The 72,089-nt window shown below is 42.3% G+C and overlaps 1 protein-coding gene and 1 pseudogene across 1 annotated transcript; both read left to right on the top strand.

Annotated features, from left to right (window-relative positions):
* The first annotated feature begins 17,104 nt into the window (after window positions 1-17,104).
* Window positions 17,105-52,600, top strand: Naip6 (NLR family, apoptosis inhibitory protein 6). Its single transcript, NM_010871.2, has 14 exons — window positions 17,105-17,737; window positions 18,187-18,286; window positions 25,441-25,522; window positions 26,643-26,694; window positions 29,253-29,372; window positions 30,386-30,485; window positions 31,456-31,537; window positions 32,329-32,386; window positions 32,870-34,981; window positions 36,668-36,835; window positions 38,836-38,988; window positions 45,534-45,620; window positions 47,880-48,044; window positions 49,808-52,600. The coding sequence occupies exons 1-14, from the start codon at window positions 17,170-17,172 to the stop codon at window positions 50,170-50,172; spliced, it is 4,212 nt and encodes a 1,403-aa protein (NP_035001.2). The 5' UTR covers window positions 17,105-17,169; the 3' UTR covers window positions 50,173-52,600.
* On the top strand, window positions 50,630-69,112 carry Naip3-ps1 (NLR family, apoptosis inhibitory protein 3, pseudogene 1; annotated as a pseudogene).

Raw genomic sequence — 72,089 nt, 5'->3', positions numbered from 1 at the left:
GCATGAAACTGAAGAAGAACTAAGACCAAAGTGTGGACACTGCCCCTTCTTAGAAATGGAAACAAAACACCCATGGAAGGAGTTACAGAGACAAATTTGGAGCTGTGACGAAAGGATGGACCATCTAGTGATTGCCATATCCAGGGATCCATCCCATAATCAGCTTCCAAATGCTGACACCATTGCATACACAAGCAAGATTTTGCTGAAAGGACACAGATCTAGCTGTCTCTTGTGAGACTATGCCGGGGCCTAGCAAACACAGAAGTGGATGCTCACAGTCAGCTATTGGATGGGTCACACGGCCCCCAATGGAGGAGCTAGAGAAAGTACCCAAAGAGCTAATGGGAACTGCAACCCTATAGGTGGAACAACAATATGAACTAACCAGTACCACGGAGCTCTTGTCTCTAGCTGCATATGTATCATAAGATGGCCTAGTCAGCCATCACTGGAAAGAGAGGCCCTTTGGATTTGCAAACTTTATATGCCCCAGTACAGATGAACACCAGGGCCAAAAAGGGGGAGTGGGTGGGTAGGGGATTTGGGGGTGGGTGGGTATGGGGGACTTTTGGTATTGCATTGGAAATGTACATGAGGAAAATACCTAATAAAAAAAAGAGAAAAAAAATGCTGCTGGAGTAGATCAATGGTTCAATCACCACCCTTAGAAATGACTTAAAATTGTACATTTTTAGAAATGGCCACCAATCTTAGGAAGAATTTGGAGAAATAGATTGTCAGTAAAGTTAGGTTAAGATGTTTTTGCTAATGGCTCTGATGTTGAAAATCTTAGAAATGAAACTGAAGTCCAGAAAAGCCCACTTTTGATTATTGATCAAGGGATGTTTTCAAGACTAGGAACAAGAACAATGGCAGCTCAGCTAGCATTGGCTGATGTGACTCTGTTGATGAAGCTGGGCTGATGATCAAGGTGATAATTAATGTCTTTTACCCATTTTTGCCCTCATCTTCCTGATAAGATTCAATAAAAAATTGTTTGTGAGTAGATGCAGTCTTGAGAATTCAAAGTAGAAATGTCTGATTGTCTTTCATAAAAGTTTAGATTTATGATTCTCTTAAGATTTTATGAGAATACTTTTTAAGATAAATACAAAAATAATCTATTTTCTGTATGTAACCACAAATTGTAGTCTGCTAGTAAGAGAAACTGGCTGAGAATATTACCCTGCTTGTTTATGTTTTGTTAATCTATTACAACTTGCTTAGTTGGGAATGCACGTGGGGTCTTGGGAATAATTGTTCTTTCACTTGAAATATGTAAAATGTTTCTTCATGAGATGGTATTGGGCAACATGTATTTTCTTACATACACTCTCTGTATTCATTTACTAGAAGAAAAATAGTATATAGTCACATTGTAATTTCGATATTGCTTGAAAGATGTTTCTGGGATATATAAGCTGTGGGAGAAAAAATAAAGTTGTTTCTTGCTCATGAGAGACCAGATCTTCTGGGTTCAGAGTCCATCATAGAGAACCCGACCTAAGGTTAAACTCAAGTTAGCTAATAAGCTGGTACTTAGCACCAGTTTCCAGGCAACCCCCCAACAAGACCTATGTCTAGCACTAGTTTCCAGGTTATCCCCCAACACACCCTGAGTCTAGAACCAGTTTCCAGTTTATTCCCTAACAAATCTGCACCTCCAGGTTATCAGCCTGCCGCTGACACTTCATTTCCTAACAATCACCAATCAGGAAGAAAGCAGAAGTTAAGTGTAACCTCCTTCAGCCTAGGCAGGCTGGTTCAGACTGTATGCCACTGAGGCAGGTCCACCTGCCTTGCTGCTTCTCCACTCAACTAGTTTCCTTTGATGTTACACTGCGGGCCACCTGCAGTCAGGCCGAACTGGTTCTCCAAGATTTTCCGGAGTTAACTGAAAACTGTGAATTTGGCGACTTTCTGCTAAAAGGCTGTGCTGACAACTTCACATCTCTACATCAAGAAACTTGGCATAACTGGGGATAGGTTTCCCTCTTTATAAGCGCAGACTTTTTATTAAACATTTGAACCTTGATCAGACTAGCATGTCTTGGTTCCATTATTTCTCGACCCGCCTAGGTTCCCTCTTCTCTTTCAGCTCCAGGCTGCCTCCCAGGCTCGAACCTGCACATGACAGCCGCAGGCCAGCCCCAACAATTTGGCATACTTATGCGGGACCTGGGAATGGCAGAAGACGCTGGAAGAAACACTGCTGGTATGGAGCTCCACAGATAGGAAAGAATTAGAAAATTCGTACCGGGACACGGAGAAGCCACGGGCAAAAGGTTGCTAAGGTGTGGTAAGGTCTGAGCTGAAACAGCACTGACCGGCGCTGGATCCACCCGAGTGGATATCAGGATCTAGGAAGTAACAGGCAGTTGGCCGCAGCTTCCAAAAGCTGCTTTTTAGGCGAGGGAAATAAAAGGGTGTGGATTAAGTAATCAGGCAGATTGGCTGCAGTCAGAAACTGCATTAGGCAGGAGGAAATTGGATTTTGAGACTCTCCCAGAGGCAGAGAGAATTGTTAGGGGACACCCTGCCTTTTTCTCTCTAGCCCTTACAGCAGAAGTTCTCTGCTCCCTTTGTGATGTCTAACATCTAATGTCTGGTGCACCAGTCTGTTCACGTGTTCAATTCATATGTGGTCGTGTCTAGCCGTCTGAATGACTGTTCTGTGTTTCATGTTGGAAAATAAAGATGGCTAAAACTTTATCTGGCGGTTTAGCAAGAGAGTGGCCACATGCTTTAGCCAGGATCAGGCACAGCAGGAGGGCCCCTGCTGGAAAAACTGTTTTTTAAGAAAGGGAGTCTGCAGCTTCATGGTTTGGGGTGAAGAAGCTGATAGATGTTTTTTTCCTAAGAAAATTCTCTGCATTCGTGATGATTGCATTTAGCTAATGACAAAGTGCTTTTTATTTTGTAGTTATAGCTAGAAAAATTAAAATTCTCTGATTGGTCTAAGTGTAGCTACTTCATTTGTTTTTTTACTGGTAATGTGCTCTGTGTGTCTTCACAAGAGTATCAGCTCATAAGTTACTGGTTAGGATTAAAAAATTGTAAAATTGGTAACAGAAGGCTAGCCTTAAATTGGCAATTCAGGAGTCTTTTCAAACACATGGCTTAAGCAGGCCAAAAAACCTGGGCCTCCTAAAATACTTCTAGCTGAGATAATATTTAATGTGATTCTTATCCTAGAAAGTAGAACTAAGATAAGATATAAAGTAATGTCTCTTTAATGAAGCATTAAAGCTTGCACTATCATGCATTCATAGGTATAAATTAGCAGCCAAACCTCGTAACATGAAAGTAATGCCTGTAACATTTATTCTAAAGTGATATATTGCTTTGAAATTGGGTATTGCTTTCCCAAGACTGTAGAATTTATCAGGACATTGCAATTTGACTTGTCTATTTTATATAAAGTTAAGCTTTATATAAAGTTATATAAGCTGAGTAGTACTCCATTGTGTAGATGTACCACATTTTCTGTATCCATTCCTCTGTTGAGGGGCATCTGGGTTCTTTCCAGCTTCTGGCTATTATAAATAAGGCTGCTATGAACACAGTGGAGCATGTGTCCTTCTTACTGGTTGGGACATATTCTGGATATATGCCCAGGAGAGGTATTGTGGGATCCTCTGGTATTACTATGTCCAATTTTCTGAGGAACTGCCAGACTGATTTCCAGAGTGGTTGTACAAGCTTGCACTCCCACCAACAATGGAGGAGTGTTCCTCTTTCTCTACAACCTCACCAGATTCTGCTGTCACCTAAAATTTTGATCTTAGCCATTCTGACTGGTGTGAGGTGGAATCTTAGGGTTGTTTTGATTTGGATTTTCCTGATGATTAAGGATGCTGAACAGTTTTTCAGGTGCTTCTCTGCCATTCGGTATTCCTCAGGTGAGAATTCTTTGTTCAGCTCTGAGCCCCATTTTTTAATGGGGTTATTTGATTTTCTGGAGCCCACCTTCTTGAGTTCTTTATATATATTGGATATTAGTCCCCTATCTGATTTAGGATAGGTAAAGATCCTTTCCCAATCTATTGGTGGTCTTTTTGTCTTGTTGACTGTGTCTTTTTGTCCCTGCAGTTCTCTTAGACAGGAATAATTCTGGGTCAGAAATTTTGACTGAAGGTTGGTAATCCCATCCCTCCACTTGAGGCCCTCTGTATTTACTGGAGGTGGACTCTGAGTTTTCTCTCCCCATTGTTGAGCATTTTGGCAAAGGTCACTCCCATTGAGTCCTGAGAGTCTCTCTCCTCCAGGTCTCTGGTAGTTTCTAGAGAGTCTCCCCACCCCACCAACAGAAGCTGCATATTTCCATTTCTTCTCTGTGCCTACTTTGTTTCTTTCCTGTGCTCTCTCCAATACCTGATCCTGTTCCCCTTTGCCCTTTCACCCCCCTCCCCCACTTAATCCTTCTATTCTACTCCCTGCTTTAACTCTTTGTCACACTATATTCTATTTTTCCTTCCTTGGAAGATCCTCTTCTTGCCCTGGTCACTTCCTAGCTACCTAACTTTTATGCTTATTTAGATTGAAGCTCAGATATCTACAGCTTAAACGTTAACACCCACATGTACAATAAAACATGCTAAATTTGCCCTTTGGAGTCTGGTTTTATCTCACTCAGGACAATTGTTTGTAGTGCCATCCTGCCAGGGGCCATCCCCAGCTGTTCTTTCTTGGTTCTCTCTTGAAGGTAAGGTGGCAGGGGAGAGCATCAGTGGAGGTGAGATATTTAGAGTTGCTATTTAATAACAAAACATTTACCTGTCTTAAATTGGAAGTCACTTTCCTGCCAGTCTGAGTTCCTCTGAGGCCAGAAACCAAAGCCTCTGGCATTAGCACCTCCTCTTAAAACAAGGGATTAAGGAAAGTTGCCTTTGTTCTGTCTCTAGGAACTGAGCAGCTCTAACTTCCAGCCTGTTAGTTGAAGTCTCAGGAAGAAAACGGTACACTTTAAGAACTGGTTTTAACCTATATTTCTAAGTTCTCACTATAAAGTCTCCTATGAAAGTTCTCTAATAGGGAAAAATAGCTTGTAAGAAAAAGAGGATAAGGGATTCTAAGATGAGGGAGATAAGGAGTGTTCTTCTTCTCTGTGTCCTCAGCACTTATACATCTTTCAGAATACGTGATCACATGGTAAATAGTTCACCACAAGCTTACACATAAATTCAAATCATAAATTGAATAAGAAGTTTACAACAGAGAAGGTTTATGTTTATATCCATTAGGAGTAATTATGTGACAAAATATTTATCACCTGCCACAGCTCTACAGGTTCATGAAGAGTTAAAAACTAAAACTCTTCGGACTAAGTAATTAGTGAAGTTTTGTATAGATAAGCACAGTCAATATTTTATCTTCTGTCTTCATATCTATAGTAAATTGTTAGTCCCTCTTTTACGACCTTTGGCTAAGTTTTATAACCTCTGGAATGTAGTTTTATAACCTAAGTTTTATAACCTTTGAGTAGGACATGCTTGCTTGCTATCTTAAAAGCAATTGACTCATGATATTAAAGACTGGCAAAGCTGTCATTGCAGGTTTCATTATCAGGAAGGATTTAATAGCAGTGTATTATAGAAGAGCTTAATAACTATGACAATTTAAGAAATTCTTATAGAATCATCATTAAGGATTAAATAATCATCTATTTATACAGCATCAAGACAGTACATCTTCGTTATTCTGCAAAGATCTGATCAAAAGTGTAGGTTAATAGCTAGTGATGGTTATATATATTTAATAATAAGAGGAAAGGCATATTAATAGCAGGAATCTTTCCTAAAATGGATTTCTCTTGGGTCTTGTCTACTGGAGCATGTCCATCATAGATTTTAATTATGGGTGGACTCATCTCAGGAAGATCACCTGCTGGTTTTTGGCTTCTCCTTGTCGGCTCCTGACACCATCCATTTGCCTGAAATTTTCATACATATATATATAGTCTCATGTTGCCTCTGTTGTCCTCAAGCCCACTGTATTAGGAAAAAATAACCTTGAAAATTTTGATCCTCTGGCCTCTGCCCCCTGAGTCCTGGGATTGCAGGTGTATGCTTTCTCAGGGGGTTTTTGGCAATGAGATTGAACTCAGATGTTTGTTCATGCTAATCAGTCAGTCTAACAACTGACTCCTAATTTGACCGCTCACCCTGGTACAGGGGAATGAACATGGAGCTTCCACATGGTAGACAACTATTTGACCACTACATCTACAGGCCCAATTTTATCCAATCTTCTTTGAAATTGGCCAGTTGTTACATATGGAAGGAGAGCAAATAATCTGAGAAATAAACTCTGAGGTAAATGACAACAATCTTGGAAGAAATAGACAATTCAGGAAACGTGAACATAAACAGGATTAGAGGAGAGATGGTATCAGCTAGAAACAGTTAAATAATGGATTGAGGACATGCCTTGTTCTTCAAAGTGCTTGCTCCACAAGCATGAGGCCCCGAGTTTGGATCCCAGAACCCACGAAGGAGACAGGGCAGAGTATTATGACAGTGTTGTAACACTGGGGAGGTAAAGACAGGCTGACACATTGAGCACATGGTCAGTTGGTTTAGCTGAGATGGTGACCTCCAGCTTCAGTGAGATAGTCACGGGACTCCGGTGGAGTCAGCTTGTCAGATGAAAGTCTGAAAGCTTTCTCATGAGGAAAGAGTTTCAAGGAAACTTACTCCCGGATCTTTGGCTATTCCCTAACCCATAAAATTAATTTTCCAAATCCACATTAGTCTAGTGTATGGATCCACGTGCACTCTATATAGTATTACCTTATAGTAAATGCCTTTTAAGATTGTATTCTAACATAGCTAAAGCCTTTTTCCAGTGTTCTTAGATTCCAGATAGCAGCAAGGAGCTTAACCTATTCAGTAACTAATTAAGCTTTACCATAAAACAATACAGCACCTGCTATTTACTCAGCTGTCTGTAGATAGAGACTAAAAGTCTCACTGAGATAGAAATCTTTTACTACAGGCTACATTCTATGTCAAGTATAAGTTGATATACTACCCTGATAAGGGGGAACTCTCCAGACAGGATAAGTTTTACTAGACCTAAGAATTTAGAGCTCCTGATAACACACTACTCTTAAGGCCTATCAAGAGTTAACAACCCCCTGATGCTTTTAGGCTGATCCTAGGCAGGGCTTGTTATCCCTAATGTAAACATTTAATTAGTCCCTGCAAATTCCTTTCTGCTGTAACTGGTGAATTTCAGTGTATCTTGTCTTTTTGTGATTTGTATCCTCTGATAATTCGTTGTAATATAAGTCTGAAGCTCAACCAGAACATTACATTCAGAGCCAACACCACTCTCGTGTGTCTGACTGTCACTACATCCTAATCTCTGCCCATCTACTCTAGAGACTCATTCCTATGCAGGCACAGGGGATCATAGGGTCTGCGGCATGAGATACCTTGTCTCACAGAATGGATGGAAAGTGGTCAAGAAAGGCTCTCTTTAACCCCTTGCCTCTACATGCATGTGTGAACATATGTGCACAAACAGATTATATGTTATATAACTAAGGAATGGTCAGGGAAACAAGAAAGAACTGTGGGAAATTAACTTAGCAAAATCTAAAGATATTATTAGAAGGCAGGCATGGTGCATGCCTGGGAGTGGGCAATCCCAGGGATGCAGAAAGATTAGGAATTCAAGAAAAACCTGAGATCCATATCAAGTTCAAGTCCTCTGGTGTCAAATTTTGGTTATCAAAGTGAGCACATTTCAATTAAACCAACCCCCAAGCGGCTGGTCAGAGGAAGATTTTCTTCATTGATTTCTTTGAAGCAGGAAGACTCACCCTGAATCCAGATAATTTGAGGTCAGAAGACTCACTGTAAATCTGGAAACTTCTGGTGGCAGCCCACATAAAAGAACATGGAAGAAGGACTCCTTTGTCATTTGGCTGCTTGCCCTCACTCTCATTGGCGAGTGTGTATGTCCTGTTGCTGAGGCATGCCTCAGCATGGTATTAGAACCTACTTCTCCATGAATTGATTCAGACTGAAGAGTAGCAGATAGATCTGTAGGAATTCCCTGTAACTTTAGCACAAGAGTGAATGTACTGAGAAATCTAGTCTTGTGAACTGAACAAGTAGCAGATTTTCTGCATTTCCATTGGAAGGTAGCCATTTTTTTTTGTAGCATTTTTTTTTTTTTGGTTTTCTTTTCTTTTTTTTTTTTAATTAGGTATTTTCCTCATTTACATTTTCAATGCTATCCCAAAGGTCCCCCATACCCACCCCCCCAATCCCCTACCCACCCACTCCCCCTTTTTGGCCCTGGCGTTCCCCTGTACTGGGGCATATAAAGTTTGCAACTCCAAAGGGCCTCTCTTTCCAGTGATGGCCGACTAGGCCATCTTTTGATACATATGCAGCTAAAGACAAGAGCTCCCGGGTAGCCATTTTAAAGCCACACAGACCACTGTGGGGCTGTGAAAGGCAGCCTGTTTTGGTTGAATGGGGCTTGTTCCAGTGACCCAGTCGAAAACTCTACAAGGGACAGAACAGTGAGCCATGTTCCCAGAGACAAGTGCCTGACACCACAGAGCCCCCATCTCCATAATTCTGTGACTATAAGTCATGCAGACAATGTCCCAAGCTTCTGGCACTCTGGCTAGACTCTACTCTCACAGTTACCTAACTATAGCCAGGTATGCTCCTCCCCAGAGTTACCTGACAACAGCAAGATAGCCCAGCCCCAGTATAAAAGGAGCTGCTCAGCCCTTCCTCACTCTCTTTAAGCTCTCACCTTTCTTACTCTTCTTCTAGCTCTCCTTCTCTCTATCCCTTCACCATTCTCTCCATGTGGCCTTGGCCAGCATCTCTCTCTCTCCTTCTATTTTTTCTCCGACTCCCTGCCTTTCTACAATAAAGCTCTAAAAACATAGACTGTCTGCTCATCAAGGCCCACAGTGCTTGAATGATGGAATAGGCTTTCCCCTAAAGAGCCACGTCTAACCTCCAACTGGAAGGCCTTCCTGTGCTCCAGCCATGGACCAGACCAAGGACTCTCGCCCGTGTGGGAACCACCCTGCGCCCCCTCCCTCCCTGCCCTCTCCTCCCTTAGGCTCCGGGGCTGACTGAGCCACCCCTGAGGCCCCCATTTTGTTCTCAGGTCTTCTGTGGTGTCCAGCAGTGTCTGGGATGCCTGAGACTGAGAACCTGGTACCGAAGAGTGCCCCTTGTACACCCCCTGGAGAGCTGGGGTTCCGTGGCTTCACACAGACAGACATACATCCGTGGCCCTCATGGAAAGCATGCAGCAGTCTTCTGTGTCTACCTGCTCAGAGCACTGGAACTCTGGCGGGACACAGGTTTTCTCCCATTCCCTTTGTTCCCCCATGCCCACTTCTCAGCAGACCACAACCTATAAGTTACTTTAATAAATTTCTGTGTGGTTGTGTGTGTGTGTGTGAGTGTGTGTGTGTGTGTGTGTGTGTGTGTGTGTGATTACTGTTGGGGTCTGGAATTACTGCACAAACAACTCAGACACTGATCTCAGGCAACTAGGGATGGTTTATTGAGTGCAACACCCTAAGATCAGGGACATGATTCAGGCCCAGGAGTAACCCTATGTTAAGGTACTACAGGGCTTTTTTTTTTTTTCTTTTTTTTTTTTCCATTTTTTATTAGGTATTTAGCTCATTTACATTTCCCATGCTATACCAAAAGTCCCCCATACTCACCCACCCCCACTCCCCTACCCACCCACTTCCCCTTTTTGGCCCTGGCGTTCCCCTGTACTGGGGCATATAAAGTTTGCGTGTCCAATGGGCCTCTCTTTTCAGTGATGGCCGACTAGGCCATCTTTTGATACATATGCAGCTAGAGTCAAGAGCTCCGGGGTACTGGTTAGTTCATAATGTTGTTCCACCTATAGGGTTGCAGATCCCTTTAGCTCCTTGGGTACTTTCTCTAGCTCCCCCACTGGGAGCCCTGTGATCCATCCATTAGCTGACTCTGAGCATCCACTTCTGTGTTTGCTAGGCCCCGGCATAGTCTCACAAGAGACAGCTACATCTGGGTCCTTTCGATAAAATCTTGCTAGTATATGCAATGGTGTCAGCGTTTGGATGCTGATTATGGGGTGGATCCCTTGATATGGCAGTCTCTACATGGTCCATCCTTTCATCTCAGCTCCAAACTTTGTCTTTGTAACTCCTTCCATGGGTGTTTTGTTCCCAATTTTAAGGAGGGGCATAGTGTCCACACTTCAGTCTTCATTCTTCTTGAGTTTCATGTGTTTAGCAAATACTACAGGGCTTTTTAAGGCTGTGATTTACAAACATCTGTTTGTGCCAAATTACTCCACCGGTCAGGATTTAGGGATAAGGGAATCTCCTTAGGAACATGTCTTTGTTGTACACTTAATTCTGCTCCCTTTGGTTGGGGTATGCAACTGTGGCAGGGCACTTGCCTTGCCTAACATTCATGTCTTAGTTTGCCAGCCGGGATGTCAGTTGCCCACATGCCTGTTTCTTTCTGCCAAGTAGGATGTCAGATTCCAAGGAGGTCTTGGGAACTTAAACTTTACTCAACCACTGCTCTAAATGGAAGTCTTATTCCAAACAGTTTTTTATATTGATGCAGGTGTCTCTCTTTTTGTTGGGGTCCATCCCAGGAGCAGCTTATACCATAAAAGCTTATACATAAGTGCAGGAAGTGCTGCTGGGTGGTTGGTTTGGGTCCAAGCTTATTGTGGGTAACTATAAAAATCAGTTCTCATGACTTCTATCATGATTAATTTCCAAGGGCACAAAACACAACAGAATATGTAAACCACTTGGGCATAAGAAAGTTTCCTAGTAACAGCAGATACAACATATATCAAAGTTTCCTTATAATATTAGTAAAAGCACAAAATGACAGGCTAGCCAGGCAACAGTTACCTAGGCCTTACCTTTTTACCTAGGCCATAAATTCTCCCTAGGCCTTAATATTTTACCTAGGCCTTAACAATTGTGTGTGCGTGCGTGTGTGTGTTGGGAGTGACCTTGCTTAAACAATAACTTCCTTGTCAGCCATACATGCTTACTGGCACAAAGTCTTGGCCTCTGTGTGAAAGTACCAGTCCAGCTGAGTACAGATAGATATAGATCTTGAAGCCAGCTGAGAACAAATATCTATAAGTCTTGTGGACAGGTGCCTAGTAACCCATTCTATTCTGTTCTTTCAGCTGAATATTTTACCCAGCCAACATCCTGTTCTTGAGAACAGACACTTTCCCCAGATACAAGGCAACCCTCCATACCCCCTCCCCCCACATCCTGCTTCTACCAGTATATAACCTGTGTGGGAAAAATAAAAATTTGTCAGCTTGATCAGACCTCCTGACTTGCTGTCCATTCTTCACCATCTCTTGTCCCCCATTCTCTCCACAGGTGATTTCCCCATCCCTGTCAACTGTCCCACAGGTCGGGACATGTGTGTGTGTGTGTGTGTGTGTGTGTGTGCATGAGAGAGAGAGAGAGATCAGATTATATACATATATGTTTATATGTTTAATCAGATTTTATCCATATTATCAGAAGCCAAGTGTGGTGACACATACTATAATGTCAGCTATTTCAAGGTCTTCTTGGGGTGCATAGCAAGTTCAAAGCCAGCCTCAGCAACTATGTAGAAATAAAGAGCAACGCTAGATGATTCTCAGTGGAGGAATACTTGTCTAGCATATCAAGATTAGCAAAACATTAAAAATATGTGAGAAACAGATGAGATGATAACTGATCAACTACATTCTCGTATAGAAGATGTAAATACCAGAAAGAAATCAGGAGAACTATTAAATAAATAATAGATAAGAGACTCAAGTGTATGAATGAAAAGGCTACTAAGTATCGCATACAATGGCAAAGGAAACACCTGAATAAGGACCATTTGGGGAATTTGTATTTCTTTCTCTTTTGTTGGGGTGGGGGTATTTATATTGCTAAAGATGAGAGAAGGATCTCAAAAGACATTCAGAAGCTCCACACGTGCTAGCTAGTGCTGTAATTCCTGCACTCAGGAGGCTGAGACCAGAAGGAACCTGTGAGCTTGAAACTGGCCTGACATCCTGTTTCAGAAGAAAAAGTACCAAAATGAAACCCACTCTCAGCACTAAAGAAAAGTCTTCCTGGATCACACAGCGTTAGCCATATTCCAAACTACTCAAAAATGAAATACTCATGAGGTTTCGTTACTCCTCTGAGGTCCTTGACAAATCCCGCAGATACTCTAACCTCCAGCACTAACTGCTGGCTCCCCTGCTTCTGCAGTTTGACTTTTAGTTGTTCACATATCTTCTTCCTGTCTCCACTAAAGGTCTACCATGAGATCCTGTGTCAGACAACAAAACGACACGCAAGCAAACAAACAACAAAGAACAGGCTGGACCAGGAAGATGTCTCTGTGCATCAAGGTACCTGTCACCAACATAGTGCCCTGAGTTTGATACCTGGAACCCAGAGGATGGATAGAAAAAACCAACTCCCACAAACTATCCTTTAGTCTCTCTCTATGACCTGGCATATGTGCTGGCTAATTTCATGTTAACTTGACACAAGCTAGAATCATCAGAGAGGAGGGGGCCTTAGTGAGAAACTACTACCTTAAAATTCTTTTGTAATGCATTTTTCTTAATTAGTTATGAATGGGAGAGAACCCAGCCTACTGAGGGTGGTGCTACCCATGGGCTTGTCATCCTGAGTTCAATAAGACAGCAGGTTGAGCTACCTTGAGGTAGCAGACGAGTATCACCCCTCCACGACCTCTACATCAGCTTCTTTCTCCAAGTTCCTGCCCTGTGTGAGTTGCTGCCCTCATTGCTTTTGATGAATAACTGTTAAATGAAACTGTGAGCAAAATAAACCCTCTCCTCCCCAAGTTGCTTTGGTCATAGTGTTTCATCATAGTAGAGAAACTTTAATTAAGATACATGTGCGCGCGTGAGCAAAACACAAACACACACAAACATGCACAGTAAAAATAAGATTTATAAATATTTTTCAGGAAAGAAAGGAAAGGTTGGGAGGCAGATAGTCAGATACAGATGTTAGTGGAGAACTCTGTGTCTTGGCTCATGCTGTGGTCTGAATGTGAAATGCCCACATAGGCAGTTCATGGATTGAGAATTTGGTTTCCAGCTGGTGGCACTACTGGGTAAGAGTTTGGATCCTATGTAATTCACTTTATAAACAAATTCAAAGACAAAAAGCACATGATCATTTCACCAGATGCCGAGAAAGCATTTGACAAAATCCAACATCCATTCATGATAAAAGTTTTGGAAAGATCAGGAATTCAAGGCCCATACCTAAACATAATAAAAGCAATCTACAGCAAACCAATAGCCAACATCAAAGTAAATGGTGAGAAACTAGAAGCAATCCCTCTAAAATCAGGGACTAGACAAGGCTGCCCACTTTCTCCCTACCTATTCAGCATTGTCTTGAATTCCTAGCCAGAGCAATTCCACAACAAAAGGAGATCAAGGGGATACAAATTGGAAAGGAAGAAGTCAAAATATCACTATTTGCAGATGATATAATAGTATATATAAGTGACCCTAAAAATTTCACCAGAGAATTCCTAAACCTGATAAACAGCTTCAGTGAAGGAGCTGGATATAAAATTAACTCAAACAAATCAGTGGCCTTTCTCTACACAAAGGATAAACAGGCTGAGAAAGAAATTAGGGAAACAACACCCTTCTCAACAGTCACAAATAATATAAAGTACCTTGGTGTGACTCTAACTAAGGAAGTGAAAGTTCTGTATGACAAAACTTCATGTCTCTGAAGAAAGAAATTAAAGAAGATATCAGAAGATGGAAAGAACTCCCATGCTCATGAATTGGCAGGATTAATATAGTCAAAATGACTATCCTGCTGAAAGCAATCTACAGATTCAATGCAATCCCCATCAAAATCTAACTCAATTCTTCACTGAGTTAGAAAGGGCAATTTTCAAATTCATCTGGAATGATAAAAAGCCTAGGATGGCAAAAACTATTCTCAACAATAAAAGAACCTCTGGTGGAATCACCATCCCTGACCAGAGCAATTGTGATAAAAAATGCATGGTACTGGTACAGCAACAGATAGGTAGACCAATGGAACAGAACTGAAGACCCAGAGATGAACCCACACACCTATGATCACTTGATCTTTGACAAGGGAGCTAAAACCATCCAGTGGGAAAAGACAGCATTTTCAACAAATGGTGCTGGCACAACTGATGGTTATCATGTAGAAGAATGCGATTTTTCCATTCTTATCTCCTTGTACAAAGCTAAAGTCTAAGTGGATCAAAGACCTCCACATAAAACCAGAGAGACTGAAATTTATAGAGGAGAAAGTGGGGGAATGCCTCAAAAATATGGGCACCGGGGGAAAATTCTTAAACAGAACAGCAATGGCTTTTGCTGTAAGATCAAGAATTGACAAATGGGACCTCATGAAATTGCAAATCTGTAAGGCAAAAGACACTGTCAATAAGACAAAAAGGCCACAAACAGATTGGGAAAGGATTTTTACCAATCATAAATCGGATAGGGGACTAATATCCAATATATACAAAGAGCTCAAGAAGCTGGACTCCAGAAATTCAAATAACCCCATTAAAAATGGGGTACAGAGCTAAACAATGAATTCTCAAGTGAGGAATACCGAAGGCCTGAGAAGCACCTGAAAAAATGTTCAACATCTTTAATCATCAGGGAAATGCAAATGAAAACAACCTTGAGATTACAACTCACTCCAGTCAGAATGGCTAAGATCAAAAATTCATGTGACAACAGATGCTGGCAAGGATGTGGAGAAAGAGGAACACTCCTCCACTGCTGGTGGGATTGCAAACTTGTTCAACCACTCTGGAAATCAGTCTAGCGGTTCCTCAGAAAATTGGACATAGTAATACCAGAAGATCCAGCAATACCTCTCCTGGGCATAGACCCAGAAGATGTTCCAACTGGTAATAAGGACACATGCTCCACTATGTTCATAGCAGTCTTATTTATAATAGCCAGAAGCTGGAAAGAACCCAGCTGTCCCTCAACAGAGGAATGGATACAAAAAAAATGTGGTACATTTACACAACGGAGTGCTACTCAGCTATTAAAAACAACGAATTTATGAAATTCTTGGGCAAATGGATGTATCTGGAGGATATCCTCCTTAGTGAGGTAACGCAATCACAAAAGAAGTCACTTGATATGCACTCACTGTTAAGTGGATATTAGCCCAGAAACTTCGAAAACTGAAGATACAATTTGCAAAACACAAGAAAATCAAGAAGAACGAAGACCAAAGTGTGGATACTTCATTCCTCCTAATAATAGGGAACAAAACACCCAGGGAAGGAGTTACAGAGACAAAGTTTGGAGCTAGGACAAAAGGATGGACCATCCAGAGACTACTCCACCAGGGGATCCATCCCATAATCAGCCTCCAAACCCAGACAGTCATATGCCAGGAAGATTTTGCTGAAAGGACCCTGTAATAGCTATCTCCAGTGAGGCTATGCCAGTGTCTGGCAAATACAGAAGTGGATGCTCACAGTCATCTATAGAATGGAACACAGGGTCCCCAAAGGAGGAGCTAGAGAAATTACCCAACGAGCTGAAGGAGTCTGCAACCCTAGAGGTGGAACAACAATATGAACTAACCAGTACCCCCAGAGCTTGTGTCTCTAGCTGCATATGTAACAGAAGATGGCCTAGTCAGCCATCATTGGGAAGAGAGGCCCCTAGGTCTTGCAAACTTTATATGCCCCAGTACAGGGGAACGCCAGGGCCAAGAGGTGGGAGTGGGTGGGTAGGGGAGCAGGGCAGAGGGGGGGGGGAGGGTATAGGGAACTTTCAGGATAGCATTTGAAATGTAAATAAGGAAAATATCTAATAATAATAAAAAAAGCGTTTGGATCCTTTAAGAGGCGGGGCATGGTGAAGGGTGTGGGCCACTGGAGACTCTATAGCCTGGTGCCACTTCCTATTCGCTTTCACTGCCCCCTTGCTGCTGATGCTCTGTGACCAGCTGGCTTCCTGCTCCTGCCAAGCCTTCCATGCCACCTTGAGATACAGATCTTCATACTGTAAGCCAGAATAAGCCTTCTTTTCTGTGAACTGCTTTTGTCAGGGTTATTTTATCCCAGCAACAGAAAAGGTAACTCCAGGCTGTGCGAGGGGAAATGAAAGTAACTAAGCCTAGCCTTAGTCTGTCAAGGCAGGGCCAGCTCCTTCTCTACAGGGAAGGAGCAGGAAGCTAGCGTTGGGTAACTGTGTCTATAGATAAGAACATGACCTTTGTCTCACAATTACAAAGGAGACTGTAAGTGTGTATGTCAGGGACTGCAGGGATGCATCAGGACACAAGGGTAGAAATAACTAGTCAAAGCGCTGAGGAGCCTGGGGGTTGACAGAACTCCAGGCAACCATTGCTGGGAGGGGTTGTACAGTCATGAGAACTCTTTACTGTGCATTGGTGGCATCAAATGTGTCAGCACTGCAAGATGGAACCCTCCTCTAGGTGTTATATGAAAGAGTATGCTTTGTTTGAAAGTCTCATTTTAGTTAGGTATGGCACATACCTGCTAATCCCAGAACCTGGAGGGCAGAAACAGGAATTGTTTCCATCAGATTGATTGGGTGTATGCAATAGCAGGGGTGGTGGTGGGGGTGGCGGTGGGGGTGCGGTGATATTTTTCTTGGTTGGAAATTGATGCGAGAGGGCAGTGGTGCCACCCCTGGGCTAAGTGTGGCATCCTGGCACAAACCTTTAATCCCAGCATTCCCGAGGTAGAGGCAGGAAAATCTCTGACTTTGATGCCTCCCTGATCTACAGAATGAGTTCCAGGACAGCCAGGGCCACACAGAGAAAGCTTGCCTTGAAAACCAAAATAAATAGATAATTAAAAACAGAAAGAAAGCAAGGTAAGAAACCACAGAGAGTAAGCCTGTGAGCAGCATCCTTCCACAATCTCTGCACTAGCTCTTGCCTCCAGTTCTTCCAGCCTTGACTTCCCTTGCAGATGAACCATGCTTGGGAGGAGAAATAAACCCCACCCCCTGTGAAGCTTTGGTCATTGTGCTCATCATAAGAACTTGAGAGCTGCCTCGAACACCCAAGAACTGCTCACCTTTCCCCTTTAGAAAATGGCTGAGCATGGGGAGTCCTCCGAGGATCGGATTTCTGAGATTGATTATGAATTTCTCGCTGAGCTCTCTGCTCGTTTCGGGATGAATCTAGTTCAGCTGGCAAAGAGCCAAGAAGAAGAAGACCATAAAGAACGGATGAAAATGAAGAAAGGTTTTAACTCACAGATGCGCAGTGAAGCCAAACGACTAAAGACCTTTGAGTCCTATGACACGTTCAGATCATGGACGCCACAGGAGATGGCAGCTGCTGGGTTTTACCACACAGGGGTGAAACTTGGGGTTCAGTGCTTTTGCTGTAGCTTGATCCTCTTTGGTAACAGCCTCAGGAAGCTTCCCATAGAGAGACACAAGAAATTACGACCAGAATGTGAGTTCCTTCAGGGAAAAGATGTTGGTAACATTGGCAAGTATGACATCCGGGTGAAGAGTCCAGAGAAGATGCTGAGAGGTGGCAAAGCAAGGTACCATGAAGAGGAGGCCAGACTGGAGTCCTTTGAGGACTGGCCATTTTATGCCCATGGGACATCACCACGTGCACTGTCAGCAGCTGGCTTTGTCTTTACAGGTAATTGGATTCCATTTTGTGAGGCATTTCTGAGGTATTGAAAGTTTAGGTTCCATTTTGTGAGCAATATTTTGTAAGTGAGCATTCACTGATGAAGCGTGTTATATTAGACATAAGATGTAGTTCATTAAATTTTAAGTAACAAATTTCCTTCTGCTTTAATATATATTTAGTGTAGCATTATTGGTTTGCTATATATCTATACATATACATACACACATGCAGCCATGTACTTGCCTGTGTATTTAAGTAAAATGTAACTTTTCTTCAAATATAGACCTTAAATGTACCAGCAGTGGGCTGTGGGTATGGCTGAGTGCTAGAGCACTTCTGTTACCCCTACATAGAACAGGCATGCTGGAGTCTGTCTTGTTCTGGTGCAGTATAGCCAGCTCCAAGACACAGCTGGTGCCATTGCCCGCCAGTCACACCCTTTCCTGCATCTGTAGGTAAAAGGGACACTGTGCAGTGTTTCTCCTGTGGCGGAAGCTTGGGCAACTGGGAAGAAGGAGATGACCCCTGGAAGGAGCATGCCAAGTGGTTCCCCAAGTGAGCTTCAACTGCTTTATTCTTAAAGTGTCCCACTTAAAAAAAATGTTTTAAATGATTTATGCTACATGTGCACACAAAAGCATGCACTCGAGCGTGTGTGTGTGTGTATCTGTGTGTGCGTGCATTTGTGTGTGTGTGTGTGTGTGTGTGTGTGTGTGTGTATACCACAGATCCCAAAAGAGGGCATCAGAGCTCCCGCATATGGGGTTACAGATGCTTGTGAGCAGTTATGTGGGTTTTTAGAACCCACCTCAGTTCCTGTGGAAGAACAGCTGCTATTGCTCTAAACCACAGGAGTCACCACTCCAACTTTAGCCAATTTCATGGTTTTGGTTTGTTTGTTTGTTTGCTTGTTTGTTTAATTTTATGTTCATTGGTGTCTTGCCCACATGTCTGTGTTGAGGTGTCAGAAGCCCTGGAATTGGAGTTAGAGACTGGTGTGAGCTGCCATGTGGGTGCTGGGAATTGAACCCAGGTCCTCTGGAAGAGCAGCCACTGCTCTTAACTTCTGAGTTATCTCTCCCAATCCTCAGGGTCAGGTTTTAAAAAAGCAAAACAAAACTAGAGACCAAAGGGCCACATTCTTGGAGCTTCTCTTTGAGATTTATAACATTCCCTTACCTGAATTAGGATAACTGGAGATCTTCTCAAGCAAGACTTTGTCAAAGTGTGAAAATTCTGAATCACTTGAACTTAAACAGCTCCCCTAAACTTAGTTAATATCTTATATAGATGTATGTGTGTGATGAATCTAGTGTGTGTTTGTATGGAGAGTATATGTGTATGTACATGTGTGGGCTTAGGAAGCCAAAAGCTGATGGAGGAGGGCATTTTCCTGATCATTTTCCCCTCATTTTTTTAAACCTCAAACCATTTTTGTTGACACAGTAACACAATATTCTTGCCTACCTGACACCACCCTCCCATTTACACACACACAAACACACACACACACACACACACACACACACACACACACACACACACACACACACACACACTAGTCCTCTGTCCCTTCCTAGATCAGCCTGAGATGAACAGCTGGTGATGCCACCTGAGACTGTGTTGAGGTCCTGGCCCCTGCTGCTGCTAAGGTATGAGGCCTGGAGCCTTTTGGAGTTTGAGGGCTGTGTAGAGCTGGCCCCATATGTCACTAACTGCTGCACTTGAGAGAACTGTCCTTGTCTCTGCCTGGCTAGGGCAGTAGGGAGCAGCCTGGCACCTCTCTCAGAAAGCACAGTAGAGCTGACCTTGGTTTCATGGGTTGCAGATGAGCCAGCTCCAAGGGCATGAGCTTGGGAGAGCCGGCCTCACCCCTCACTGGCCATATGATAGTGTGGGGTCTCAGGTAAGATGCTCCCTCCCATCCACTCCTTGCTGCCTGGGGCAAGCTGGAGAGCTGGCCCTACTCCTAACTTGGGCAACGTGAGAGAGCTGACCCTGAGGTCATGAGAATGGGAGAGCATTCCCTGCCCCTCACTGGCTGCAGCATGTGAGAGTGGGCCCTGCACATGGCCTGGGCAGCACAGTAGAGCTGGCCCTGAGGATGTGTGAGAGCAGAAAAGCTGGCCCTGCCCCTTACATTGGGTGGGCTAACCAAGGCAGTGTTGGGGATCTCACCTTGGTGATGTGGGTGCAGGAGATCTGGCAGGCTAACCACCTAGCTCAGTTAGTACCCACTCCCAGATCCAGGGCTTTGAGTTGGTCCAACCCAACATCTATTCCATCTATGAACTTCTGAAGCATGTGAAGGGGCTGGTTCTGCAGGTCCAAGGCTGCAGGATCTCCACGGCACAGAGCAATACCACAATATCCCTGAGGAATCCTGGTGAGGATCTAGTACTCACAGTGTAGCAGTACTTGAAACAGACCAATGGCTCCTTACAGTGAACATTTGCAAGGAAAGATATGTGGACTACAGGGCACACTATGGGACACACTGTGACATATCACAGCTTCCACAACAAACTTTTGTTTTCATTTTATTTTTTGATTTTCTCTTAGGAGGGCAGTTGCAAGGGCAGATACAAAGGGATAGGGACATAAGTGGGATTGGGGTATATGATTTAATATTCACAAAGAATCCATAGAAAGTTAACAAAAGTACATCAAATAAAAAGTTTTGTTTTGTTTTTAATAAAAGAAAATGTTTACTTGAGTTAAGGTTATGAAGGAATGAAAGTCTGTCGTGGCAGAGACTCACGGCAGCAATTGACAGGCATGGTGGCCAGAGGAGAAATGAGAACTCACATCTGTAATAGCAAGCATCTAGGAGAGGGAGCACATTGAGAATAGCAGGAGAGTCTTCCCCCCAGGAACATACTTCCTCCAGCACGGCTGCACCTCTAAAACTACTCAAACAGTGTGATCAACTAATAAGTGGGCTAATATCCACTTATCAGTGAGTACATATTGTGTGAGTTCCTTTGTGAATGTGTTACCTCACTCAGGATGATGCCCTCCAGGTCCATCTATTTGGCTAGGAATTTCATAAATTCATTCTTTTTAATAGCTGAGTAGTACTCCATTGTGTAAATGTACCACATTTTCTGTATCCATTCCTCTGTTGAGGGGCATCTGGGTTCTTTCCAGCTTCTGGTTATTATAAATAAGGCTGCTATGAACATAGTGGAGCATGTGTCCTTCTTACCGTTTGGGACATCTTCTGGATATATGCCCAGGAGAGGTATTGCTGGATCCTCCGGTAGTACTATGTCCAATTTTCTGCGAAACCGCCATACTGATTTCCAGAGTGGTTGTACAAGCTTGCAATCCCACCAACAATGGAGGAGTGTTCCCTTTCTCCACATCCTCACCAGCATCTGCTGTCACCTGAATTTTTGATCTTAGCCATTCTGACTGGTGTGAGATGGAATCTCAGGGTTGTTTTGATTTGCATTTCCCTGATGATTAAGGATGTTGAACATTTTTTCAGGTGCTTCTTTGCCATTCGGTATTCCTCGGGTGAAAATTATTTGTTTAGCTCTGAGCCCCATCTTTTAAGGGAGTTATTTGACTTTCTGGAGCCCACCCTCTTGAGTTCTTTATTTATATTGGATATTAGTCTTCTATCTGATTTAAGATAGGTAAAGATCCTTTCCCAATCTGTTGGTGGCCTTTTTGTCTTATTGACGGTGTCTTTTGCTTTGCAGAAGCTTTGCAGTATCATGAGGTCCCATTTGTCAATCCTCGATCTTACAGCACAAGCCATTGCTGTTCTATTCAGGAATTTTTCCCCTGTGCCCATATCTTTGAGGCTTTCCCCCACTTTCTCCTCTATAATTTTCAGTGTCTCTGGTTTTATGTGAAGTTCCTTGATCCACTTAGATTTGACCTTAGTACAAGGAGATAGGAATGGATCGATTCACATTCTTCTACATGATAACAACCAGTTGTGCCAGCACCATTTGTTGAAAATGCTGTCTTTCTTCCACTGGATGGTTTTAGCTCCCTTGTCGAAGATCAAGTGACCATAGGTGTGTGGGTTCATTTCTGGGTCTTCAATTCTATTCCATTGGTCTACTTTTTCTGTCGTTATACCAGTACCATGCTGTTTTTATCACAATTGCTCTGTAGTAAAGCTTTAGGTCAGGCATGGTTATTCCACCAGAGGTTCTTTTATCATGTTTAGGTATGGGCCTTGAATTCATGATCTTTCCAATACTTTTATCATGAATGGGTGTTGGATCTTGTGGAATGCTTTTTCCGTATCTAACAGGATGATCATGTGGTTTTTTCTTTGAGTTCGTTTATATAATGGATTACATTGATGTATTTTCGTATATTAAACCATCCCTGCATCCCTGGAATAAAACCTACTTTGTCAAGATGGATGATTGCTTTGATGTGTTCTTGGATTCGGTTAGCGAGAATTTTATTGAGGATTTTTGCATCGATATCCATAAGGGAAATTGGTCTGAAGTTCTCTATCTTTGTTGGATCTTTCTGTGGCTTAGGTGTCAGAGTAATTGTGGCTTCATAGAATGAGTTGGGTAGAGTTCCCTCTACTTCTATTTTGTGGAATAGCTTGTGCAGAACTGGACTTAGATCTTCTTAGAAGGTCTGGTAGAACTCTGCACTAAACCCATCTGGTCCTGGGCTTTTTTTTGGCTGGGAGACTATTAATGACTGCTTCTATTTCTTTAGGGGATATGCGACTGTTTAGATCGTTAACTTGATCCTGATTTAACTTTGGTACCTGGTATCTGTCTAGAAATTTGTCCATTTCATCCAGGTTTTCCAGTTTTGTTGAGTATAGCCTTTTGTAGAAGGATCTGATGGTGTTTTGGAGTTCTTCAGGAACTGTTATGTCTCCCATTTCATTTCTGATTTTGTTAATTAGGATGTTGTCCCTGTGCCCTCTAGTGAGTCTGGCTAAGGGTTTATCTATCTTGATGATTTTCTCAAAGAACCAGCTCCTCAATTGGTTGATTCTTTGAATAGTTCTTCTTGTTTCCACTTGCTGGATTTCACCCCTGAGTTTGATTATTTCCTGCCATCTACTCCTCTTGGGTGAATTTGCTTCCTTTTTTCTAGAACTTTTAGATGTGTTGTCAAGCTGCTAGGGTGTGCTCTCCCCACTTTCTTCTTGGAGGCACTCAGAGCTATAAGTTTCCCTCTTAGAAATGCTTTCATTGTGTCCCATAGGTTTGGGTATGTTGTGGCTTCATTTTCATTAAACTCTAAAAAGTCTTTAATTTCTTTCTTTATTCCTTCCTTGACCAAGGTATCATTGAGAAGAGTGTTGTTCAGTTTCCACGTGAATGTTGGCTTTCCATTATTTATGTTGTTATTGAAGATCAGCCTTAGGCCATGGTGGTCTGATAGGATGCATGGGACAATTTTAATATTTTTGTATCTGTTGAGGCCTGTTTTGTGACCAATTTTATGGTCAATTTTGGAGACGGTCCCATGAGATGCTGAAAAGAAGGTATTTCCTTTTGTTTTAGGATAAAATGTTCTGTAGATATCTGTCAGATCCATTTGTTTCATAACTTCTGTTAGTTTCATAGTGTCCCTGTTTAGTTTCTGTATCCACGATCTGTTCATTGCTGAAAGTGGTGTGTTGAAGTCTCCCACTATTATTGTGTGAGGTGCAATGTGTGCTTTGAGCTTTACTAAAGTGTCTTTAATGAATGTGGCTGCCCTTGAATTTGGAGCATAGATATTCAGAATTGAGAGTTCCTCTTGGAGGATTTTACCTTTGATGAGTATGAAGTGTCCCTCCTTGTCTTTTTTGATGACTTTGTGTTGGAAGTCGATTTTATTCGATGTTAGAATAGCTACTCCAGCTTGTTTCTTCAGACCATTTGCTTGGAAAATTGTTTTCCAGCCTTTCACTCTGAGGTAGTGTCTGTCTTTTTCCCTGAGATGGGTTTCCTTTAAGCAGCAGAATGTTGGGTCCTGTTTGTTTAGCCAGTCTGTTAGTCTATGTCTTTTTTTGGGGGGAATTGAGTCCATTGATATTAAGAGATATTAAGGAAAAGTAATTGTTGCTTCCTTTTATTTTTGTTGTTAGAGTTGGCATTCTGTTCTTGTGGCTGTCTTCTTTTAGGTTTGTTGAGAGATTATCTTCTTGCTTTTTCTAGGGCGTGATTTCCGTCCTTGTATTGGTTTTTTTCTGTTATTATCCTTTGAAGGCCTGGATTCATGGAAAGATAATGTGTGAATTTGGTTTTGTCGTGGAATACTTTGGTTTCTCCATCTATGGTAATTGAGAGTTTGGCCGGGTATAGTAGCCTGGGCTGGAATTTTTGTTCTCTTAGTGTCTGTATAACATCTGTCCAGGCTCTTTTGGCTTTCATAGTCTCTGGTGAAACGTCTGGTGTAATTCTGATAGGCCTGCCTTTATATGTTACTTGACCTTTCTCCCTTACTGCTTTTAATATTCTCTCTTTATTTAGTGCATTTGTTGTTCTGATTATTATGTGTCGGGAGGAATTTCTTTTCTGGTCCAGTCTATTTGGAGTTCTGTAGGCTTCTTGTATGTTTATGGGCATGTCATTCTTTAGGTTTGGGAAGTTTTCTTCTATAATTTTGTTGAAGATATTTGCTGTCCTTTGAGTTGGAAATCTTCATTCCCATCCACTCCTATTATCCATAGGTTTGGTCTTCTCATTGTGTCCTGGATTTCCTGGATGTTTTGAGTTAGGGTCTTTTTGCATTTTCCATTTTCTTTGATTGTTGAGCCGATGTTCTCTATGGAATCTTCTGCACCTGAGATTCTCTCTTTCATCTCTTGTATTCTGTTGCTGATGCTCACGTCTATGGTTCCAGATTTCTTTCCTAGGGTTTCTATCTACAGTGTTGCCTCACTTTGGGTTTTCTTTATTGTGTCTACTTCCCTTTTTAGGTCTAGTATGGTTTTGTTCATTTCCATCACCTGTTTGGATTTGTTTTCCTGTTTTTCTATAAGGACTTCTACCTGTTTGGTTGTGTTTTCCTGTTTTTCTTTAAGGACTTGTAACACTTTAGCAGTGCTCTCCTGTATTTCTTTAAGTGAGTTATTAAAGTCCTTCTTGATGTCCTCTACCATCATCATGAGATATGTTTTTAAATCTAGCTCTAGCTTTTCGGTTCTGCTGGGGTGCCCAGGACTAGGTGGGGTGGGGGTGCTGCGTTCTGATGATGGTGAGTGATCTTGATTTCTGTTAGTAGGATTCTTACATTTGCCTTTTGCCATCTGGTATTCTCTGGAGCTAGTTGTTATCTTTGTCTCTGGTTAGAGCTTGTTCCTCAGGTGATTATGTTAGCCTCTATCAGCAGACCTGGGAGGCTAGCTCTATCATTAGTTTCAGTGGTCAGAGTACTCTCTGCAGGCAAGCTCTCCTCTTGCAGTGAAGGTGCCCAGATCTCTGGTGTTCGAACCTGCCTCCTGGCAAAAGTTGTGTTCCACTCACCTTAGGTTTTAAGATCCCGTGGAGGGTCCTGTGTGGGTCCTTGCGGGTGTCTGGAGACTCCCCGGGCCAGGGACCCTGGTGCTGCAGTGGGCCGGAAGGGACTTGAGCCCCGGATCAGGCCGGGCTATCCAAATAAAAAGTTTTAAAACTAAAAATGTCCAAAAATGATTAACACATTAGAAATATACATTGTGATAGAGGACATGTCTATTACACTATTGGAAAAATGGTCAATTGTGCTTTTTGTTACAGATGTGAATTTCTTCAAAGTAAGAAATCCTCAGAGGAAATTGCCCAGTATATTCAAGACTACGAGGGATTTGTTCATGTAACGGTAATTTACAACAGCCAACTTTTTCCAAAATCTTCTTACTGCCTAATGTCTGAGGTGAGGTGTTTTGTTTGTTTATTTTTAAGATTTATTTTATGTATATAAGTATATAGTAGCTGTCTTCAGGCACAACAGAAGAGGGCATCAGATCCCATTGCAGATGGTTGTGAGCCACCTTGTGGTTGCTGGGGATTGAACTCAGAACCTCTGGGAGAGCAGTCGATGCTCATAGCTTTTGAGCCATGTCTCCAGCCCCCAAATGTTTTTGTTTTTGTTTTTGTTTTTTATGGTTTCTGTGACTTTCTTCCTTTCTCCTTCATCCTTCTGCCTCTTACCCACAGAGTGTGGCAAGGTTAGCTCATTGTCTTGCTAAGCTAGAATCTTCTAGTATTGGGTTGTTCTGTTTTGTTTTCTGGCTGGCTTTGGACTGTTTCTGCCTGCCCTTTGATGAGAACATGGTGTGAAAAATCAGGAAAGAGGGCTCTTCTTCAGGAACAAACAAAAATAAAATAAAATAAAATAAAATAAAATAAAACACACACACACACACACACACACACACACACACACACCCCTTAGTGAAGTTTCCCTAGATAGCACATTGTTTAATTGGCAGGTGCCTCTGAAGTTTGCTCCTCTCTGTGTCTTAATTCTGCACTAATTAAAATGTATCTGCAGTAGGTAATCTAGTTCTGTTTTTCAGCTGGGTGTTTTGTATGAGTGACCTTGACTGTGGTTTCCACTTGGCTACAAGTATATAACACTCACTATTGTTTTGCACTGAATAAAAAATTTTCCAAGGGCTAGATAGATGACTCAGTGGTTAAGAGAACTGACTGCTCTCCCAGAAGTCCTGTGTTCAATTCCCAGCAACCACATGATGGCTCACAACCATCTGTATTGGGATCTAATGCCCTCTTCTGGTGTCTGAAGACAGGTACAGTGTGTGTATATATATATATATCCTTTTAATTCTTTTCTACAATAGTAGCAATATAACCAAAATTAAAGGTTTGTTTCACCAACAACTCTGTTGCTCTAATAGAATTTCATCTTCAGTTGAAGCTCATACATACATGTATATTTTATAAATCAATTTAAAAGACCTAATTTCTTTCCTCAGGGAGAACATTTTGTGAAGTCCTGGGTCAGAAGAGAATTACCTATGGTATCAGGTAAAACCTCAGACTCTTTGTCTGTTTCTTGATTCAAAAGTAATTATCCCTGCCCTACCACTCACTGTTGCAGTAATTTCCAACCCAAAGAAGAGTGTATGAAAACCACAATTCCGTTATTGTATTTATGAGCTATAGGCCTAGACTGGGGAGATCTAGCCCTGTACTAAATCGCTGTCCTCTTCCACCTGCCAGCTATGAGACCTTTTGCTACGTGCAGTTTTTCCTGTCCAGGAAGGTGGTTTTCTCCAGGCTTACTTCCTCCTCTTCCTCTGTCCCCTCGCCTCCTCCTTCTCTCTGTCCCTGCCCCCACTTTCTACTCCATCCACCTTTCTCCTTCACAGCCCAATCACAGCCTTTATTGACTAGTAAATGGGGAGAAAGTTCCCATGAGATCACCTGAGTAAGAGATCAACTGCTTTTCGGGGGGGGGGGGGCTTGGGAGGTTGGGGGGCAGCCTTCTTGAGCAAGCAGAATTAGCATCAAAATACAACCAGCATCAGGGCAACCCACAACACACAACCCCAGGTTTCAGTTCATCTTTATTCATTTAAGATCTTTGCAGATGCATCAGAACTACAAGGCCTTAAGCTTTACAAATTTTTCAAAAGTAACATGTAAATTAATAACTCTCAATGAATATTTACTTTTTTTACATCATGTTCCATATAAGTTTTAAAAGCTAAGAATTGAACCCCATACTCTGTAAGAGTCCTCAGTGCTCTTAAACCCTGAGCCATCTTTCCAGGCCCCAGAGAGAGAATGAATCCTGCATTACATTTTAAAACGTTAATCATATACAGAAATGGATAGAAAGCGTGGAGTACCCCAGTCTTTGCCTCTCTGCTCCAGCAGTTATAACATACTTGCTTTTGGATCTTTTATTCCTTCCTGGTTTTCTTTTTCTTTTTCTTTTTTTCTTTTTAAAAACTATATTATATTCATTTTTATTTTTTCTTACTTTTATTGGTTATTTTATTTGTTTACATTTCAAATGTTATACCCATTCCTAGTTTCCCCTCCACAAGTACCCTATCCCCTCCTCCTTCCCGCAGCCTTTATGAGGGTGCTCCACTCCCCCACCCCCACTCCTGCCTCAGTGGCCTAGTCCCTATCCTGGGTCATCAGACCTCTACTGGACCAAGGGGCTCCCCTCCCAGTGATGCCAGATAAGGCAGTCCTCTGCTTCATATCTAGCTGGAGCCAGGGGTACCCACTGTGTACTCTCTGGTTGGTGATTTAGTCCCCGGGAATTCTGGGGGTTCTGGTTGGTTGATATTGTTGTTCTTCCTATGAGGTTGCAAACCCTTTCAGCTTCTATAGTCCTTGCCCTAACTTCCCCATTGGGGTCCCTGGGCTCAGTCCAATGTTTGGCAGTGTACATCCACATCTGTATTGGTCAGGAATTGGCAAAGCCTCTCAGGAGACAGCTGTATCAGGCTCATGTCAGCAAGCACCTCTTGGCATCTGCAATAGTGTCTGGGTTTAGTGTCTGCATGTAGGATGTTTTGGGTTAAGAGCTTCTTACATTTTGTGTCTTCTTTGACTGTTGTGTCAATGTTTTCTATGGCATCTTCTGCCCCTGATAGAGATTGTCTCTTCTATCTCTTGTATCCTGTTGGTGATGCTTGCATCTATGACTCCTGATCTCTTTCCTAGGTTTTCTATCTCCAGGGTTGTCTCCCTTTATGATTTCTTTATTGTTTCTATTTCTGCTTTAGATCCTGGATTTTTGTTCAATTCTTTCACCTGTTTGGTTGTGTTTTCCTGTAATTCTTTAAGAGGATTTTTGTTTTTCCTCTTTAAGGGCATCTACCTGTTTTCCTGTGTTCTCCTGTGTATCTTTAAGGGAGTTATTTATATCCTTCTTAAAGTCCTCTATCATCATCATGAGATGTGATTTTAAATCAGAGTCTTGCCTTTCTGGTGTGTTGGGGTATCCAGGGCTCACTGTGGTGGGAGAGCTGGGTTCTGATGATGCCAAGTAGCCTTGATTTCTGTTGCTTATGTTCTTGCCCTTGCCTCTCACCATCTGATTATCTCTGGTGTTATCTGGTCTTGCTGTTTCTGACTGTGACTTGTCCTTCTTGTAAGACTGTGTGTCAGTATTCCTGATAGACCAGTTCTTTCTTGGATGAATTTGGGTATGGAGAGCTATGGCACAAGGTCAGCTCCTGGGTGCAGATGGACACTGTCCTCAGCTCTTCCTTGATTCCTGTGTCCTGATGGTTCTGGGCTGGGCCCTCTTGAGCCAGGATTTTGAGCAGAAGTGGTGGTCTTACCTGTGCTCATAGGTGTATCCGAAAAATTGGGAAAGCAGATCTCTTCCAGCAGTATTTGGGTATGGAGAACTGTCTCCTTCCTGTTTTTCCAACCACCTGCAAAGGTGATGAAAGCACAGGTCATCAGATTACTACACAAACACAAATGCACACGCGTGAATACACACACACACACACACACACACACACACACACACACACACACACACGATACCCAGAGTTAACTTGAACTTTGCTATCAAAGCTGATGGTCTTACCTCCATTTTTTTTCCTGAGCTTACTGCAATGACAGTGTCTTCACTAATGAAGAACTAAGGATGGACATGTTTAAGGACTGGCCCCAAGAATCACCTGTGGGTTTTGAAGCTCTAGTCAGAGCAGGCTTTTTCTACACTGGTGAGTCAATATTTCCTGTCTACTAGATGTTCTAATCCCCATCATTCCTAATAGATCCTTTCACTTCTCCATAAGACCTCCACTTTCCCACAGCTCCCTTGGTGCTCAGCTGAGGTCTAGGCTGACAATATCCAATCCCTCTTATCCAGTAAACCACCTCCCCTGCTCCCTAATATTTCTTCAATCAGAACTTTTAGGGATAAACCTACCTTTAAAAGTTTCTAAGAAATATGTTGTTTTCCCACTACGAGTAGTGCCCATTTAAAGAGTTGGGGTTCCCCAGGGCTGGGGAGATGGCTCCCTGAAGGTTCTCTCTCCTCACATTCACTCACCCTTGACTTTTCAACTCCCATTCTAGACTCGTTGTAAACTCTAGACCCCAGAAGCTTTGGCCAGACAGACAAGGAAGCTGTTCTGCTTGAACTGTACAGTGCCTTCATGGTTCAAGAGAGGAAGAATGTGGATCTTCCATTTCTAGTTAGATCCCTTGGCTCAGACACATTAGAATTCTTCCCTCAGAATACTGTCTCATGCGTGATGTGCTCTTACTATCCTGTGGAATATACCTGGCAATAATATGAGGAAAGACATGTAGTTCTTCATGATCTCACTGACATAAAAGCTCCTATATTTGCTCCCGTGTTTTGCACATGATATTCAAATATACTCTTTCTGATTTACGGAGCACACAGTTGTGTTTTGGTTGCCTATGTCTGTGAATGTCCAGTATGTCATTAGTGTCCAGAACAGACAGAAAACTCATCTAGCTACTGTTCCAGATTCTGATGGCATGTCATTCAGGATGGTGGGTTTGAGAAAGGTTTTATCAAAGCACTGACCACCCCAGTGAAGGACCATGAGTCCTGTGTGAACTGTTGCCTCCTGAATGACCTGGCCACAGAATCCACCTGGAGATGAAAGTAGGATAATTATACTGCATAACCTGGAGTTGTCTTCTTCTGAGTTGGCAGCTGTATGTGCTGTTTAACTGACACCTTTCCTTTTTTTTCTAGGCAAAAAGGACATTGTCCGGTGTTTTTCCTGTGGAGGATGTTTGGAGAAGTGGGCAGAAGGTGACGACCCAATGGAAGATCACATCAAGTTTTTTCCCGAGTGAGCAAGATGACTTCTCTTGACTTTGAACATGCCTCAAGTCCATAAGATCCTGCCTTTGCCCTACACAGGCTGGGTTATTGTCTGCAAGTCTTTAAGTACATTTTAATGTTAACTAATACTTGGACTGGCATTAACTCTACTTCATCCCATATTCTCAGCATGTGCTCACTATTACTTTACAGATCACATGAGAGCCACAGTATGAATGTCTTCTTTTTTATTATTATTATTTTATTAGGTATTTTCTTCATTTGCATTTCCAATGCTATCCCAAGAGTCCCCCCTAACTCCCTATGCTCCTACAAGCCCACTCCCACTTCTTGGCCCTGGTGTTCCCCTGTACTAAGGCATATAAAAAGTTTGCATGACCAATGGGCCTCTCTTTCCACTGATGGCCGACTAGGCCATCTTCTGATACATATGCAGCTAGAGACATGAGCTCTGGGAGGTACTGGTTATTTTATATTGTTGTTCCACCTATAGGGCTGCAGATCCCTTCAGCTCCTTGGTTACTTTCTCTAGCTCCTCCATTGGGGGGACCCATGATCCATCCAATAGCTGACTGTGAGTATCCACTTCTGTGTTTGCTTAACCCCGGCATAGCCTCACAAGAGACAGCTATACCAGGGTCCTTTCAGCAAAATCTTGCTAGTGTATGAAATGGTGTCAGGGTTTGGAGGCTGATTATGGGATGGATCCCCAGGTATGGCAGTCTCTAGATGGTCCATCCTTTCGTCTCAGCTCCAAACTTTGTCTCTGTAACTCCATGAAAGTCTTCTATGATACAACACTGACAGAATCACTGGAAATGTTCTTTCTATTTAATTCTTTGTTCTATGCATTCTCTCTTTCTCTCTCTCTCTCTCTCTCTGAATGTGTGTGTTTACATATGTGTATGTGATAAAATCCCAATATGAATATTTAATTGCATAGAACCAATTTTATGACTTTTACATTCTCTGTTTAGATGTGTATTTCTTCAAACCTTGAAGTCCTCTGCAGAAGTAATTCCAACCCTTCAGAGCCAATATGCACTTCCAGAAGCCACGGTAATGAACACTGCCCTCTTCTGACTCAGCAGCATATGATCCTGTGGTTGAACACTATTGTGAATAGCAATTGTTGATTGTAAATATATCATAATTAAACCAATTCTACACGTATTTAATAAGCATCTACCATATGATAGTATAGAGAGATCTTCACAGGGATGACTGAGCCCTTCTTTCATAAGAAGTCTACCCTCTGATCCTTTTGAACTTACACTTGACTAACATGCAAACTAAATGCATCCCATCTGTCATCTTCTCCAGAAGGCAGTAGTCTTAACTTTCTACTTGAACTTTTAAGTTGTTAAGACTTGTGCCATTTAACTAGGTTGGATTTTTTTGCTTGATGTGGATTCTCAGTTTGTAGCCTAGGCTGACCTTGAATTTACTGTGTAGCCAGGGCGAATATGGAATTTGTGATCTTCTGCCTCAGCCTTCAAAATGTTAAGTTAGCCCAGCTGATATGGCTTTTTTTAGTGAACTCAAGGCTACTTGCATGCAGGGCAAGCACTCCAGTTCCATTGAGAAAGCTTTGTGAACGAAACCAAATGCAAGCTTGTGAAGCCACAAGGCACATTTTTTTCAGGATATGAGCTATCAAGTCAATGACCTTTATATTTATATGTGCTTTATATATGTGAATTAAAACTACCTTACAAGGCCTAGAGATATTGCTCAGTTGGGGGCATGCCTGTTTTGAAGATGCAGCTATGTTTAGATCTTCCATGATGATGTAATGCTCCACCAATTTTGATGAAATTTTGATGTAATAAGGGATTTATTTTTCAAAGGAAACCACACGTGAAAGCAACCATGATGATGCAGCAGCAGTTCATTCTACAGTGGTGGGTAAGCACTGAAAAGCAGCATGGGATTCTGGGTATTCATCCATAGGATTTGAAAGGAAAGTGTATTTATAATTGTCCAGGGAGCTGCTAGAGAGGAAAGCACTGAGGTGGAGGGAAGTGTGGATGAGAGAGTGAGCATTCCTGTGGCTTCCTGAGAGTGAATGCAGGACTAATAACAGAGTCCTTGTGTCAGACCCAGACCAGCCAGCATTAAAGGCACCATGCAGCAAGCTGGTCTCCTGAGAGCTCAGAAGGGAACTAGGGTGACAGAGTATTCTTCAGGATCCTGCCTAATCCCCCAGGTCAAGTGGGAGGCTTGGACAGCATTCTGATGATATGAAAAGATCTGGGAGGACCTCAGGTGTATGGAGGTGTCATGTGCAGTGGAGCAGAGTCCTAATGACCTTTAGCAGACAAGCAAAGCTGCCAGAGAGATTCGAAGTGTACCTCCCTATACCCCCCTGTACCTTCCTTCTGTCCACAGACTTGGGTAGGAGTGAAGCTCAGTGGTTTCAAGAGGCCAGGAGTCTGAGTGAGCAGCTGAGAGACACCTACACTAAAACCAGTTTCTGCCACATGAACTTGCCAGAAGTGTGCTCCAGCCTCGGCACTGACCACTTGCTCGGCTGTGATGTGTCCATCATTTCAAAGCACGTCAGCCAGCCTGTGCAAGGGGCCCTGACGATCCCAGAGGTCTTCTCCAATCTCAGCTCTGTCATGTGTGTGGAGGGGGAAGCTGGAAGTGGAAAGACAACCTTCCTGAAGAGGATAGCTTTTCTCTGGGCATCAGGATGCTGCCCCCTGTTGTACAGGTTCCAGCTGGTCTTCTACCTCTCCCTTAGTTCCATCACACCAGATCAGGGACTGGCCAACATCATCTGTACCCAACTCCTAGGGGCAGGAGGCTGCATTAGTGAAGTGTGTCTGAGCAGCAGCATCCAGCAGTTACAACACCAGGTGCTGTTCCTGTTGGATGACTACAGTGGGCTGGCCTCACTCCCCCAAGCCCTACACACACTGATTACAAAAAACTACTTGTTCCGGACCTGCTTATTGATCGCTGTTCATACAAACAGGGTCAGAGACATCCGCCCATACCTAGGTACAAGTCTAGAGATCCAAGAGTTTCCCTTCTATAATACTGTCTTTGTGTTACGGAAGTTTTTTTCACATGACATAATCTGTGTGGAAAAGCTTATAATTTACTTTAGTGAAAATAAAGACTTACAGGGAGTTTACAAGACCCCTCTCTTCGTAGCAGCAGTATGTAATGACTGGAATCAAAATGCATCTGCCCAGGATGACTTTCAAGATGTGACACTTTTCCATTCCTACATGCAATACCTGTCCTTAAAATACAAAGCTACAGCTGAGTCTCTCCAGGCCACTGTGTCCTCATGTGGGCAGCTGGCCTTGACAGGGCTTTTCTCATCGTGCTTTGAGTTCAATAGTGATGACCTGGCAGAGGCAGGAGTTGATGAAGATGTAAAGCTTACCACCTTCTTGATGAGCAAATTCACCGCCCAGAGACTGAGGCCAGTCTACCGATTTTTAGGTCCTCTGTTCCAGGAGTTTCTTGCTGCCGTGAGGTTGACTGAACTCCTGAGTTCAGATAGGCAGGAAGACCAAGATCTTGGACTTTATTATTTGAGACAAATTGACTCACCTCTGAAGGCAATAAACTCCTTTAACATATTTTTGTATTATGTCTCCAGCCACTCTTCCTCAAAGGCAGCGCCAACAGTTGTATCTCATTTGCTTCAGTTGGTGGATGAGAAAGAGTCACTGGAGAACATGTCTGAAAATGAGGATTACATGAAGCTCCATCCACAAACTTTTCTATGGTTTCAGTTTGTTAGAGGGTTGTGGCTGGTGTCTCCTGAATCTTTCTCTTCATTCGTTTCAGAACATTTATTGCGCCTTGCTCTAATCTTTGCTTATGAAAGCAACACAGTTGCTGAATGCTCTCCATTTATTTTGCAATTCCTTCGAGGAAGAACACTGGCTTTAAGAGTACTGAATTTAGAGTACTTTTGGGACCACCCAGAAAGCCTGTTACTGTTGAGGAGTTTAAAGGTTTCCATAAATGGAAATAAAATGTCATCTTATGTAGATTATTCATTTAAGACATATTTTGAAAACTTACAGCCACCAGCTATAAATGAGGAGTATACATCTGCCTTTGAGCATGTAAGTGAATGGAGGAGAAATTTTGCTCAAGATGAGGAGATCATAAAAAACTATGAAAATATCTGGCCCAGAGCCCTACCAGACATCAGTGAAGGGTACTGGAATCTGTCCCCCAAGCCATGCAAGATCCCCAAGCTGGAAGTTCAAGTGAACAACATGGGTCCAGCAGACCAAGCACTGCTCCAGGTCCTCATGGAAGTCTTCTCAGCTTCACAGAGTATTGAGTTCCATTTATTCAACAGCAGTGGCTTCCTTGAAAGCATCCGCCCAGCTCTGGAGCTGAGTAAGGCCTCTGTCACCAAGTGTTCCATGTCCAGGCTGGAGCTCAGCAGAGCAGAACAGGAGTTGCTTCTCACCCTGCCTGCCCTGCAGTCTCTCGAGGTCTCAGAGACAAACCAGTTACCAGGTATCCCCAAGTGTATTCCCATAACCACTCTGCTTGACACTGTGTCTCATTCTTAGCTTTACATGAAGGGAACTTCTCAGGCACAAGGCCATGAATGTGTCTTGGTAGGAGAGACCTGAACTCTCTCACTGTTTTGGGGCAGTGGAAGGCCCTGGATCATAGAATGGGTTTCCAGTTAACTCAGACAACACTAGGAGAACATTACCACCAGTATTAATCTTTCAAGATCTTTTTAAGGATGCTTGAACTGCTTGTTACTGATAGATGGTGGACTGTATGTGAACTGATTCTGTCGAATCATCTGCACTGGGCCAGGCAAGGCTATAGAGTAAATCTATCTCAAAGAAAACAAGACAGAATCATTGATGTTCTCTTGTAGGAGGACTTTGTGTATTGTGGATTTAAACCCTTATGTTATAGACAGAGTATTTGTCTACCATGTGCAAGACCCTGGGTTCCACAAAAATAAATCTATCAAACCTTTATCAGTCACATGGCTCAAAAAACATTTTCTTCCATTCTGTAGATTGTCACTTTCATCTCTTTGTTATGTTCTGAAATTTCATCTCTTTGCGTGTGTTTTTGCTGCATGAACAATTGTTAATTTTGATAAGGTCTTTAATAGTTGAGGTCAGATAGAGGAACTTGTAGAAATTTTATAGAATGTATTTATATAAAATGAGAAAGGGAATTTCTTAGAATGGCTTACAGGCTGTGGTTCAACTAGTCCAACAATGACTCTCTACCAAAACACAGTCTATGAATCCAGTGTAGGAATGGACTTGCTAGTGAGAGGGAGAGCAAGCAGGGAGAGAGAGAGAGACAGATAGAGAGAGACAGAGAGAGACAGAGAGAGAGACAGAGAGAGGCAGAGAGAGACAGAGACAGAGAGAGACACAGAGAGAGTGACAGACAGAGACAGAGAGAGACACAGAGAGAGAGACAGAGAGAGACAGAGAGAGACAGAGACAGAGACAGAGAGAGACAGAGACAGAGAGAGACAGAGAGAGACACAGAGAGAGAGAGAGGGCTTCTTTCTCTCATGTCCTTTATATAGGCTGCCAGGAGAAGGAATGATCCAGAGTAAAGGTGGATCTTCCCAACTCAAAGGTCCAAAGTAGATGTTGATCTTCCCAATTTGAATTTTTAACTAGAGAATAAAGCCTCACAGGTGTGCTCAGTCATTAAGGTTTTAATTAATTTTCAAAGTAGTCAAGTTAATAACCAAGCATTGCCCAAGGCCTAATTTTTGCTACTGCTTTTTATAGCATATCTAAGGATCCATCATCATAAAGTTCAAGGTCCTGAACATTACCTTTTTCTTCTAATAGTTCTATGGCTTTAGCTCATACACATGTTGTTAATCCAATTTTTACCCTTTATGAGTTGAAAGCAGTCCAGCTGTGCATGCTTTTGCATCTGCAAAATTAGGTGTTCCCACACTATTGCTAAGGGAGATGTCAATTATTTTTGTGAGTCTAGAGACCAGCACAGGGCTTGCCCTACAGTCTGCCCATGATCAGCAGATGCTGCAGCTGGCAGTAACTTCATGCATGTGCTTCCTAATCAGACGTTAGGATGTCTGAGGAGTTTCATCTTGGAAGTATGAATATGGCTGAAGATCACAGCACCTTGAGAACTTGCACTTGGGCTCTTGAGTGATGGGAACTCTGTGCTGCTTTCCAGATCAGCTCTTCCATAACTTGCACAAGTTCCTGGGCCTGAAAGAACTGTGTGTGAGACTAGATGGCAAACCGGATGTGCTCTCAGTCCTTCCTGAAGAGTTCCTGAACCTCCATCACATGGAGAAGTTATCCATCAGAACCTCTACAGAGTCTGACCTCTCCAAACTAGGTAAGGATGGTGCTTGATCTCCAGTTCATGTCCCAGCTGGAAAAGCTAGTTGGCTAGTAATTGTTAGAACCATTAAATCATCATTAGGCAAAACTTCCCTGGGGTTGACAGCATGAACTGTGGGAACATCACCCTTTCTTGGAGACTTATTTTAAATCTTGAGTGTTTACTATATGCTAAGGACTGTTCTGAACACTTCACGAATAATTCACTCTTCACTGTGTGAGAGAGGGTACTGTGATTGTGGTCACTGTGCATCTGGGGATGTTAAGTCATAAAGAAAGATGTTAAGTGATTTTCTCAAGTTTTTTTTCAGCCAAGAGAGGCCACTGCTTATGTATCCACATCCCTGCAGCCAGCTGTGATAAATCTGAAACTTTTCTGCATCCTATCTCAGGGAAAAATATTCTTTCCTTTTGTTCTTCCTACGTCTTTCCCAAGCACTTTTTTTTTTTTTTTTTTTTTTTTACGATTGAGCTTTCTTCCTCCCCCTTTTCTGAAGAGACTTTCCCTCTGTCCTGCCCTCGTAATGTGCAGTTGCTTTCTGCTACATTCCATTCTTTGTTGCTGATTATGCCAGCTTATCTCAAACAGCATGATTTTCCTTCTTACCTCATCCTCTTCCTCTTCTTTTTCCTCTTCTTCTTCTTCATCTTTCTTTCCAAAATTATTTGTAGAGTTTTTTTATTTTGATTTTAAGTTGTTTTTACATCACCACTTACACATCTGCTTGCTGAGGGAGAAGGAAATCTTACTGGTAACAATCTGAACAATTTCCCATTCTTTCCTGCCTCATGGATGATGGATGACAGTGCAACCATGTTTCTGAAATACATCCTTTAGAAAAATGCTTTAAAGTTTGATAGGCCACTTGATTTGGGGAACACTGGACACTAAGTGAACCTAGAAGTGCTATGCCAAAGACTACTGATGGCCTGGTGCTCCATACCTGAAACAATAGCTTGTGAGAACCTAGGGTAGAGGGTGGCCTAAATTCAAAGCCACTGAATTCTAGATTAGTCTGAGCTACAGTGTGAGGCTCTGTCTCATGAAACAAAAAGAAAAGAAAAGTTTTGGGAATGCATTAGCAAGCACACACACAAAAATAATTACATGTAATAAAAATTTTAAATATAAAATAAACCTCACAATTTATGTTACAGAACTATTCTTTCTTTCATGTTACTTTGTATAGAATGTTTATTCATAAATGGAGAATACAAACATAGAGACATTAGGGTTAAAAAGCTGAAGGTAATTTTACTGAGCCATCATTCAATTTTTTTCTTTTTTAGAATTTCAATCATTAGTGCTATGTTTATATCATTTCTGCACATTCTTCCTCCCATTCCTTCCATGTCTTCCCCACTCACTCTCAAATTCATGACTACTTATGTGCATGGGGGGAGGATAAAGGAGAGAGGCAGAGAGGGGGGAGGGAGGGAAGAAGGGAGGGAGAGAGGGAGAAAGAGAAAGAGAGAGAGAGAGAGAGACAGAGACAGAGAGAGAGTGACAGAGACAGGGAGAGAGAGAACTATTGGCAGGGAGGAGGCTTTCCGATCTTTTCTACTCTGATCCCTCCAAGTGCAGTGGTGTCTTTAACAGCGTCTTACCTCCAAGGTCTGGGAGCAAACCAAGAACAACAAACAAAGCCTGTATTGTTTGGGGAATCTCTTGGACTCTTCTGCCCAAAACCTTGAGGGAAAAGTTTAACATGTCTGGGACTGAGGCTATTGTTACTCCGTGGTAAGCCCTTATTTTGAAATTTAAGAACAGAAAACTGATCCAGAGAGGATCAGGAACTTGCACTATGTCATCTGCTAACTAGTCAGTTGTGTAAATTGAGCACAAGCACAATGAATGGCATCTGACACCTAGATACTGTGCCACAGTGCTACTGCGTGTTTAATCAATGTGGCTGCAGCTGATGGGTCAAGAACACAATTCTAATAAAAATGTGTGGCCTTCTCTAATTTCTGAACATCCTTCATCTTTTCCAGTTAAATTCATCCAGAACTTTCCAAATCTCCATGTTTTCCATCTGAAATGTGATTTCCTTTCAAATTGTGAGTCTCTCATGACTGCGCTTGCTTCCTGCAAGAAACTCAGAGAGATTGAGTTTTCTGGACAATGCTTTGAAGCCATGACCTTTGGTAAGAAATCAATGGCTTTGACTTCAGATGTTCCTGTTCACAAAGTCATTACATACTTGAGAATTAAAGGCCACTGATGTCATGGGAACTGTGAGGACACATGATCCTCAGCGAGGCTCTCACAAGAGTCAATGAGCTACAGTTTACATGTTTCATTCTCAGAGTTTTGTCCTCTCCTTAGTCATAGTGATTCAGTCTGAATGTCATATCACCTTTGATCACTTTTTAAAAAGTATTTTTATTAGGTATTTTCCTCATTTACATTTCCAATGCTATCCCGAAAGTCCCCCATACCCTCTCCCCCACTCCCCTAACCACCCACTCTCACTTTTTAGCCCTGACATTCCCCTGTACTGGGGCATAAAAAGTTTGCAAGTCTAATGGGCCTCTCTTTCCAGTGATGGCCGACCAGGACATCTTTTGATACATATGCAGCTAGAGTCAAGAGCTCAGGGATACTGGTTAGTTCGTAATGTGTTGCACCTATAGGATTGCAGATCCTTTAGCTCCTTGGGTACTTTCTCTAGCTCCTCCATTGGGGGCCCCATGATCCATCCAATAGCTAACTGTGAGCATCCACTTCTGTGTTTGCTAGGCCCCGGCATAGTCTCACAAGAGAGAGCTCTATCTGGGTCCTTTCAGCAAAATCTTGCTAGTGTGTGCAATGGTGTCAGCATTTGGAAGCTGATTATGGGATGGATCCCAGGATATGGCAGTCTCTAGATGGTCCATCCTTTCGTTACAGCTCCAAACTTTGTCTCTGTAACTCCTTCCATGGGTGTTTTGTTCCCAATTCTAAGAAGGGGCAAAGTGTCCACACTTTGGTCTTCGTTCTTCTTGAGTTTCATGCGTTTTGCAAATTGTATCTTATGTCTTGGGTATCCTAAGTTTCTGGGCTAATATCCACTTATCAGTGAGTACATATTGTGTGAGTTCCTTTGTGATTGGGTTACCTCACTCAGGATGATGCCCTCCAGGTCCAACCATTTGAATAGGAATTTCATAAATTCATTCTTTTTAATACCTGAGTAGTACTCCATTGTGTAGATGTCCACATTTTCTGTATCCATTCCTCTGTTGAGGGGCGTCTGGGTTCTTTCCAGCTTCTGGCTATTATGAATAAGGCTGCTCTGAAAATAGTGGAGCATGTGTCCTTTTTACTGGTTGGGACATCTTCTGTGTATATGCCCAGGAGAGGTATTGGGGGATCCTCCAGTAGTACTATGTCCAATTTTCTGAGGAACCACCAGACTGATTTCCAGAGTGGTTGTACAAGCTTGCAATCCCACCAACAATGGAGGAGTTTTCCTCTTTCTCCACATCCTTGCCAGCATCTGCTGTCACCTGAATTGTTGATCTTAGCCATTCTGACTGGTGTGAGGTGGAATCTCAGGGTTCTTTTGATTTCTATTTCCCTGATGATTAAGGATATTGAACATTTTTTCAGGTGCTTCTCTGCCATTCGGTATTCCTCAGGTGAGAATTCTTTGTTCATCACTGAGACCCATTTTTAATGGGGTTATTTGATTTTCTGGAGCCCACCTTCTTGAGTTCTTTATATATGTTGGATATTAGTCCCCTATCTGATTTAGGATAGGTAAAGATCCTTTCCCAATCTGTTGGTGGTCTTTTTGTCTTGTTGACGGTGTCTTTTGCCTTGCAGAAGCTTTGCAACTTTATGAGGTCTCATTTATCGATTCTCAATCTTACTGCACAAGCCATTGCTGTTCTATTCAGGAACTTTCCCCCTGTCCCCATATCTTCAAGGCTTTTCCCTACTTTCTCCTCTATAATTTTCAGTGTCTCTGGTTTTATGTGGAGTTCCTTAATCCACTTAGATTTGACCTTAGTACAAGGACATAGGAATGGATCAATTCGAATTCTACTACATGATAACCTCCAGTTGTGCTAGCACCATTTGTTGAAAATGCTGTCTTTTTTCTACTGGATGGTTTTAGCTCCCTTGTCAAAGATCAAGTGACCATAGGTGTGTGGGTTCATATCTGGGTCTTCAATTCTGTTCCATTGGTCTACTTGTCTGTCACTATTCCAGTACCATGCGCTTTTTATCACAATTGCTCTGTAGTAAAGCTTTTGTTTCAGGCATGGTGATTCCACCAGAGGTTCTTTTATCCTTGAGAAGAGTTTTTGCTATCTTAGGTTTTTTGTTATTCCAGATAAATTTCCTGATTGCTCTATCTAATTCGTTGAAGAATTGAGTTGGAATTTTGATGGGGATTGCATTGAATCTGTAGATTGCTTTTGGCAAGATAGCCATTTTTACTATATTGATCCTGCCAATCCATGAGCATGGGAGATCTTTCCATCTTATGAGATCTTCTTTAATTTCTTTCTCCAGCGACTTGAAGTTTTTATCATACAGATCTTTCACTTCCTTAGTTAGAGTCACACCAAGGTATTTTATATTATTTGTGACTAATGAGAAGGGTGTTGTTTCCCTAATTTCTTTCTCAGCCTGTATATCCTTTGTGTACAGAAAGGCTATTGACTTGTTTGAGTTAATTTTATATCCAGCTATTTCATTGAAGCTGTTTATCAGGCTTAGGAGTTCTCTGGTGGAATTTTTAGGGTCACTTATATATGCTATCATATCATCTGCAAAAAGTGATATTTTGACTTCTTCCTTTCCAATTTTTATCCCCTTGTTCTCCTTTTGTTGTCTAATTGCTCTGGCTAGGACTTCAAGTACAATGTTGAATAGGTAGGGAGAGAGTGGACAGCCTTGTCTAGTCCCTGATTTTAGTGGGATTGCTTCCAGCTTCTCACCATTTACTTTGATGTTGGCTACTGGTTTGCTGTAGATTGCTTTTATCATGTTTAGGTATGGGCCTTGAATTCCTGATCTTTCCAAGACTTTTATCATGAATGGGTGTTGGATTTTATAAATGCTTTCTCCGCATCTAACGAGATAATCATGTGGTTTTTGTCTTTGAGTTTGTTTATATACTGGATTATGTTGATGGATTTCCGTATATTGAACCATTCTTGCATCACTGGGATGAAACCTACTTGGTCAGGATGGATGATTGTTTTGATGTGTTCTTGGATTCGGTTAGCGAGAACTTTATTGAGGATTTTTGCATTGATATTCATAAGGGAAATTGGTCTGAAGTTCTCTATCTTTGTGGGGTCTTTTTGTGGTTTATGGTTTAGGTATCAGAGTAATTGTGGCTTCATAGAATGAGTTGGGTAGAGTACCTTTTTTTTTCTATTTATGGAATAGTTTGTGAAGAAATGGGATTAGGTCTTCTTTGAAGGTCTTATAGAACTCTGCACTAAACCCATCTGGTCCTGGGCTTTTTTTTTTTTTTTTTTTTTTTTTTTTGGTTGGGAGACTATTAATGACTGCTTCTATTTCTTTACTGGTTATCGGGCTGTTTAGATCATTAACCTGATCTTGATTTAACTTTGGTATCTTGTATCTGTCTAGAAACTTGTATATTTTATCCAGGTTCTCCAGTTTTGTTGAGTATAGCCTTTTGTAGAAGGATCTGATGCTGTTTTGGATTTCTTCAGGATCTGTTGTTATGTCTCCCTTTTCATTTCTGATTTTGTTAATTAGGATGCTTTCCCTGTGCCCTCTAGTGAGTCTGGCTAAGGGTTTATCTATGTTGTTGATTTTCTCAAAGAACCAGCTCCTCAATTGGTTGATTCTTTGAATAGTTCTTCTTTCCACATGGTTGATTTTGCCCCTGAGTTTGTTTATTTCCTGCTGTCTACTCCTCTTGGGTGAATTTTCTTCCTTTTGTTCTAGAGCTTTTAGGTGTGTTGTCAAGCTGTTAATGTGTGCTCTCTCTAGTTTCTTTTTGGAGGCACTCAGAGCTATGAGTTTCCCTCTTAGAAATGCTTTCATTGTGTCCCATATGTTTGGGTATGTTGTGGCTTCATTTTCATTAAACTCCAAAAAGTCCTTAATTTCTTTCTTTATTCCTTCCTTGACCAAGGTATCATTGAGAAGAGTGTTGTTTAGTTTCCACGTGAATGTTGGCTTTCTATTATTTATTTTGTTGTTGAAGTTCAGCCTTAGTCCATGGTGATCTGATAGGATGCATGGGACAATTTCAATATTTTTATATCTGTTGAGGCTTGTTTTGTGACCAATTATGTGGTCAATTTTGGAGAAGGTACCATGAGGTGCTGAGAAGAAGGTATATCCTTTTGTTTTAGGATAATATGTTCTGTAGATATCTGTTCAGTCCATTTGTTTCCTAACTTCTGTTAGTTTCGCTGTGTCCCTGTTTAGTTTCTGCTTCCATGATCTGTCCATTGGTGAAAGTGGTGTGTTGAAGTCTCCCACTATTATTGTGTGAGATGCAATGTGTGCTTTGAGCTTTACTAAAGTGTTTTTAGTGAAGGTGGCTGCCCTTGTATTTGGAGCATAGATATTTAGAATTGAGAGTTCCTCTTGGAGGATTTTACCTTTGATGAGTATGAAGTGCCCCTCCTTGTCTTTTTTGATGACTTTGGGTTGGAAGTCGATTTTATTCGATATTAGAATGGCTACTCCAGCTTGTTTCTTCAGACCATTTGCTTGGAAAATTGTTTTCCAACCTTTCTTTCTGAGGTAGTGTCTATCTTTTTCTCTTTGATGAGTTTCCTGTAAGCAGCAAAATGTTGGGTCCTGTTTGTGTAGCCAGTCTGTTAGTCTATGTCTTTTTATTGGGGAGTTGAGCCCATTGATATTAAGAGATATTAAAGAAAGGTAATTGTTGCTTCCTGTTATTTTTGTTGTTAAAGCTGGCATTCTGTTTTCGAGGCTGTCTTCTTTTAGGTTTTTTGAGGGATTATCTTCTTGCTTTTTCTAGGATGTGGTTTCCATCCTTGTATTGTTTTTTTCTGTTTTTATCCTTTGAAGGCCTGGATTCCTGGAAAGATAATGTGTGAATTTGGTTTTGTCGTGGAATACTTTGGTTTCTCATCTATGGTAATTGAGAGTTTGGCTGGGTATAGTAGCCTGGGCTGGAATTTGTGTTCTCTTAGTGTCTGTATAACATCTGTCCAGGCTCTTCTGGCTTTCATTGTCTCTGGTGAAAAATCTGGTGTAATTCTGATAGGCATGTCTTTATATGTTACTTGACCTTTTTCCCTTACTGCTTTTAGTATTCTATCTTTATTTAGTGCATTTGTTGTTCTGATTATTATGTGTTGGGAGGAATTTCTTTTCTGGTCCAGTCTATTTAGAGTTCTGTAGGCTTCTTGTATGTCCATGGGCATCTCTTTCTTTAGGTTTGGGAAGTTTTCTTCTAAAATTTTGTTGAAGATATTTGCTGTCCTTTGAGTTGGAAATCTTCATTCTCATCCACTCCTATTATCCATAGGTTTGGTCTTCTCATTGTGTCCTGGATTTCCTGGATGTTTTGAGTTAGGATCTTTTTGCATTTTCCATTTTCTTTGATTGTTGTGCCGATGTTCTCTATGGAATCTTCTGCACCTGAGATTCTCTCTTCCATCTCTTGTATTCTGTTGCTGATACTCACATCTATGGTTCCAGATTTCTTTCCTAGGGTTTCTATCTCCAGCGTTGCCTTACTTTGGGTTTTCTTTATTGTGTCTACTTCCCTTTTTAGGTCTTGGATGGTTTTATTCAATTCCTTCACCTGTTTGGTTGTGTTTTCCTGCAATGCTTTAAGGGATTTTTGTGCTTCATCTTTAATGTCTTCTACCTGTCTAGCAGTGTTCTCCTGTATTTCTTTAAGAGAGTTATTAAAGTCCTTCTTGATGTTCTCTACCATCATCATGAGATATGCTTTTAAATACAGGTCTAGCTTTTCGGGTTTGTTGGGGTGCCCTGGACTGGGCAAAGTAGGAGTGCTGGGTTCTGATGATGGTGAGTGGTCTTGGTTTCTGTTAGTAAGATTCTTACGTTTACCTTTCGCCATCTGGTAATCTCTGGAGTTAGTTGTTATAGTTGTCTCTGTTTAGAGATTGTTCCTCTGGTGAGTCTCTTACCCTCTATCAGCTAACCTATGAGACTAGATCTCTCCTCTGAGTTTCAGTGGTCAGAGCACTCTCTGCAGGCAAGCTCTCCTCTTACAGGGAAGGTGCACAGATATCTGGCGTTCGGACCTCCCTTCTGGCCGAAGATGAAGGCCCAAAACAGGACCTTTCCCAGATGCTGTGTTGCTTTGGCCTGTCACAGAAGCTGTTAGCTTCTGTAGTCTACACTCTCACCTGTGCAGACTACTTTCGGGGGAGTCCCGGAACCAAGATGGCACCCGCCGATCCTGAGGCAAAAGCCCCCGGGCCGGGTGGACACCTGTCTTCTGGCCGGGAAGGTGTTCGGATGTCTGGAGCCCGAAAAGGGCACTGCCTCATAAGCTCCGTGACTCCCGCCTGTCCCAGAAGCTGTCAGCTTCTGTTTGCACACTCTCACCTGTGCAGACTACTTTTCGGTGGTGTCCCAGAATTAAGATGGCTCCCGCCGATTCTGAGCACCTTTGATCACTTTTGAAATACTCTGTATTTCAATGGTTCTTCCCTGTGTCATAGGAGATGTACTGACCAATTTTATTTCCCTTTACTAGTCAACATTTTGCCAAATTTTGTTTCTCTGAAGATACTGAGTCTTAAAGGTCAACAATTTGCAGATAAGGAAACATCAGAAAAGTTTGGTAAGTTTATTCATGAAACACTGCTTCTTAGTTTATTCTTTGTCTCCTCCTTCTCCTTTTCTTTCTTTTTCTGTCAACAGAGAATAAAGCAAGTTTGAACAGTTGTCCCTGAACTGCTGGCTAGGCTTTCTATTGCTGTGATAAAGCACCAGAACCAACAGCAGTGTGGAAAGGGAAGGGTTTATGAGGTTACAGCTCTCAGGTAACACTCCATCACCTTGAGAGGTCAGGGCAGGAACCTGAAGTCAGGAACTGAAGCAGAGGTGTGCTGCTTATTGGATTTTCTCTTATGAATGGCTCAGTCTGCTTTCATATAGCACCTGTGACCACCAGGGGTGGTACCACTCATGCTGTCCTTCCTCATCAATCAAGAAAATGCACTACAGGCTGGTCTACAAGACAATCTGGTGGAGGCAGTTCCTCACTTAAGGATCTTTCTTCCAAAATGACTCTAGCTTGTGACAAGTTGACATAAAACCACCAGTGCAACATCCCACATCCTCTGTAATCTTCATTCCATCTCTTGATTGTCTACAATACCCAGTACAATATAGATGCTACATAAACAGCACTGTGTTGTTCAAGGACTATGACATGGTGTCAATGTCTGAATATGTTCAGCATCAAGATAAATTTAAAAAGACTTCACGTCTAGCAAAATGATTCAGAGCATTCCAAAATCTTGATGCCAAGCTGGAAGCCTTGAATTTTATTCCTATGACAAGCATAGTGGAAAGAAAGAACTTATTTATTTAGGCATGTTGTTTTCTGACCTTCACACATATACTGTCACATGCGTGCGCACACACACACACACACACACACACACACACACACACACGTAAGTAAATGTAATAAAATTAAAAAAAAAACTTCGAAAAGTTGTGGGTGGAATGTGCCAATTCAGATGGTCAGCTGCACCAGCTATGTTGGTCTTTGGGAAGACATCATAGCAATACTCAGTCTCATCCCTGAGATGCTGTCAAGGTGGGTCCCACACATCTTCATGCTTGATACCATTAAATGAAATTATCTCAGTGACTTCTTAGGCTAGAATTTGGTCATAATGGCACTGTTTAACTTCATTGTTCCTCATCCACTCTAAAATGCTTTATGTTTTTGTTCCAAAGATTGGCTTCTGGAACACACACAAACATGGTTAGAAACACTGAGTCAGAATTACTACCATGATAAATACACAAAGAGTTTCAATACTCTTTAAAATTTATTTATTTTTATTTCATGTGCATTTTGTGTGCATGTTTGTCTGTGTGAGGGTGTTGGATCTCATGGAACTTGAGTGTCATACAGTTGTAAGCTGCCATATAGGTGCTGGGAATTGAACCCAGTTCCTCTGGAAGAGCATCCAGTACTCCCCTGCCCTAAATTTCAGTACTTTTGACTTAATAAAGTATTGTGAAAGTAATGAGTTTGCACGGAAATTACTCTTAACAGGTTAAGTAAAGTGATAGGGCAGCCTGCAGATGTATTGTACAGAGTTGTATATTCATGATGTTTTTCAGACTGTATTGTTCATAAGGAAAGCCCAAGTTTCCTATAGAGAGAACAACTCTGTGTGTGAGAGTGTGTGTGTGTGTTGCCATGGTATCCAGCGTGCTAGGCAAGCACCATATCACTGAGCAACTCACAAATCCATGGACTTGAGTTATAAATAAATATTATCTTTTCTAAAAAAAATAAAAAATAGGAGTCTGTGAAAAAAATGTGTTATTCCAGAACAGAAAAGAGGAAAGTGAAAGATAGGTCTAGAACATTGGCCCATGCTACAAAGTCCATTAATTAGCTTCTACAAAGGCACAGAAGTAGAGACTAGTGATTACATGATGTATTGGATGTCATGCTCAGGGTATATAGCTGTCAGAGTAGTGGACCATTTACTTTACTGAGGACATTAGATGTCCTAGAAATGATGGCTGGAGGTGGGATGGAAGGGAGGGGTCTGAAGGCACTGTGCAGCTAGGAGAGTTACCTTCAGTGGGAATTCCAATTAAGAAGACAGAGTAGAGATGGAGAGGCAGCCTGGATTTGGATAAAGAGACAGGTTGGGGAAGGATGGAGGAAGAAGCAGCAGAGAGCAGAAGGGAGCAGCTCTGTGCTGACCCCTTCTCCTGCCCTTGGAGAGGACAGGGATGAGGAGGGCCTGTGCTAGGTAGGGCCTCCTAGACTTGAGACTGTGTAAGTCATAAGATGTTCACAATGGAACAGCTCCTGAGGATGGCTCTCCTGTGTCTCCCACAGCCCAGGCTCTGGGTTCTCTCAGGAACTTAGAGGAACTGCTTGTTCCCACTGGGGATGGGATTCACCAAGTGGCCAAACTGATTGTCCGGCAGTGTCTGCAGCTTCCGTGCCTCCGAGTTCTCGCCTTTCACGACATCTTGGACGATGAAAGTGTGATTGAAATTGGTGAGTTTTCCTCAGAGAAAGGGGTTCCCTTGTGTGGAAGCAGTGGTGTCACTGGAGCTGCCCGCTGCAAGCATCTAGAGCCAGGAAAGACTTCCAAAGGCTTTCTCATTTCCATCATCACTTACTTCCTCTTCTGCCCTTCTGCAGATGTAGAGTCATCCTGGTCTGACTGGGAAGATTAACAGTGCCTTTTTTTCAAATCAGGGTGTCTGTGTGTGTGTGTCTCTGTGTGTGTGTGTGTGTGCGTGTGTGTGTTTGACAGAGAGAGAGAGAGAGAGAGAGAGAGAGAGAGAGAGAGAGAGAGAGGAGAAAGGGGGCAGGTGTAAAAGTATCCAGTCTGTTGTTTGAACTCAGAGCCTCACACATACACTAGAGCAGTGTCTGCCCCTGCACCACTTCCCAGTAACATCTCTGTTCTCACACTTGGTGTTTCAGACCCCTGTCCAGATACACTCTGACTCAACTGAACACTGACACAACAGGTGTAATGTGGGGAAATGTAGAGCTACATCCACTTCCTGCTCATGTTCCTGCAACCTCTTATCCCTGTCAATGTAGCAGTCAACTAGGCTAGAGCACAGAGCTTCCCCAGAGTCCCAAACCTGAGTTGTGTCCATTCTTCAGCAGTGCCCTCCACACCCTCACAGATGACCACTGCACTCTCTCTGTCACCATAGCTGCTTTTGCCACTAGACATTTCATGTGAGGAAATCCTATACTATAGGCCAGGTTTATCTATTTTCACCCAAGATTGTGTTTGTTCTTTATATGCAAAATAGCACATGTGATCATAGAGCACTGTGACTGTGCCTTATATGCACAGTAGCACACATGACCCAAGATCATTGGCCTCACCTGCCGAGTCATCTCAGTGTAGTAACAGTGCCCTTCTTTCAATGAACAACTGACAGCTTACTCTTGGTCAATGTTTCAACTTTACAGCCAGGCCACTGCACTTATACACACCATAGCAACAGATAATCATGCAATGTGATGTGGAGAATCAAGAAAATCAGAGAACAGCAGGCCATAGGTGGGGAGGGCTGAGATGTTCTCTGGTCCTTCCAGAAGAATACTTATTCAGGGAATGAGAAATACCCCCTGACTATCACAGAAGATCCTTCTTCAGGACACAGAAGAAACACTATCTCAGGGCCTCTTTCTTTACACTCAAAGTATAACAGGATTCTGGATGAAATCTACCATAATTTTCCCCATAGTAGGGAAAAGTGGTTAGGTAGTGAAAAATGAAACAAAAGCTGTACTAGATCTTCACTTGCAAAGTCGCCATGAGTTTGGCTCCATTTCCTTCAGAGCCCTGCTATGAGTAACCAGCTCCCGTCTGAGCTATAGGTGGAAGGCTCTATAGTAACCAGTGAGAGGACAGCTTTAAGGACTGTCACCTTCCCTTCTTTGCATAAAGGGAAACACTGTTGACACAATTTCTCAGTTCCTTGTACTGTACCCTGGTCCATACCTGGTCTCCGCCCTGGCATATGTCCTCCTGTGAGACAGAGGAGAAGTCCACATTGCACAGACAGCTGCAGCTCCATGTTTGACTTCTTGGTGTCTGCTTCCCTTTTCTGTTTGTCTGGGTGGTTTTCTATCAACCAGGCTGCTGTTTGATGCTTTCAAGTTTTGATCTCTAAAACATCATGTAGAGCATTCCAACCTTTATTTTTGGGGTTTGGGAGTAGTTCCAATAACTTGTGAGCATTATTGAAGTCCTCTTGATTGTGTTTTCATGCGTGTTTTGTTTTCAGCCAGGGCGGCAACCAGTGGAAGTTTCCAGAAACTTGAAAACTTAGATATTTCAATGAATCACAAGATTACCGAGGAAGGATACAGAAATTTCTTTCAAGCCCTGGACAACTTGCCAAACCTACAAATGCTGAACATCTGCAGGAATATCCCAGGACGCATTCAAGTTCAGGCCACCACTGTCAAGGCTTTGGGTCACTGTGTGTCCCGACTGCCCAGCCTCACCAGGCTGGGGATGCTCAGTTGGCTCCTGGATGAAGAGGACATGAAAGTGATTAATGATGTGAAGGAAAGACACCCCCAGTCCAAACGCTTGACTATCTTCTGGAAATGGATAGTCCCGTTCTCTCCTGTTGTCCTGGAGTAAAAGATGCTCCTGAAGGTTTCTGACAGTTCAGAATACCTAAAACTCCTAAAATTCTAGCTGAGCATGATGATACACACATGTACTTCAACATTTAGGATAATGATGTGGGAGAGTCAAGGTTAAACACAGTCTGAAGTGACATTTTAACACACTGATCACACACAGAAATGAATAGAATGAATTCATGGAGTAACCCATTCTTTGCCATTGTCTTCCCATAGTTCTGACAGGGTCACTCTTGAATCTTCCTGCTCTGCTAACAGGCCAAGCACAGGTCATCAGATCATTCCACCTACAGGAGCACATGCATGCATGTGCAAGCACACACACACATAGACCACACACACACACATGAAAGCACACAGACACACACAGACCACACACACTCATGCAAGCATACAACTGACTTAAATTTTAACATCAAATCCTACTGGTCTCACCTGCATCCTTTACCTCAAGCTTACTGCAACGACAGCTTCTTCGCTTATGAAGAGCTAAGTATGGACACGTTTAAGGACTGGCCCCACGAATCACCTGCGGGTGTTGATGCTTTGGTCAGAGCTGGCATTTTCTACACAGTTGAGTCAGGTTATTTTCTTTATGTTTATGTATGTGCGTGTTTGCCTATACGTATGTGTGCCACAAGTCTGCATGCTGCCCTCAGAGGCCAGACAGGGTGTTGGATCTTGGGACTGGAATTAGTATTGGCTGTGAACCATCATTTGGGTGCTGAAACCAAACCCAACTTTTTTTGTGAGAGCAGTCAGTGCTCTCAGGCTGAGCATCTCTTTAGAGTCAGTATTTTGTGTGGACCACATACTTGAATCCTCTTGCACCTTCTTTTAGTCTCTATCATTTGTCATAGATCTCTTTGGGTTTCATAAGATCTTCAGTTTCCCATAGTGCCTTTAGTGTCCAGCCTCTGAACCTGAGGATTCTGCAGCCACTTCATGCAACAAACATATTCCACTGGCTCAAATTATCTTCATACCACATCATCTTAGTGCTTTTATTTCCTCTTGTCAGCCTTCAAGTCTGTCTCATAGGTGATGTTTTCCTATTTTAAGTCAAATATAGCTGGCAATAATGTAAGGAGAGACAAGTGATTCTTCATAATCTAGCTTGCATAGAGACTCTGAACTTTGTTCTTCTGCACCACCCCAGCTATGAGTATATTCTTTCTGATTTACTCGGTAAGCAATTGCTTGTTGGTTGCCTATGACTGTGAAAGTCCAGTAAATCTAGACATCTGGAATTGTTGTTTTGTGAGCTGGCAGGTGTATGTGATTTGAACTGACCCCATTCCTCTTTTAGGCAGAAAAGACATTGTTCAGTGTTTTTTCTGTGGAGGATATATGGAGAATTGGGCAGAAGGTGACGACCCAATACAAGAGCACAACAAGTTTTTTCTCAAGTGAGCAAAATGACTTCTCTTGACTGTGAATGTGCTTCAACTGTTATTCCCTCACTGCCCACGTCTTACCTGTGGATGGTCTCTGCCCACCCTCTGTTCCCTCTGTGAAGGACACATCCTATGTCTTCATCCCTTGCTCCCATGACACTCTCCCTTTCTAGATTTTTTTTCTCTTCATTGTTTCATCTTGGTTTTAGTTGGGTCATCATACAGATTTTTAAAGACAGGGTCTCTCTATGTAGCCCTAACTATCATAGAGATGCTATCTAATCCAGGTAGGACTCAAACCCATGATCCTCCTGCCTCAGCCACCCAAGTGCTGTTATTACTGAGGGATGCCACCATATCTGGAAATCCCATGCCTTTCTGATTATTTTCATTACAAACTAGTCTTCCTCTTCTCCTCTTTCTGGAATCCTTTAGTGTTTTCTCTTTCTGCTGTCTGAGACTTCCCAAGTGGTTTTCTTTTCCCAGTGCTGGGGACAGAAGCCCTGACTTGGGCACACTAGGCCATCCCTTACTATTGATTTACGCTTGCCCCCTTTCTGCCCATCTTCAAGGTTATTTTCATTTCTCTTCCACACACAAGACAACTCTAGAAATGTTCAGTTGCAGATTTAACGTTGTTATTTTATTTAGTAATTAAAATCTTCAAAGATAAATATTAATATATGCAGATGGAAAATAGGATATTTCTGAGCACAGGGGTCTATGCAGGGAACCCTGACTCTCTGAAACATGAGGGAGAAAACCAGTTTCTTATATATTAATGGCTTTAATATGAATTATACTAAAATCAATCTATTTAAAAATCCAGCTCTTGTAATTAAGAAACAAGAGTCTTTTGCTCTGGTATCCCTTAGAAGGCATGAAAATATGTGAGTGTGTTGATGTCTGCAGTCTCTGTTCAGCTCTACAGAAGTGTTCTTTGTGCATCTAGTGCTTACCTAAAATTCATGTAAACTGATGTAAGTCTAATTACTGATCTTTAAAATATAAACTTTTAAGTTGTTATCTGGTCTTGAGATAGAATGGTAATAATATTCCAAATGATGAAAAATATTCTCTTAAAAATGTATTAGTGTGCATTAATTATATCAGTAGTGATATTTTCATGTATGTACATTATGACCTTTACATATGTATGTATGTGTGCATGTACGTATGTATGTATTAGTTAGGGTTTTACTGCTGTGAGCAGACTTCATGACCAAGGGAACTCTTATAAGGACAACATTTAATTGGGGCTGGTTTACAGGTTCAGAGGTCAGGTCCAGTATCATCAAGGTAGGAGCATGGCAGTGTTCAGGCAGACCTGGGGCTGGAGAAGCTGAGAGTTTCACCTCTTGTTCTGAAGGCAGCTAGGAGAAGACTGGCTTCCTTGGAGCTATGATGAGGGTCTTAAAGCCCACAACCCCCAGTGACACACCTACTCCAACAAGACCCCATCTCCTAATAGTGCCACTCTCTGTGCCAAGCATATACAAACCATCACAATATATATATAGTATGCCATAGGTACATATATTAGAGCCTACAACAATCACGTTGACCACCATTCTCTCATTACCCTATCTTATTTGTCTCTATATCTCCTTGGGCCCTTTTCCTCTAAATCACATATTTGGGATTAGCCCAGGGCTACATAGCAAGACTTATCCTCAAGATACATACATAAAAAATAAATAAATGGAATATTTCCATCTAATCTTATGAAGGTAGAAAATGATTGACAGCACTGGCCACTTTGGTTTTTTCCTTTTACTTACATTCTTTTTTAAAAATTTGGTATTTTCTTCATTTACATTTCCAGTGCTATCCCAAAAGTCCCCCATACCCTACCCCCCCACTCCCCCACCCATCCACTCCCACTTCTTGGCCCCGGCGTTCCCCTGTACTGAGGCATATAAAGTTTGCAAGACCAATGGGCCTCTCTTTCCACTGATGCCAACTAGGCCATCTTCTGATACATATGTAGTTAGAGACACAAGCTCCATTGGGTACTGGTTAGTTCATATTGTTGTTCCACCTATAGGGTTGCAGATCCCTTTAGCTCCTTGGGTACTTTCTCTAGCTCCTCCATTGGGGGCCCTGTGATCCATCCAATAGCTGACTGTGGGCATCCACTTCTGTGTTTGCTAGGCCCCGGCATAGTCTCACAAGAGACAGCTATATCAGGGTCCTTTCAGCAAAATCTTGCTAGTGTATGCAATGGTGTCAGCATTTGATGGCTGATTATGGGATGGGTCCCCGGGTGTGGCAGTCTCTAGATGGTCCATTCTTTCCTCTCAGCTCCAAACTTTGTCTCTGTAACTCCTTCCATGGGTGTTTTGTTCCCAATTTAAGTATTAGATTTTATGTGCATGGGTGCTTTTTCTGCGTGTGTATCTGTGCACTACTTCCATGCCTTGTGTCCACAGAGGTCAGAAAGGGCCTCAGATCCTCTAGGACTAGAGTTGCAGGAGGTTGTGAGCGTCTGATAAGGGTGTTGGGAACCAAGCCTGAGTCCTCTGCAGGAGCACTAAGTCTTCTTCCGAGGAGCCACTTTTCCAGCCCCCCCCCCTTTTTTAATTTGGAAGTAGTATGTAGGAAATTGTTCAGAAAGCAAGGGCCTTCTTCTTAATTCCTGGGATGGTAAGTTGGGAGGCAATCTAGTTGTATTTAAATTTAGTCTAGAATCTATCAATGGACATTTGTTTTAGTTACAAACCAGCATGCTGTTATGAGTACCTAGTGTATTTACACATCTGGTTTAAAGGACAATAACAATAAAGGGCTCCTCTCCCACTGTCTGTGGGGTCATATCTATATTCCTTTATCATGTGACCTTTTACATGTTTGCAATGTCCAAACATCCTTTTACCTGTGTCTGCCACAGGAAACCATTCTTTCAACTGTCTGCTTTAGCAAGACATCCTTTCACCTATGTGCCCCAGCAAAACATCATTTGACATTAACTGACTTTCCAAACAAACCAGAACTTCCCCCTTCACCCTAGTGATCTCCTTGTGTCTGCTCCACAGTGTTGGTTATCATTTTTATTCGTTAAGCTCATCTTAGCTGTATTCATGGACAGACAATAACTCTGTACTCATCCCAACACAGTCCCCAAATACCCTTAATATTACTTTACAAACAATATACATTATGTTATTGAAAGCCAGAGACTGAATGTTTATACAGTGCAGCACTGACAGGGTCACTGAAAGTGTTAGCTTTCTACTTCATTCTTGGCCCTGAATCTTCATGTTTTATAAAAAGCTAATGAAAACACTTAGCTGCACAGAATTGTTTTATGACTTTTCTCTCCTCTCCATAGCTGTGTGTTTCTCCAAACCCTGAAGTCCTCTGCAGAAGTGATTCCAGCCCTTCAGAGCCACTGTGCACTTCCAGAAGCCATGGTAATGAACACTGCCCTCTTCTGACTGAGCAGCACATGGTTGTGTGGTGGAACACTTTTGTGAACAGCACTTGCCATTTGTAAATGTATCAGACTTAGGGAAATTCTACAAGTATCTAAGAAGCACTCTCCAGTGATAAGTGTAGACAGGAACTTCATAGTGAATGAGGGTGACCCAATATTTAACTTCATGAAACACAGAGTACATCGCTTCTCCTGAAATTCTCTGAAATTCTTTCAGCCTTATTCCTGATGAACATCCAGACTACTTGCACCCTGTCTGCAATCTCTGGAGGGCAGTAGGCTTGACTTCTTACTTCTTTTAAAATGTGTAAGGCAAATTTCACTTTGTTTGGTTGAAATTTTGGGGGGGTGGATTTCTCACTGTGTAACTCAGGCTGACTTTGAACTTGCTATTTTCAAATTCCAGAATGTGTGGGATTTGTAATCCTTCTTCTTTAACTTTCCAAATGCTGGGATTTTTGAGTGTCTGCCATGCTTACTATTGGATTTTTGTTCTTTACTTGAATCGAGGAGATCAACCCCAAAGTCTTGTGCATGCTAGGCAAGGAATCTATGACTGAGCTACATCCCCAGCCTGCAGGCATGTATCTTTAAGGAAAGCATATGGGCAGCAAAATCATGAACTCAGATGACAGTATAAGCCCTGCATGTTTCTCTTACATATAATCTGACTATTACTTCATTGGAGACACAAGTCACTTCATATTGTCATGATAGGTACACTGGATCTCACTCCACAGGTCAGAGAACAAACCTGAGCATGAGTCTCAAGCTGGCTACTCATTGCTTTGCCACTCCCTCAACTTCTGCTCCTTTTCCCCTGCACATTGTGTAGGCAGAACTAATTGTAGGTCAGAGATTTTGTGGCTGGTTAGATGTCCCAATCCCTCCATTGGAAGTCTTTCCTGGTTACCAGAGAAGACCAGTTAAGGCTCCATATCTCCCACTGCTAGGAGTCTTAGCTAGGGTACCCTCATAGATTTTTGGAGAGTTTCTGTTGCTCTAGGTTTCTTCCTTGTCCTAGAGATTTTTCCCCTCTTTAACGCCATTGTCTTTAGAGTACTGTCTTCCTCAGTCCTTCCCCAACCTGATCCCTCCTGTTCTGTCCTCACTCCTCCCTCATCCTTCTCCCTCCCCATTGGCCCACGTATATTCTCTTTTCCCTCCTCAGTGTGATTCACATGACGCCCTTGAGTTCTCCTTGATGTTTAGCTTCTGAAGGTCTGTGGACTGTAGAATGGTTATCATTTTCTTTATGGGTAATGTCCGCTTATAACAGTACATACCATGTTTGTCCTTCTGGGTCTGGGTTACCTCACTCAGGATAATCTTTTCTAGTTTCATCCATTTGCCTGCAAGTTTCTTTATATTTTGGTTTTTAATAGCCAAGTAGTATTCCATTGTGAAAATGTACCACATTTTCTTTATCCATTCTTCCAATTGGGGAACATCTAGGTTATTTCTAGTTTCTAGCTAATATGAATAAAGCTTCATGGTTGATCAAGTGTCCTTTTGATATGATGGAGCATCCTTTGGGTATATATCATGGTCTTGAGGTAGATATATTCCTAATTATCTGAGAAACTGCCAAATTGATTTTCCAAGCGACTGTACAAGTTTGCATTCACACCAGTAATGAAGAAGTGTTCCCCCTTTTCAATATCCTCATTAGCATAAGCTGTTGCTTGAGTATTTGATCTCAGGAGGTTGAATCTCAGAGTTGTTTTGATTTGCATTTGCCTGATTTCTAAGGATGTTAAATATTTCCTTAAGTGCTTCTAAGACTTTAGCGGTTTCTCTGTTGAGATTTCTCTGTACTCCATTTTAAAATTGATTGATTTGGTTTACTCTTGTCTAGTTTCCTGAGTTGTTTATAGATTTTTGATATCAGCTTTTTGTTAGATGTGCAGTTGACATTGTAAGCGGAAGGATTGAAGTTCAGCTACTAGACATTCCCCTAATAGACACAAAGAGGTCTTCAGCTCTGATCAAAACTATGTGTGGTTATACTTTTAGAGTCCTAGAATAGAAAAAAGAATGATTTTGAAGCCAGGGGTGTGTGGAGGCTCCTTTCACTTGGGAAGTGGAGAAAGGAGGACGAAGTGTTGCCCTTGGATACACAGGAATTCCAGACCAGCCTACACTACATGAAACTCTCTTCCTCAAAATGTGTGTGTGCAATAATCCTTCTGCATCCATCCCAGGGTCTGACTTAAACATGTAAGGAGACTTAACTAATGACTAAGGACAGAGGCTGTGCTTAATGCTCTTTGAGGACCATTCTTGTTGTACATGGTACAATTTTGAGTACTCACACAGTGCTCCCCATAGGGAGGATGCATATACTGCACATGTACTGTCCAGACATACACTCTTTATGTGTGAGGTTAACTCTTTCATGTGTAGAGTATTCTTCCTTCAATCAACATTGAGAGGATTTTTTTGGACCTCAATGATAATAAAGTGGCAAATCTTGATTCAAGAACCAGTTTTTTTTTAATTGGGTATTTATTTCATTTACATTTCCAATGCTATCCCAAAAGTCCCCCACACGCTCACCCACCCACCCATTCCCACTTCTTGGCCCTGTCATTCCCCTGTACTGAGGCATATAAAGTTTGCAAGACCAATGGGCCTCTCTTTATAGTGATGGCCTACTAGGCCATTTTCTGATTCATATGCAGCTAGAGACACGAGCTCCAGGGGGGTACTGCTTAGTTCATATTGTTGTTCCACCTATAGGATTGCAGATCCCTTTAGCTCCGTGGGTACTTTCTCTAGCTCCTCCATTGGGGGCCCTGTGGTCCATCCAATAGCTGACTGGGAGCATCCACTTCTGTGTTTGCTAGGCCCTGGTATAGTCTCACAAGACACAGCTATATCTGGGTCCTTTCAGCAAAATCTTGCTAGTGTATGCATTGGTGTCAGCGTTTGGAAGCTGATTATGAGATGAATCCCCGGGTATGGCAGGCTCTAGATGGTCCATCCTTTCGTCACAGCTCCAATGTAACTCCTTCCATGGGTGTTTTGTTCCCAATTCTAAGAAGGGGCAAAGTGTCCACACTTTGGTCTTCGTTCTTCTTGAGTTTCATGTGTTTTGCAAATTGTATCTTATATCTTGGGTATCCTAAGTTTCTGGGCTAATATCCACTTATCAGTGAGTACATATTGTGTGAGTTCCTTTGTGATTGGGTTACCTCACTCAGTATGATGCCCTTCAGGTCCATCCATTTGCCTACGAATTTCATAAATTCATTCTTTTTAATAGCTGAGTAGTACTCCATTGTGTAAATGTACCACATTTTCTGTATCCATTCCTCTGTTGAGGGGCATCCTAGTTGTTTCCAGCTTCTGGCTATTATAAATAAGGCTGCTATGAACATAGTGGAGCATGTGTCCTTCTTACTGGTTGGAACATCTTCTGGACATATACCCAGGAGAGGTATTGCGGGATCCTCCGGTAGTACTATGTCCAATTTTCTGAGGAACTGCCAGACTGATTTCCAGAGTGGTTGTACAAGCTTGCAATCCCACCAACAATGGAGGAGTGTTCCTCTTTCTCCACATCCTCGCCAGCATCTTCTGTCACCTGAATTTTTGATTTTAGCCATTCTGACTGGTGTGAGGTGGAATCTCAGGGTAGTTCTGAGTTGCATTTCCCTGATGATTAAGGATGTTGAACATTTTTTCAGGTGCTTCTCAGCCAGGACCAGAGTGAAGCTCAAGGATGTAGATGTTCATCTAGTGGGACCTATCTTCCCTCCACAGACTTGGGTCAGAGTGAAACCCAGTGGTTTCAAGAGGCCAGGAGTCTGAGTGAGCAGCTGAGAGATACCTATACCAAAGCCATTTTCCGCCACATGAACTTGCCAGAAGTGTGCTCTAGCCTCGGCACTGACCACTTGATCAGCTGCGATGTGTCCATCATTTCAAAGCACGTCAGCCAGCCTGTGCAAGGGGCCCTGACGATCCCCGAGGTCTTCTCCAATCTCAGCTCTGTCATGTGTGTGGAGGGGGAAACTGGCAGTGGAAAGACAACCTTCCTGAAGAGGATAGCTTTTCTCTGGGCATCAGGATGCTGCCCCCTGTTGTACAGGTTCCAGCTGGTCTTCTACCTCTCCCTTAGTTCCATCACACCAGACCAGGGACTGGCCAACATCATCTGTGCCCAACTCCTAGGGGCAGGAGGCTGCATTAGTGAAGTGTGTCTGAGCAGCATCATCCAGCAGTTACAACACCAGGTGCTGTTCCTGTTGGATGACTACTGTGGGCTGGCCTCACTCCCCCAAGCCCTACATACACTGATTACAAAAAACTACTTGTCACGGACCTGCTTATTGATCGCTGTGCATACAAACAGGGTCAGAGACATCCGCCCATACCTAGATAGGAGTGTAGAGATCAAAGAGTTTCCCTTGTCCAATACTGTCTCTATATTAAAGAAGTTCTTCTCCCATAATATAAAACGTCTACTAGAATTTATGGTTTATTTTGCACAGAATGAAGAGTTACAGGGAATTCACAAGACACCCCTCTTCGTGGCAGCAGTATGTACTGACTGGTTTGAAAATCCATCTGACCAGCGCTTTCAGGATGTGGCACTTTTCAAGTCCTACATGCAATACCTGTCCTTAAAGCAGCTAAGCCTCTCCAGGCCACCGTGTCCTCATGTGGGCAGCTGGCCTTGACAGGGCTTTTCTCATCGTGCTTTGAGTTCAATAGTGATGACCTGGCAGAGGCAGGAGTGTATTCCCATAGCCACTCTGCTTGACACTGCGTCTCATTCATGGCTTAGATGGGTGAAACTCCTTGATAGGATCTAAACACTTTCACTGTTTAGGGTTGCAGAATGCCCCAAGTTATAGAATCAGGTCCTAATTACTCTAGGACAATATTCCACCAGTAGTGCATCTTTCATGGTCCTTATAAGGGCATTTTAATTGCTTCTTATTGCTAAATGTTGGACTTTGGGTAAGATAATGCTGGAGAATCATGTATTTGGCTTCTTCAGAGAAGATACTTAATATGAACTAATAATATTTATGTCTTGTTCTTTTTTTTTAAATTAGGTATTTTCCTCGTTTAATTTTTCAATGCTATCCCAAAAGTCCCCCATACCCACCCTCCCCATTCCCTACCCACCCACTCCCCCTTTTTGGCCCTGGCGTTCTCTGTACAGGGGCATATAAAGTTTGCAAGTCCAATGGGCCTCTCTTTCCAGTGATGGTCGACTAGGCCATCTTTTGATACATATGCAGCTAGAGACAAGAGCTCCGGGGTACTGGTTAGTTCATATTGTTGTTCCACCTATAGGGTTGCAGTTCCCTTTAGCTACTTGGGTGCTTTCGTGTGACCCATCCAATAGCTGACTGTGATCATCCCCTTCTGCGTTTGCTAGGCCCCAGCATAGTCTCACAAGAGACAGCTATATCAGGGTCCTTTCAGCAAAATCTTGCTAGTGTATGCAATGGTGTCAGCGTTTGGAAGCTGATTATGGGATGAATCCCTGGATATGGCAATCACTAGATTGTCCATCCTTTCGTCACAGCTCCAAATTTGGTTTTGTCGTGGAATACTTTGGTTTCTCCATCTATGGTAATTGAGAGTTTGGCTGGGTATAGTAGCCTGGGCTGGAATTTGTGTTCTCTTAGTGTCTGTATAACATCTGTCCAGGCTCTTCTGGCTTTCATAGTCTCTGGTGAATGCTCTAGGTTCTTAAGGCATTCCAAGTTTCCTTTGAGAAATCAGGTCTTATTCTGATGGGTTATTCTTTATATAAGACTTGTGATTTTTTTTCTCTTGATGCTTTCAATATCTTTTTTTCTCTGTATACTTAATGTTTTAATCATGATATGCATGAAGAGTTTCTTTTCTGGTTCTGTCTATTTGGTGTTTTTGGTTCTTCCTGTATCTTCTTTGTGGATCCATCTCAGTTTGGGTAAGTGTTCTTCTATGATCTTATTAGAGAGCTAATCTGTGGCATTGACCTGGCATTCTTCTCTCTTATCTATTCCTAAAATCCAAAGGTTTGGTCTTTTCTTGGTGTCCCACACTTCCTGTATATCTTTTTCCTATGTGCCTTCTCCCTACCCCACTTCTTTGCTTTTTTTCACCAAGATCCTCTATTTTCAGTCCTCATGTTTTGTCTTCTGCTTGATTTCTTTCTACTTGTACCTGTTCCCTTTAAGTTTCCTAGTATGGCTGTTGGGATTTCATTCTCATATACATTTAACTTGAGTCCTCCTCGCTGTTTCTGTTTATTGAATTTTATTTTCAAAATCTTGATTTTCTTCTCTTTATCCATCAGCCTTACACTTGTTGGATTAGGCCTAGAGGTTGGTTATGGCTCAGATGAACACAGTGAGACTGAGCTGGTGTGCAAGTGAAAGACCCACAACATGAGGGCTCCCCCACGTTCTGACTCAGGAGAGGCAACACCCCAAAATCACCCACAAGAAACGGGTCTTGCTGCAAATTGCAAGAGGATTTTTATTTAAGAGCGCTCTCAGGCCCATGGTCATACACCACGCAGGGGTAGAGGACCGTGGCACCCTGAGTAGCTGGGTAAGGGGGAAGGAAGAAACCACAACTCAAGGAAGTAGGGAGGGCATTGTTGGAAGATACCAAAGATACCAGTTAAGAGTCACAAGGAAGTGTAAAGTTACAAGACTCACAAGGAATACCTGGTAATTATTAACTCTCAAGACAGCTTCTAAGAGCCCCTAACAATAGCACATTTGCATTGCAGGTTCTGGGTGACTTTCTTTGAATGAGCACTCTTTGAACCCAGGAAGTGGGTGGGTGGAGGAATGTCTCTATGTTTTATGATTAGCATACCTTTACAAAGGCCACATTCCCAAGCCTGGGCCTAAAGGCCTAGAATTCTGTTTTTACGTTGTTATACTTTCACAAGGTGTGCATTCTGGTATAAGCTTGGAGTTGGGGGTATATGGGGATTGTTGCAGTGGGTGTGAGGTGGGGAATATCAGGGAAACTTACCCAGCTAGACCCTGAATAAGGATGTGTAGGACCAGGATGGATAGAGAGGTTCCATGTGCTCTGAGAGTCTTCTGAAGGTTGGGCAGGTGGGGAGGCAAGGTGGAGAGGCAGGGTGGGTCATGGCAGAAGCCTAGAGGCTAGTAGTGATACAGGCAAAGGGGGCTAGACTAGGAACAGTCATTGGATATGGGATCAAGGCTAGATCTAGGGGCCTGAGGATAGGTGAGTGGATGGGAGGATGGCATACTTACCTGGATAGACTTTGGAAGAGGATGTGCAGGCTTGCAGGAGTGGTTCTTAGTTACATTTTTATATAAGTCTCAGGTAGGAGTTGATCTATAACATTTTACATAGGCAAAACCAGTTGTTTTCAGTTGCCATGCTGTTGGTTGTTGAGAAGTCTTATTTATTTTGTGAGTCTAGAGTCCAGCACAGGGCTTGCCCTAGAGTCTGCCCATGATCAGCAGATGCTGCAGCTGGCAGTAACTTCATGCATGTGCTTCCTAATCAGACGTTAGGATGTCTGAGGAGTTTCATCTTGGAAGTATGAATATGGCTGAAGCACCTTGAGAACTTGCACTTGGGGCTCTTGAGTGATGGGAACTCTGTGCTGCTTTCCAGAACAGCTCTTCCATAACTTGCACAAGTTCCTGGGCCTGAAAGAACTGTGTGTGAGACTAGATGGCAAGCCGGATGTGCTCTCAGTCCTTCCTGGAGAGTTCCCAAACCTCCTTCACATGGAGAAGTTATCCATCAGAACCTCCATGGAGTTTGACCTCTCCAAACTAGGTAAGGATGGTGCTTGATCTCTAGTTCATGTCTCAGCTGGAAAAGCTACTTGCCTTTCCAGTAATTGTTAGAATCATTAAATCATCCTTAGTCAAAACTTCCCTGGGCCTGACAGCATGAACTGTGTCCATGGGAAGGGATGGGATCAGTGCTCTTAATCATCAAGAGGGCAGAGATTTATTTATAACCCAAGTCTTTAGCATGTCAGGAGCTGTTGTGAGCACCTTACAGATATGAACTCTCTCCTCATACCAGCTGTATAATTGAAGGAGTAATGATTATTGCTGATTGTCAGCTGGGGGAACTGTGGTCATTGACTGCTCAGGTTATCAGGCAATGAAAGAGTTTCTTCAAACAGAAGATCTGACTGTACAGCCTGAGCTGACCACTCCTAACCCTTCCTCTCCACAGCAGTGTGAGGAGTTCTCTTCTTGTGCTGCTGTTTTAGTCCCACATGCAGATCTGATCGCTCAGGGAGAAGGAATCTGACTGGGAGCAGTGGAAGTGTGGCGCCTCTGAAGGGAAAGGCTTCCCCTATAAAAATTCTGCTCCATCAGCCTGGAAATTTCCCCAATGCAAGTGTTGCAGCTCTGCTCCTTTGGGGGAGGCTTCCCCAGAGAAAGCTCTGCTCAGGCAAATGCATTACAGCTCGGCTCTGAAAGCCATCCTGGTGATCTGGAGCCAAGAAATACCACAAAGTCACATTTCACAGCAAACCTCACACAGGTTTATTGAGAGGGAAAACCCCAGGAGAGTGGCTGCCTCTGCTCAGATGAGAAGCAGAGGACAATGGGGCAGAACACAGAGTTTACATAGCATTTCTTGGCAGTGGGGAAGACTCAGCTTTCTAGTGAGGTTTGGGATTGGAGTGATTGTGTGGTCTAATTGATCAGTGGGGCAACCTTGGGGATTGGTGCATTTTTTTTTCTTTTAGGGCAGAGCCTAGCCACTTTTCTGCCTTGGGGGTTTACAACATTTACAAAGAGTGCCCATGGCTATTGAGTTGGTGTGACTAGCCAAACAGTGAATCTCTACCTTTTTATGCATTTCTCTCCATTTCAGCCTCAAGTTGTTGGCAGACAGTTGTGCAGCCATTTTTTTTTTAAAGACATGTCATTTAGGGGAATGACTAAAGCACTATCAGGTTCTTAATTTTCAAAAACACGAAACACAAAGAAATGTAAATCTGGAGCAGGTATGGCAGATTTGCATGCCAAAAAGTTACTAGAGAGGGGCATGGTCACTCACCCCTGTCATCCCCAAATTTTGGAGGCTTAGGATGAAGGACTTTCACAACATCAACGCCAGCCTAGCTTTGCAAACGTAGTTATTTCCAGGCTAGTCTAAGATATAGTATTGGATCCTGTCTGAAAAGAAACAAAAGTAAGCAAACAAAAGCATTTTTCAGGTAGGTAAGATGGATCAGCAGGTAAAGGTACTTGCTAAGCCTGACAACCCCAATACCACAGATTCATATGATGGAAGGAAATAACACATACTCCCAATTTCTTTCTGACCTCCCCATATGTGCTGCAGCACATGGATGATCCCCCCAAGTCCTCCCTCCACAATATGCACATAGAAAAAAATGAGTTTACATATTTTCAAGTTGTGTTTCAGAGTTGTCCTTCCTTTTATGTTACCCTGCCCATAATTCCTAATGTGTCAGTATAGTTAAAGTGACCTTTTTTTTATTTCATTTTTTCTCCACTCAGAAACTAGGCCTTAAACCATGTGCTATCTATTCATCCTAAGTGTAAGGTACTTTGCTACTGCAGCTTAAGTGCTTATCTAGGTTGCACTGGTGCAAGAAGCTGAAGTATCCTGTTTAGTACTCATAGTAAAACAGCAAAAGGCAAGGTAAATCAGTATTTGTTCTATCTCAATAGGGGACTGAGAAACTCTAAGTCTCAGGAAGAATGGAGAAGGAGACCTGTCGTTCTCAGCACTAGTTAAGACTTTCAGAATGCATGATCACATGGTATTCAAGTTCACTAGGAGTTTACACATAAACTCAGGTCATAAATTGAATAAGAGGTATAACAGAGAATGTCTACATGCATATACACTAGGAGTAATTATCTAGCTAAACCTTCATCATTTTTTACTAGCTTGCAGGAAAGTTCAAAACCACAACTAAGCTGTCCTTGAAGTTTTGTATAGAATAACCAAGTCAATATGTTATCTCCTATGTTTGCGCCTGTGTTGTATACCTTCCTATGTCCTTCAGTTAATATTTTTTATAATCCCTTAGAATATACTCTAGGTTTTAGAAGTCTGTTGTTATCTCAGAAGCAATTAAACAGTGCTGTAATAAAAGGGGCTCCAGTGATTTGTGCTGCCATTCAGAAATGAGGGTGACCCTAGCATGCTAGTTGTTTTTCTAGAATAAATGCTACTTGTTTTTGCATACTATCTGAGTCTGGGGTCTTGATTCAGTGATTTTGTGACTCTTACACAGTGTGCACAGTGATGTTACAATACTGACCCTGAAGGTGAAATACAGAAACAGAAACCTGATCTAGAGAGGGGCAGGAACTTGTCCCTGGTCAATTGTTCACTAGTTAGTTGCAGAAGCCTGGCACAAGCCCAGTGTAATCTGAAATCTAGACACTGCATCACTGCCTGTTTAATCAGTGTGCCAGCAGCTCATACATTGAGTGTTCAACTTTGACAGGAATTGTGGCCTTCTCTAATTTCTGAACACCATTCATCTTTTTCCAGTTAAATTGATTCAGAACTCTTCAAATCTCCATGTTTTCCATCTGAAATGTAATTTCCTTTCGAATTGTGGGTCTCTCATGACTGCGCTTGCTTCCTGCAAGAAACTCAGAGAGATTGAGTTTTCTGGACGATGCTTTGAAGCCATGACCTTTGGTAAGAACTGTACAACCTTGACTTCAAATGCTTCTGTGCCCAGAGTCATTTAATATTTGGGAATTACATGTCACTGATGTTATAGGAACTGTGAGAACACCTGATCCTCAGTGAGGCTCTCATAACAATGAATGAGCTACAGTTAATAAATGACAATTTAAACGTAAAGAATACTTTATATCTTTTATTTACAGAGTTGTGTCCATACTTAGTCATAGTGATTCAGTCTGAATGTTATATCACATTTTGCCATTTTTGAACTTCTCTGTGTATAGGGACATATCTGAACTAACAAAATTTTATTTTCTCTTTCCTAGTCAACATTTTGACAAATTTTGTTTTTCTAAAAATACTGAATCTTAAGGACCAACATTTCCTAGATAAGGAAACATCAGAAAAGTTTGGTATGTTTATAAAATAGTGTTAATCAATCTCTCTCTCTCTCTCTCTCTCTCTCTCTTACTTTAAACTGAAATTCTTTTCTTTTAATTAGATAATTACTTTATTTACATTTCAAATGTTATCCCCTTTCCTGGTTTCCCCTCTGAAAACACCCTATCCTCTTACCCCTCCCCCTCTCCCCAACCCACCCACTCCTGCTTCCTGGCCCTGGCATTCCCCTATAGTGGGGCATAGGACCTTGACAGGACCAAGGGCCTCTCCTCCCATTGATGACCTACTAAGCCATCCTCTACTACATATGTAGCTAGAGCCATGAGTCCCACCATGTTAAAACAGTGTTTCTTAATTTAATCATTTTTCTCCTCCTCCTCCTCCTCTTCCTCCTTCTCCTCTTCTTCTTCTTCTTCCTCCTTCTCTTCCTCTTCCTCCTTCTCCTCCTTTTGTGAACCTAGAACAAAGCAAGCTGTGTACAGTTGTCCTTTGATATCCATGACAGTTGGATCCATGGCCTTCTGCTGATGTAAACACTAGAAGGTCCTTTATAATACAAAATGGCACAGCAAAGTTTGCCCCTGACCCTACTCATCCTTCACATACTTTAACCCATCTCTTCATTGCTTACAATGCATGATATAATGTAAATGTTATGTAAACAAGTGTTACACTGTGTTGTTCCGGGAGTAACAAAGAGGGGGAAGTGTCAGTACATATTTGGTACAGACGCAATGTTTAAAAATGGAACCTGTGGTTGGTGGAATGTGACCATACAGAGGGTCATGCACCAGCCAGGCTGGTTCTTTGGAGGTCTCCATAGTGATACTCAGTCTCACCTTCCCACAAACCCCTCCCTGATGCTATCACTGCTGCTCCTACACATCCTCATGTTTAATCTCATTAAGTGCAATTTTCTCAGAATCACTGGCTTCTTAGAGTAGAATTTGGTCATGATGACACTGTGTGCATTTATTGTTCCACATCCACTCCAAAATCACATGCACTTTTTGTTTCAAAGACTTCTGGGATGCATATGCATATATGTGCATATGTGTGCGCGCGTGTGCGCGCACACACACACACACACACACACACACATACACACACACACACGAACTTCTATTTATGGTTAAGAAGCCATTATAACTCAGATTGAACCAAATAATATGTATAAAATGTTTTAAATTTTTCAAGTTAAGAAACGATTATGAAGCACTTTTAATCCTAGCTCTACATAAGAAGAGAGAACAGAATCTCTGAGTGTGAAGCCAGCCTAGTGTACAGATCAAATTCAAGGAAAGCCAGGTTTAATCAGGATTCCCTGTCTCCAAAGAGCAAAGCACATGAAAAAAAAAGGAGAGAAAGAAAGAAGGGAAGAAAGATTGAATGAAAGAAAGGAAGGAAGGAAGAAAGAAAGAAAGAAAGAAAGAAAGAAAGAAAGAAAGAAAGAAAGAAAGAAAGAAAGGAAAGAATGATTGTGAAAATAATGAGTGTTCATGGGAAGCACTATTAAGTTAAAATCAGCGAGGGAGACAATGGCGGTATAGGGTGCAGAGCGGCATCTTCACAGTTCTTCTCAGAGTGCACGGTGCATAAGAAGATCTGGACTTTCTCATTGTTTCTTTCTCTTTAAGACCACAAGTCCTTAATATCCAATTGATACAAAGAGCTCAAGAAGTTAGACTCCAGAAATGCAAATAACACCATTAAAAAAATAGGATTCAGAGCTAAACAAAGAATTTTCAACTGAGAAATACCGAATGGCTGAGAAGCACCTGAAAAAATTAAGCATCCTTAATCATCAGGGAAATGCAAATCAAAACAACCCTGAGATTCCACCTCACACCAGTCAGAATGGCTAAGATCAAAAATTCAGGTGACAGCAGATGCTGGCGAGGATGTGGAGAAAGAGGAACACTCCTCTATTGTTGGTGGGATTGCAAGCTTGAACAACCACTCTGGAAATCAGTCTGGAGGTTCCTCAGAAAATTGGACATAATACCACTGGAAGATCCAGCAATATCTCTCCTGGGCATATACCCAGAAGTTCCAACTGGTAATAAGAACACATGCTCTACTATGTTCATAGCAGCCTTATTTATAATAGCCAGAAGCTGGAAAGAACCCAGATGTCCCTCAACAGAAGAATGGATACAGAAAATGTGGTACATTTACACAATGGAGTACTACTCAGCTATTAAAAACAATGGATTTATGAAATTCTTAGAAAAATGGATGTATCTGGAGTATATTATCGTTAGTGAGGTAACCCAATCACAAAAGAAGTCATTACATATGCACTCACTGATAAATGGATATTAGCCCAGAAACATAGAACACCCAAGATACAATTTGCAAAACACAAGAAAATCAAGAAGAGGGAAGACCAATGGGTGGATACTTCATTCCTCCTTAGGATAAAGAACAAAATACCCATGAAAGGAGTTACAGAGAAAAAGTTTGGAGCTAAGACGAAAGGATGGACTATCCAGAGACTACCCCACCCAGGGATCCATCCCATAATCAACCACCAAACCCAGACACTACTGCATATGCCAGAAATATTTTGCTGAAGGGACCCTGTTATAGCTGTTTCATATAAGGCTATGCCAGTGCCTGGCAAATACAGAAGTGGATGCTCACAGTCATCTGTAAGATGGAACACAGGGCTCCCAATGGAGAAGCTAGAGAAAGCACCCAAGGAGCTGAAGGGTCTGCAACCCTATAGGTGGAAGGTCAATGTGTGTCCCGACTGCCCAGCCTCACTAGGCTGTACATGCTCAGTTGGCTCCTGGATGAAGAGGACATGAAAGTGATTAATGATGTGAAGGAAAGACACCCTCAGTCCAAACGCTTGATTATCTTCTGGAAATTGGTAGTCCCATTCTCTCCTGTTGTCCTGGAGTAAAGGATGCTCCTGAAGGTTACTGACAGTTCAGAATACCAGATTTCCTAAAACACTTTACTTTAGCTGGGCATGGTGGTATACACCTGTACTTTCAACATTTAGGACACTGATGTGCGAGAATCAAGAAATTCAGACCAGATTCTGTTTCACAGCTAAAGACACAACTATCCATCCTACTAAAGAATATTTATTATGTGTGCAGACTGCTAATTTTAAAAAAAGCCTGCATGCCCCCTATTGAATTTAGGAGCTATATTGAACATGTAAGTGCCTTGTCAGTCCATATTTGGTCCTCCTGTCTGAAGACTAGAGAGCTTCAGTCATGTTCATATAGAGAACCATCCACTGCCAAGGTCAACAGGAAGGCGCTACATCGATCTATGTAGAAGCCACATCATGGAAGCAGTATTTGATGGGTGCTGGGGTAGTGCAAGAGGAACAGCAAAACAGCTTTAGAACTCATGGAACGCAGCCTCCTGGTTAGCAAACCACTATGGGTCCTGAGGGCTTCATGCTGTTACAGAGATTTGCTCTGCTTGCTGCCTTCCCACTGCATCCCTCATGATCTATGAGTTGTATGAAATCTCTAGGGGGCTTACAACCCCTCACTGGGCAGTGTCATTGGCACTCACAACAGCAGTGCTTGATCTTCTTCAAGAATTGCTGCTGGATCTGACCACCTTCGGGGCCAGAGGACAGGTGTCTGCCCGGCCCGGGAGGCTTCTGCTGCAGGTTCTGCGAGAGCCACCTTGGTTCCGGGACTCCGCGGAGGGCAGTCTGCACAGGTGAGAGTGTGGACTACAGAGGCTAGCAGCTTCTGGGACACGTGAGAGCTGCAGAGCTTCTGGGGCAGCGCTGTTTTCAGGCTCCAGACAGCCGGCCACCTTTTTGGCCAGAGGACAGGTGTCCACCCAGCCTGGGAGGCCTTTGCCTCAGGATCCACGAGGGGCCATCGTGGTTCCAGGGGAAAAATTCCTGAATAGAACAGCAATGGCTTGTGCTGTAAGAACGAGAATCGATAAATGGGACCTCATGAAACTCCAAAGCTTCTGCAAGGCAAAAGACACCGTCAATAAGACAAAAAGACCACCAACTGATTGGGAAAGGATCTTTACCTATCCCAAATCAGATAGGGGACTAATATCATATATATATATAAAGAACTCAAGAAGGTGGACTCCAGAAATTCAAATAACCCCATTAAAAATGGGGCTCAGAGCTGAACAAAGAATTCTCACCTGAGGAATACTGAATGGCAGAGAAGCACCTGAAAAAAAAGTCCAACATCCTTAATCATCAGGGAAATGCAAATCAAAACAACCCTGAGATTCCACCTCACACCAGTCAGAATGGCTAAGATCAAAAATTCAGGTGACAGCAGATGCTGGCGTGGATGTGGAGAAAGAGGAACACTCCTCCATTGTTGGTGGGATTGGAAGCTTTTACAACCACTCTGGAAATCAGTCTGGCAGTTCCTCAGAAAATTGAACATAGTACCACTGGAGGATCCCCCAATACCTCTCCTGGGCATATATCCAGAAGATATCCCAACCATTAAGAAGGACACATGCTCCACTATGTTCATAGCAGCCTTATTTATAATAGCCAGAAGCTGGAAAGAACCCAGATGCCCCTCAACAGAGAAATGGATACAGAAAATGTGGTACATTTACACAATGGAATACTACTCAGCTATTAAAAAGAATGAATTTATGAAATTCCTACGCAAATGGATGGATCTGGAGGGCATCATCCTGAGTGAGGTAACCCAATCACAAAGGAAGTCGCACAATATGTACTCACTGATAAGGGGATATTAGCCGAGAAACTTAGGATACCCAAGATATAAGATACAATTTGCTAAATGCATGAAACTCAAGAAGAACTAAGACCAAAGTGTGGACACTGTCCTTTCTTAGAAATGGAAACAAAACACCCATGGAAGGAGTTACAGAGACAAAGTTTGGAGCTGTGACGAAAGGATGGACCATCTAGAGACTGCCATATCCAGGGATCCATCCCATAATCAGCTTCCAAACGCTGACACCATTGCATACACAAGCAAGATTTTGCTGAACAGACCCAGATATAGCTGTCTCTTGTGAGACTATACCGGGGCCTAGCAAACACAGAAGTGGATGCTCACAGTCAGCTATTGGATGGGTCACACGGCCCCCAATGGGGGAGCTAGAGAAAGTACCCAAAGAGCTAATGGGAACTGCAACCCTATAGGTGGAACAACAATATGAACTAACCAGTACCACGGAGCTCTTGTCTCTAGCTGCATATGTATCATAAGATGGCCTAGTCAGCCATCACTGGAAAGAGAGGCCCTTTGGAGTTGCAAACTTTATATGCCCCAGTACAGGGGAACACCAGGGCCAAAAAGGGGGAGTGGGTGGGTAGGGGATTGGGGGGGGTGGGTATGGGGGACTTTTGGTATTGCATTGGAAATGTACATGAGGAAAATACCTAATAAAAAAAAGAGAAAAAAAATTGCTGCTGGAGTAGATCAATGGTTCAATCACCACCCTTAGAAATGACTTAAAATTGTACATTGTTAGAAATGGCCACTAATCTTAGGAAGAATTTGGAGAAATAGATTGTCAGTAAAGTTAGGTTAAGATGTTTTTGCTAATGGCTCTGATGTTGAAAATCTTAGAAATGAAACTGAAGTCCAGAAAAGCCCACTTTTGATTATTGATCAAGGGATGTTTTCAAGATTAGGAACAAGAACAATGGCAGCTCAGCTAGCATTGGCTGATGTGACTCTGTTGATGAAGCTGGGCTGATGATCAAGGTGATAATTAATGTCTTTTACCCATTTTTGCCCTCATCTTCCTGATAAGATTCAATAAAAAATTGTTTGTGAGTAGATGCAGTCTTGAGAATTCAAAGTAGAAATGTCTGATTGTCTTTCATAAAAGTTTAGATTTATGATTCTCTTAATATTTTATGAGATTACTTTTTAAGATGAATACAAAAATAATCTATTTTCTGTATGTAACCACAAATTGTAGTCTGCTAGTAAGAGAAACTGGCTGAGAATATTACCCTGCTTGTTTATGTTTTGTTAATCTATTACAACTTGCTTAGTTGGGAATGCAAGT

The sequence above is a fragment of the Mus musculus genome, chromosome 13 (assembly GCF_000001635.26).
Source record: "Mus musculus strain C57BL/6J chromosome 13, GRCm38.p6 C57BL/6J".
In the NCBI taxonomy this organism is placed as follows: Eukaryota; Metazoa; Chordata; class Mammalia; order Rodentia; family Muridae; genus Mus; species Mus musculus.
This window is presented reverse-complemented; position numbering and strand designations above follow the sequence as displayed.

Excerpts from the sequence above, each read along its gene's own strand:
- Naip6 (NM_010871.2), top strand. The coding sequence starts at position 17,170 with ATGGCTGAGCATGGGGAGTCCTCCGAGGATCGGATTTCTGAGATTGAT. Across the intron at positions 26,695-29,252 it reads AGAATTACCTATGGTATCAG|CTTACTGCAATGACAGTGTC; the intron begins GTAAAACCTCAG and ends TTTTTTCCTGAG. Across the intron at positions 30,486-31,455 it reads CACATCAAGTTTTTTCCCGA|ATGTGTATTTCTTCAAACCT; the intron begins GTGAGCAAGATG and ends TTCTCTGTTTAG.